Here is a 72,089-nt window from a genome sequence, read left to right as displayed (position 1 = left end):
ATTTAGGCCTTTGAGTTTGCAGCATGTAACTCACCTAATATCCTGGGGTACAATGCCACTATGTTATCCAGGTTACCACAGTTGTAAGAATGACATTTTAATTACGTTAGTGCGTTGAAGGGATTAGCATCTTTAGTATGATGATCCACCGTTCCCCTTATTCCTGCTGACAGGGAAAAAAAAAAATCTTTCTTATTTTCTTCTCCACTTTTGGGAAGTCATATGATAGCGAAGGAAGACATCTGGTGGTTTGGAAAGTCTCCCCTAATGTGTGTAAAATCATCTGGTGTTAGCAAGAATAATAAAAAAACTATGCATTCTATTTGGAGGGTTAAGGTTAGGTCATGCTGTGATTGGGAACTGGCCCCAATAATCTAGTGATGTCTTCTATTTATTTATTTATTTATTTATTTTATTAATTTATTTATTATCATCATCATCATCATCATCATCATCTGGACCTTCTTTCCCACCCTAGGGTAGGGTGAGGAGTTACAGTGTCCAGACAGCCCAAGTTTTCCCAGTCCATTGGGCCACATTTCCATTCACTCATTATTCAAGCCCCTGGAATCCTGGCTCTATCTGAGACACCATAAACATTCACCACATTCTCTAGCTTCACATAAACGTATCAACAAAGTCAGTCCGGACACTGTCACTTTAAAAAGGGGTGCCAAATCCTTGATCATGCACTTCATCTCACAACATTTATCCAGCCAGCTCGATCTTTTGTCAGTCCCCTAGCCTCACTGACTTCCATACCTCTCTTCCTCACATACTCATTCACCATATCCCTCTACCTTCTCCTTGGGCTACCTCGCCTCCTCCCTTCTTCAAATTCGCTCAGCTATACCTTTTTCACCACTCTGTTGTTATCCATTCTCTCCACATGATAATACCATCTCAGTACACTCTCTTCGATTCTGGTGTCCACAGACTTCCTCTCTCCACATCTTTCATGAATCACATTATTTCGTATCCTATGCACTCTGTACTTCACATACATTCCTCAACAGTCCCATCTCCACTGCTCTCACTCCTGACTTTTCATTTTCATGCCACACCATAGTCTTACATCCATATGTTAAAATTGGCACTAATACTCTTCATGTAAGCCATGTGCAGCTGTAACGCTCAAGCTCTGTTTCTTATCAAGGCCTTCATAGCACCAGCTACTTTCCTTCCTTGTGTCACTCTACTTTCCACTTCTTTTGCACATTTTCCTCTCTCTTCTATCACTTTACCCAGTCATTTGAACTCTCTCACCAATTCCGGTCTCACTCCACTCACTGTAGCATCACACTGGGAGTCACCTTCTCTCTCAGTAACCATCACTTTACTGTTTTCTAGTTACTCTCAAGGCACGATGCTCACAGACATCAGCAAAACTCTGTACAGTACTTGTCTACCAAGTTCATGTCAGGTGTTTGCAAGTAGCACTGCATCATATTCAGCATTCAACAAATTTGAGATATTCCATCCATCACCAGTCATTACCAATGCCATCCCTCTCTCCATTACTTATGTTATTACTGCTCTCATCACCCAGTCTGTTTAGAACAACCTTGGGGACATCACACAACCTTGTCGCATGCCTACACCTATTGTGAACCATTCATTTAGATGCCCATTTACCCATACACATGCTTCACTGTCACCATAAAAACTCAACATCACCGAGCAGCTTACCATCTACACCGTACATGCGCAAAACCTTCCACAATCCGTCTCTGTCTACTTTGTTGTATGTTTGTTCCATATCCATGAATTCCATAAATGCCTTATAGTTCTTCTCACAAGCCTTCTTCACCATCTGTCTTACTCCAAATATTTGATCCACACATCCTCTGTCACTCCTAAAGCCACCCTGTTCATCACTTACTAGGACTTCTGATATATCTCTCAAACTCTGTATAATAATTCTTCCATATAGCTTCCCTACCACACTCAATAAACTTATGCAACAATAATTCTTGCACTCATTTCATTCACCTTTATTTTTGTACAGGGGTACAGTTACAGCCTTTTTCCACTCTGTTGGCACAGTTTCACTCATCCATGCCATCTTACATAACTCCAACAAGTACATCATTCCGCTCTCTCCACCACACTTAATCATTTCTGCATACATCTCATCAAGCCCAGCTGCTTTCCCATTTTTCAGCCACTTCACAGCATTCTTCATCTGTGCGAGTGACATGTTTCCTGGTACTGCATTCTTTCTCTGCACACCCCCAAAGCCAAATCAATGTTTTTTACTACCAGATGATATTATATGTCATATGGGAAACTTTTCTTGGTGAAGGGTAAACAAAGGCTCTGTTTGCTCATACTACCGTAGTTTCATAATGTTTCTCCCAAAACAGTCTGATGGTAGCAAGAGGAAAATGAGAAGTACATCATTGTAGTAATTAATACAATGTGTGTGTGCCAGGTACAAAAATGGCATTGCATTTGTCAGCAGAGGGGGGAGGGTTTCTATGAGGGAACCCTCCCCCCTCTGGTAAGATAAATACATTTGGTAGATACTTTCATTGTTTCTTCCTTCCAGTGTGGAGCATGGTTCTTTTTTTGGTTTCTGTGTTGGTTTTAAGCATGAATTATGTGGTTGTTAGTTAGTAATTACTGTTTTCTAAGCAAGTAAAAGTACTTGTATTTCTTCCTGATTTTGAATTAGGGAATATTTGTTGCCAAATCAAATGATCAGTTGAGATGCCTCTAAAACAGAGTGGATTCAGGTAATAGGTAGATGTAAAACAGTTTTATCTCACTGCTTTCTCTCTTATTTACCACAGACAGTGAAAGGAACTCGGTGAGAGAGGAGAAATTTGTGGAGTTGATATCCTCCCCAAACACGAATCTCCAGGAGCTCCGTAAACTCTCTTGGTCTGGCATTCCTCCCTCTGTGCGTGCCACCACATGGAGGCTACTTAATGTGAGTTCTTTTAACTGAATGAGTATAGGAGTTTGACAGACAGTTTTATTTAAGTGAGAGTGGGTCATAGGTACTTGTTATCTAAGTTACTGTGGACTTAATAACAATACAAATAAAAAAACAAGCAAACAAACAAAAAAGGAACATATAGCAGTGAGTTGATGTAATGTATCCACCACAGGGCTACCTCCCTGCCAACTCAGAGCGTCGCGAGGAAACTCTGAAGAGGAAGCGGGAGGAATACTGGAGTTTTGTGAAGCAGTACTACCACACTCGCCTTGAGGACATCCACCAGGACACATTCAGACAGGTAGCTCACATAAACCACATGGGAATTCTATACATCAATATTATTAAGGTGGAGAGAAGTACAGTACCATAGCTAATGTGCAATAGACAGCACCTTTCTACAGTGAGATGCGGGGAAGAGTATGGAGGTTGGGTTCCTCAGTGGATGCCACATTTGTGTTTCTCCAATCACTTAACAACCATTGTAAATGGTTTCCAGGGGTACAGGAAACCATCTGGATTATCACGCAGTGCAGAGCCTCCTAAAGTGGAAAGTATAATAGTTAAAAGTGACAGGAAAGATGGGAGAAATATCAAGAGGAAGGCAGACACAGAAAAAGAATGATGAAGGAAGAAATAGGCTGCATTACATCAAGTGAGTGGATTATGGTCGCCACAGCTTATCATCAGCTCCTTTGTGTAAGTCAGGGATGCATTCCTAAATATAAGTAATCTTACAGTTAATATAATTGTTTAGTTCCCTTGGCAGAGATTTTCATTTTTTAGGCAGCATATTTCTGCAGTTTAGTTCTGGAATATGACAACAATGAAGTTCTTCATCCATTTGGTAGCACTTCTTCATGACTGCCGTCATATGCCAATACAGACATTCTCCGACTTATTACCGGGTTATGTTTCGAGAAACTGGTCATAAGTGGAATTTTTCGTAAGTCAAAAATGCTTTTAATACACCTACCCAACTAAACATCATGGCCTAGCCAAGCCCACCTCCATGCTGGGCTATTTATAGCACCGTTGTTCTCTCACTACGCGAATTTTTCTGATAGTAGTCTGTTTTCAAACCATAATACCTTGGAAACTATAGCAGTTAGGGAACCAAATTAAACACTGTATTACTCACCAACTCTTCTTCTTGCAAGTGAAAGTATCCCCAGGTCTGTAGGTCGGCGCATCAGTGAGTAATGATGTGATGAGGGGAAGTAATTTTTGGTGCAAGAGGTTGGCTGTATTTGTGCTTTAGCCCATGGCCTTGATTTTGGCTTTGCTCTCAAATGGTAACTTCTCCATTACTTGATAAACTAGACACAGCGGTGTCCAAGGCACGCCCAATTTCACTATCAGTGAGTCCTTTCCAAGTATCCGTGGAAAGAGGCTTGGCAGTGATGGATGAGTTAAAAGGCCACATAAGGCAGGAACAGAATCGGATGAGAAGAGTTAAGAAAACATCATCTTACACCTGGCAAAGTCACAGAGAGGACTGAGGTATGGTTGGCTCAGCTGACGAGATTCCCTCCCTAGCTTTTGGTGATGAGATAAAGTGCCGGCCACGTCAAACTGCTGGGAAAACAGGTATGGTTCCTACTGACGTCCAGCGGCCTCGCCCATCTTTTTTGTGTTGGTCCATACCGACACCTGGCGGTTAGGGGTTAAATGTGCTTAGAACACTTACATTAGCCTACAGTTGGGCAAAACCATTAACACAAAGCCCATCTATCTATCTATTGCCAGACGCCTTAATCCTGTAAGGTGTGGCTACAAACAAATTGCCGCCATGTCGCCCTGTCCCCTACCATTTCATTGCCCTGCTCCCAGTTCACACCTCCCTCTCTCATATACTTCTCCACTACATCCCTCCATCTCATCCTTGGCCTCCCCCTCCACCTCACTCACATAAACACTCCTCGTCAGTCTCTCACTCTTCATCCTCTCCACATGTCCAAACCACCTCATTGTGTTTCTCCTAATGCTTCCTATCACATCCACACCACAGTGCCCCTTCACTTCCTTCACAAAGCCTGTTTATATTAAAATGTTGAAAATCTCATGTTATTCATTGAATACTGCACTGAGATCATTGATTGCGAAAGTCCAAGTTCACATGAGATGGCCATTACTGACTGGTTCCTGGACAATTCCCCATCATGTCAGTTTGCTGTCACAACAAAAACAGGACAAGTCACTGTGTAGACAGTTTGCTATCAGACAGGTCCCTGTCAGAAAATGGACAATTCCCCGTCAGTAGGCTGAGAATCTGACTTACATATTTATATACTGAACTTGTAACATAGTAGTGAAAATTTTGTTCGATGGGAAAATGGTTGCATTTATATCGACATATGCTCCACAGGCAGGCTTGGATAAGGTAGAGAAGGATAGATTTTGGAATGACTTAATGTGTAGTAAGTGGTATAGGAGATGATGAGATTTTAGTTGTGGGAGGGGACTTAAATGGTCATGTAGGTGAAGCAGCTCAAGGATATGAAGGAATACATGGGGGATGTGCAAATGGTACAAGAAATAAGGAAGGAGAAAGGATACTCAAGCTTTGGGAGGCAATGAATGTGATTGTGTGCAACACACATTGTAGGAAGAGAGAGAGTAGGGTGATTACATACAAGTCTGGAGGGAATAGCAGCCAGATGGATTATTTCCTGGTCAGGAGGGCTGATAGGAGGTTATTGAGGGATGTTAAAGTTATAGGGAGCAAGGAGTGTGCGCAGCGACACAAGGTATTGATATGTGACATGGTGCTCCAGGAGCGGGTGAAGAAAAAGAGGACATTTGCACGTAGGAGGAAAATATGGAAGCTGAAAAACCAAGCAGTAAGGGATGCCTTGTATAGGGAGATGAGGAAAGTGGTGGCTGAACAGGGAGGCATTGACAGAAGTGTTAATGAACAGTACAGAGCCCTTAAGAGCAACTGCATGAGAGTTAGTGATTCAGTATGTGGATGGACAAGAGGCCCGCCAAGACATAAAGTAACCTGGTGGTGGGATGAGGGTGTAGCAGCTGCAGGTAAGGAGAAAAGAAAGCTTTTCTGGGAATGGAAGGAGAGTGAGAACAGAGAGGAATACTTGGCTGCTAAGCGTACGGCTAGAAAAGTCACAGAGACTTTTACTTGATAACCTAAATAGTGCAGAAAGGAAGAATATGATATTTAAGGTGGCAGATCAGATGAAGAGGAAGAATAGGAATATCATAGGTGAGCAGTGTGTGTGAAGAATGATGAAGGAAGGGTAGTGGTGAACAATGGAGATAATGAAGATGCATGGAGAGAGCATTACAGTAGGTTGTTGAGTGAGGAGTTTGACTGGGACAGGGAAGGTTTGGAGCCTGCAGATCCAGTGTTTGGCCCTTGGCCTTTGATTGACACGCTACTGTGAGCGGGGCAATAGGCAGGATGCAGGTGGGGAAGGCAGCAGGTGTGTCTGGGTTGACTGCCGAAAAGTTGAAAACCTCAGGAGATATAGGAGTGAGGTTAGTCACTGACCTGATAAATACGATTATATATGAGTGTTGTCCCAGATGATTGGCTATAAAGTTTCATTGTAAATGTGTACGAGGGGAAGGGTGATGCCCCAGAAAGAAGAAATTATAGAGGCATAAAGCTTTGAGACCATATAATGAAGGTAATGGATAGTTCTAGAAGGTATGGTTAGTTTAGAGAAAGTGAATATTGATGAGATGCAGTTTGGGTTTATGCCAGGCAAAGGGATCACTGATGCCATATCCATTGTTTGACAGCTTAAGGAAAAATATATAGGAAAGAAAGGGGAACTGTACTTTGTTTTTGTTGATTTGAGGAAGGCCTTTGACAGAATCCCTAGAGAACTGGTGAAGTGGGCAATGAGAAAGTTTGGGATCGACAAGTGGGCGGTAAGGGTGATTATTTCCATGTATGTGGGCGCTCGCACCCAGGTAAGGGTGAATGGAGATTTGAGTGATGAGTTTTCCATGATTGTTGGTGTGCACCAGGGGTCAATTTTGAGCCCCGTGTTGTTCATCATGGTACTTGAGGCCCTCTCATGTGACTACAAAAATGGACTCCCATAGGAGATGTTGTATGCTGATGATTGGGGGTTGCTTGCAGAGAATGAAAGGGAGGCAGAGAAAAGATTTAGGAAGTGGAGCGATGGTATGGGCCACAAGGGCTTAAGAGTAACTGCAGATGAAACAAAAGTGATTTTATCTAGGGCTGGTGGTGGTACTGTCAAAGAAGAGAGAGAGTGGCCATGTGTGATTTGCTACAAGGGTGTTGGAAGTAATTCCATCTTGAGCAGTGTCTGTGATAAATGGGTACATAAGATATGTAGTGGTATTAGAGGTAAACTGTGAGATAATGCTGATTTCATGTATGCGGTGTGTTGAGGAGAGCAGGCGATGTGAAAGGATTGAGCTTGCTGGTGAGTCACTTGAGTGTGTGGAAGAGTTTTGTTATTTGGGAGACATGTTATGTGCTGGAGATGGGGCTGGTGCTAGCTCTGTGGCTAGAGTGTGGAGTGGGTGGAAGAAGTTCAGGGAGCTGTTGCCTCTTCTGACGAGAGGGCTCTCCTTCCGTGCTAAGGGATCTTTATATGCGGCATGTGTTAGGAGTGTAATACTGTATGGTAGTGAGACTTGGGCAGTAAAGGAAGAGGATATTTGCAGGCACAAACGTACAGAAATGACAGTGATTAGGTGGATGTGCAGTGCGTCCCTGAGTGTGAGGCCTGGGGGGCTAGGTTTATGATGGAAGAGTTGAGGGGTAGGATGGGACTGGAGTGTATTGGTGTTGTGATGAGGAAAGGTAGATTGGGATGGTTTGGGCATGTGGAGAGGATGGGGGATGATAATTGGGTGCAGAGAGTGAGAAGTGTTAATGTTAGGGGTAGGGTTGCGAGAGGTAGACCGAAAAAAACCTGGGATGAGATAATTGAGTGTGACCTCATAGAAAATAGAGAAGCTGCCTGAGATCGATTAGCATGGAGAGTCACCATTAGGTGACCAAGGCCGACGAATGCAAGCATCTTGGAGGCTTCAAAAACGAAGGAATGAACATGTGTAGGTTATTCATATAATTTTAATGTATATATCGATCATTCACTTAAAGTTATTAGACAACGAAATAAATGCTAATGTCTGTTATGTAGCCTAATGGTAAAAGATAAAGTGAAAGTTGCCCTACAATACATCACCTGATTTGTGCTTCAGTATTATATTTTTCCATTGATACCAACCATTTTATGTCACATTTTACATTTATCATAAATACAATAAACCATCATCACTTTTATAACTCATATAACTCAAAAACTAGTATGCCTGCAAAGTAAATTGATATGTAAATACTGTACTGTAAATGATGGGGAATCTTCCTGATGAGGAATTGTCCTGGAACATAATGACTAGCCACCTTCATGCCGGGCAGTTTAGTTTCTTCCAAGAGTAATTGCCTTCCTCTGCTTCTTACCAGTAGCAGGAAGACAGATGGGCATTTCGTTGATATGATGGATGCACAAAACACAACATAGATGCAGGCATTCCCTGCTATACGATCCATTGCTCTATGATACCCCGCCTTAACAATGTGAAAAAATTAACATCCTTCCCCACCTGTTGATGGCCAGTCCCTGGTTATTTGATAGTTTTTGTTTCTTTTAACTGATTTTGATATTTTTGTCTTAAATTTTGGGTTTAGGTTGATTTATAAAATGTTGCTAGAGATTAATGTGTTTTAGTCATAGATGGGGCAAACATTGCCATTTTGGGGTCCAGTTTACAAAGTTTGATTTTTCCCAGACTTATTTTTGATGATTTTCAGATTTTATTTTTGGGTTTAGATGAGTTATAAACTACTTTTAGGGTTAGTTTAGCTTGATTTCAAGCTGTTTTGGGGTTTAGGTGAACTAGAAACTTGTTTTTGGACTTGGTTTTGTACTTGGTTGCATGGGGTGCTCCCAAGGCTCACAAACGCATCCCTCTACAGTAATCCCTCAATTATCCGGATGCTCCATATCCGGTCATGCTGCGTATACGGATGTTAGGCCTTGGCTTTATTATGTCCGTATCCAGATTTATTTGTCCGTAACTGGACATAAAAGTTCCGGTTTCAGCAGCTGGCCAGCCTCAAAAAAAAAAAAAAAAAAAAAAAAAAAAAAAGTCCATTGGGTGGCTCACTGGCCTCTCTGTCCACTCGTGGGTTATATACCGTAACCTACAAGCAGAGCAAACAAAGCATTCAGGTTCAACATATATTCCTCAGCAGTCCCATCTCCATTGCTCTCACTCTTTTCATTTTTGTGCCATACCATAGTCTCACATCTATATGTTAAAGTTGGCACTAACGCTCCTTCATGTAAGCCTCATTCAGCTGCAACACCCAAGGCTCCATTTCTTATCAGGGCCTTCATAGCACCAGCTACTTTCCTTCCTTGTGTCACTCTTACTTTTCCACTTATTTTGTATATTTTCCTCTCATTTCCATCACTGTCCCCTGGTATTTGAACTCTCTCACCTATTCCAGTCTCTCTCCATTCACTGTAACATTACACTGGGAGTCACCTTCTCTCTCAATAACCATCACTTTACTCTTTTCTATATTTACTTTCAAGGCACGATGCTCACAGACATCAGCAAAACTCTGCACTAGTCTGCCAAGTTCTTGTCTGATATTTGCAAGTAACATTGCATCATCTGTATACAACAAATTTGAGATATTCCATCCATCACCATTCATTACCAATGCTGTCCCTCTCTCAATTAATTGTGTTTTTACTTCTCTCATCATCTCATTCCTATATATATTAACCTGTGGATTGCGAGCCACAGCTCAGGCTGGGTAGCGTTGCATTGCGAGCCACTGCTCAGACTATGCTGGCCGTGCATCACCGTAACTACTCCATTCCTGTGCAAGCTTACGCATGGCACTATACAAAGACGGAGTGAGGGAGATTGTTTTCTTTTCACCAGGTGATGCCCTGGATGTTCATTTTCAAGTTTTTAATAAACAGTTTTTTTTTTTCGTTTTTTCACTACTCCCCTGTGTAAACTTACGCATGGCCCTACGCAAAGACGGAGAAATAGATTTTTTTTTTTTTTTTTTTTTTTTTTTTTTGCCAGATGATGCTCTGGATGTTTATCTTCAAGTTTATAATAAACAAAAACTGAAAAAAAAAATCATTTTTTACGCACCATTGGATGGGATAAAAATAGGCAATTGCGCAATCCATGGGTTATATAACCATGGGGACATCACACAACCTTGTTGCATACCCACATTGATCGTGAACCATTCACTCAGATGCCCATTTACCCTTACACATGCTTCACTACCCTCATAAAAACCCTTGACGGCACCTAGCAGCTTACCATCAACAACATACGTGTGTAAGTCAGTCAATCCATCCATCATCCAATCCTACGTTGCCTCATGAGGAGCATAGAAACCCGTTGCTAGGCAATTTGGTCCTGACATTTAAGATGAGAGTGACCAGCCTCACTCATCCCTGAATGGCATTACGTGAGCAATAACCCCAACCATCCCTTGGATATAAACCTTCACTGGCTCAATCCGACTGGAGCGCAATAATTACTCGCTAAACCACCAGGCGCCATAATTTGGTTATATGGTTGCCACCCAGTGTACTAAATGGTTTCCTGGTGTACAGAAAACCATTAGGCTTGTCACTCAGTGTAGAGTCACCCACAGACAGAAGGAAGAGGGAAGAATGAAGGAAAGAAAGACAAAAGAGGGAGTGTAAAGTCACCCGTAGGCAGAAGGACAAGGAAAGAATGAAGTGAAGAAAGGCAGAAGAGGAAGGAAGGAATGGAGGGAGGAGAGGACAGGGCAGACACCCAAGTGCAGCACTACATCGAGTGAGTGGATGGTGAGCGCCCCTACGTACATTTGTAATTCAACCGTTCACAAAATGGGGACCACCTGTATTCCTAAGCTGAGAGATTCTTTCTTTCCTTAGATGATTCTCTTTATGTATCGGGTAGGAAGGTGATGGACATGCCCATAGTGTGAAGAAGTGTCAGTAGAGCTTAGGCAGGCTTTGACTCTGACCGTACCTGCATTGTTTTCCTGATACAATTGTATTTCTCATGTCCCACTCCAGATACACATAGACATCCCGAGAATGTCACCACTGGTGCCACTCTTCCAGCAAACCATTGTGCAGGAGATGTTTGAGCGAATTCTGTACATCTGGGCCATCCGCCACCCGGCTTCAGGATATGTTCAGGGCATCAATGACCTTGTCACACCCTTCTTTGTCGTCTTCCTGCACGAGGCCATCCCCAAGGGTAAGTTGTTTGTGCTGTCATTCTATGAAATGTTGAGCCCAGATTCTTGTTGACTAAAGAGGCTCCAAGCACCTCTTCCTTACCATTGTATTTCAATGTATGGCACATTCATATTCTGTTGCATAATGCTTATGCATTCTTTGTCAGTGTTATCAAGATTTGGATGCTGCAATGGATAAGAGTAAGGTATAGTATTCAAAATAGATTGCCAAAGAGAAGTACCAGAAAGCATCCAAAACCCACCAGACCACAACCATGAGTGTTATTTACATTCCGTGTGTTATGGTAAACAATAGCCAATTCCCTATTACCCTTTTCAGAGCATAGGATCCCTGTGACTTTACTACCTTAGTCCTGTACATTTAAGTTGTAGGAGGCTGACCTGTGCCCGTTTTATTTATCTGAAAAATTCCTAGTCATCTCATTGATCCAAAGTGTTGCAAATAAGGCACTGTAATGTTCAGTGGAGTTCTCTACCACTAAACCTCCAGACATCTCCATTGTCTTAAGAAGGATAGCTAATCAGTCCTTGTGGAAGTAGCGTGCATTCATTTTGTGCCTCATGTGAAAATGTAGCACATAAGGCACTGTAGTCTTCTGTGGAGTTCCCTGCCAGAAAACCTCCAGACATCTCTGTTGTCTTAAGAGGGATTGCTAATCAGTCTTCATGGAGGTAGCTTGCTTCCACTTTGTGCCTCATGTGATTAGTGTCATTCTGCTTAATTTTGTGGTCTCTTTTGAGAGGTATTGTTGTGTGTATTTTTTGTGAGAATAACATGATAGTTTTTTTAAGGGCTTATGATCAGGTTATGCGTATTCTTCTTGTCTTTATTTGTCCTGCACAGAGAGGGAATGTGGTACCTTAGAATGTAATAATGACCTGAGCAAAGAAGGCAAGGAGAATGTTGAAGAATGGAAAGGCAACAGGTATTGGTGCAGACCATGCAAATTTGTCTCTTACAAAGATAGTTAATTCTGACATACTAAACATTTGCCTTTAAAAGACTGGAGGTGATAGCCAGGAGGTAAAAAGTTAAAGAATGTCTGTCTGAGTCAAGTACCGAAATGGAAGATTTAGGTGGAGCTTAATGATGTGGACTATAATAGCCAAGCATTGAGCCATCCTATGCTCTGGACCCTCGTGGACCACCAAATGGGTATTAATTATGATGTGTTTGGGAATGGGGAGGTTGTGTTGAATTGCTATAATGAACGTAAGGACTGTGTGAATAGGAATAAGTCAATGAAAATATATATTTTTTATGGTGTAGAGGTAGGGTTTTGGAATGTTTAAAGTCAAGATGTTTTGACTAATCTTGATAATGGATACGGTAAACTTTCATTTATCCGTTGTCGCAATATTTGGTGCTGCTGGCTCAGCCCTGTTGAAGCAATATCCGGCTTAATTATGCAATATCTGGCACCGGAATGGGACATAGCTGACAGTTCTATGCAGTATCCAGCATCGCGGTGCATCAACTGGCCCGAAACCGGTAGCAACTATCTCTGTATTACCGTATTACTCAGTTGTATTATTACTTACTGTTATGATTATTGGGCCAATGCCATTTCCTTGAGCACTGAAATTTAATATGAAATTGAAACTTGATCAAAGGTTAACCTAGATTAGTCAGTGTTGCTCCCAAGGTATTTTGACTGATAGTGACTTCTCCATTATGTAAACACACCAGCTTGTTGGCTGGTGTGTTTACACCAGCCAACAAATATATATATATATATATATATATATATATATATATATATATATAGCTTCCTGTGGTGAAATAAAAAGTTCATTGAGCATTAGCTTAATGGAAATGGTAAGAGTTAACATGGCATGGTATGATAAAGTGAAACATGACCACACAATCAACTGATTTCCTGCTTTGATGACCCACTTCATATTCAGTATTGTCAGAATTCGACAAAATTTATATTGACTTATACAATAACTGTCGCCAAAACCCACCTGAGTTATCATCTACTAGTGGAGTGCTGTTTATCTTTAGCAGACCCTTATTTTTACAAATGCCCACACCTAATTGTCTCCCAATAGACATAAGCAGTGGTAGGAATGTGTTATGAAAAGGGAATGGTTTAGTCAGTGTGTGTAGGTACTAAACTAATATCTACACTCTGTCTTCCCACACAGATGAAAATCTGGACACATATGAAGTAAATCAGGTGCCGCAGACAGAGAGGGATATTGTGGAGGCGGACAGTTACTGGTGCATGTCAAAGTTGTTAGATGGAATACAGAATAACTACACCTTTGCTCAGCCCGGCATCCAGAACAGAGTGTTGCAGCTGGGGGAACTTATGGCGCGCATTGATGGTGAGTGGTGCATCTGTTATGGTTTGGCCACCTTAACTTGGCAGAGTTTTTCTTCCTTTTGCAACTTATTTCTTGAAACCCATTGACAGGACAAAACAATACTCTGGTTGTGCATCCATTCCATAGCATTTCTTTGTGACTAGTATCATATATTGTTGTTTTCTGGTTAAGCTCAGCATTCAAGATGGGGATGGCAATTTTAGTTTAAGTTGAGATGGAAAGAGAATACCCAGTACATTGGTAGTCTTTGATCATGGACAGTTAGAGTTTTTTTTTTTTACTCTTAGATCTGGTGACTTTTTGCTATCTCTAGACAGGTTTATTCATTTCTTTTATTCAGCTATAGTATGGAAGGTATTGCTGAAGACTATATGCAACTCTTCCAGTTCTGAAAGTCTCTCCCGACCATAAGAAAGTCTTCTGGAAATAGCAAGTACAAACTTTAAAATGTTATTAAGCTGAAGGGTTTCAGAGGTGTCTTGTTCTCTCAGTCAGTAGTACACTGTTCATTGAAGGGTTAATCCCTCCAGTACAAGAGGTATGTCTTGTCTGGCAATAGCCATTGGAAAAAAAAAAGGGGGGGAGGGGCATACTGAAAAGGTTAACTCTCTCCGTGTCTTCATATGCACATAGCCATATGAAGAAATGTAGCACTTCGGGGACATCATACACGTAGTATATGCATATAAACTTTTTTCACATAAAAATACTTTTTGGTAAGTTTATACTGTATAGGTTGCATGGTATATGCATTGTGAGTAACTTATATGTCTGGCAGCATCTGAGAACCAGCAGTGCACCCTCTTTTGCCCCCCCCCCTCCTTTTTTTTTTTTAATGGAAATCTTTTAGAAAATGGTGTAAATTTTATCAGACAGGATTTTTATGAAATTGCTTAAATTTATAGTTCTGTATTTAGTTTTTACTGATGTGTACAACACCTAGGCATGTAGTGCTGCTCGGTACTCTCAGTATTCATAGTTGGCAACTGTGTCAGACAGATAACACAACTTCAGGACGTGAATAGGTACTGAAATACTTGTTTTTCCAAAACTGTTCTTCTGTAGCTATTTACTCCCACACACCAGTGTTACAGTGGAACTGTCCTAAGTTTGTGTTTGTAGAGAAACAGCAACATTGTGTCCATTATAAAAGTTTTTGTTTGATGTTAAGAAAATTTTTTTTTGCCTTCCACTAATAGTTTAGTTAAATATGTTTCAATTAGCTGTTTTTTGACAGTTTAATTACAAATCGAGTGGTACCAACCCCATCTTTTTACCCTAAGCATAATACATGATACCATAAATAATACTATCTTGTGCCTGCAAATTGTTGCTGAGCACTGGGACGGGAGGCTGGACCCTAAGCAGTTGGCGAGCATGCAGAACCCCAGACCTAAGAGTGCTTAATAGTGCTGTACTGCTAAGTTTGGTGGATTACTGTATACAGTATAAGGAACTATATGTTTGTGGATATTCTCCCATGTTGCCAAAACTATTCTGTATAATTGGTAAAGGTTAGTGCCCCTCCCCGGAAAATAACTAACTAAAAAAACAAACAAGAAGCCTCGGACAAGGACTGACCAAACGATGACGACCCAGGACCGGACAAAGGACTTGGTAATGGCTACGTGGAATGTAAGAGGAGCGAATGATGAGGTGAAAGAGAGAGAGATTGTCCAGGTGCTTGAGGGTGCAAAAGTGGATGTATGTGGAATGACTGAAACAAAATGGAGAGGAGAAAGTGTGAGAGAATGGGAGTATGGATGGGGTATATGTGCAGGAGTAGGTGAGAATGAGAGGGCAAAGGAAGGAGTATGTATAGTTGTGAGTAAAAGATGGAAGAAGAGCATAAGACAGTATGGATCAGTTGGGTCAAGGATTGTGTGGGTAAAGTTGAAAGTTGGAATACAAATGTGGGCGATTGTGTGTGTGTATGCGCCAACGCAAGATCATGCAAGCAGAGTGAGAGAAGAGTTCTGGACAAATGTAGAAGTGTGCATGGAAAAGTTTGGAAGGATTGAGAGAGTGTTTTTGATCGGTGATATGAATGGTAAAGTAGGGAATGTGAAGGTGGATGGAATAGTTGGTGAGTGGGGTGTGCCTGCTGCGATAGATGAGAATGGGAGTGCGTTAGTGGACATTTGTGCTGGGAGGGGGTTGATGATAGCCAATACCCTCTTCAGGCATAAAATGATCCACAGGTATACATGGCGAGTGATGAGAAGGGTGGGTGGTGAACTGAATGAAAGGAAGGCAATGATTGATTATGTGTGTGAGGATGAAAGGATGTGAAGATGTGTAATGGATGCAAGAGCTTATAGAGGTTGGGGGAGTGGACTTTCTGACCACTACTTGGTGGTGGCCAGAATTAGGATACAAGTAAGATGGAGGAACAGAAGAAGGGAAAGACGAGAGGAAGGAGTAGTTGCAAGGAGAGGGGAAAGGTTACAAGAGGATGAGAAAAAGGCAGAGTATAAGAGAGAAGTGGAGGAACGATTGGGCAAATATGAATTGGAGCAGATGGGGGACGTGGAAGGTGTGTGCAGGATATTTACAGAAGAAAAATGTGCAGCATGTGATGTGGTGTGTGGGAGGAAGAGAAGACGGAGGGGGATGCAAGGAACAGCGTGGTGGACTGAAGAAGTGAGACAGGCTGTAGCACAAAAGAAGAAAGCATACAATGAATGGATGAGAAATAGGGTCATGGAAGAAGTTGAGAGGTGCAAGAGAGAGTTATATGTAGAAAGAAAGAGAGAGTTGAAAAGATTAGTAAGAGAGAGTAAGAAGAGAGTGGATGAGGAATATGAGTGTAAAGTGGAGGGACTGTAAGAAAATGTTCTGGGAAGAGGTGAAGAGAGCAAGACAGGGTGGAAGTGAGGTTAGCAGGGAAGTGAAAGATAAAAATGGTAGATTACTAGTGGAGAAGGGAGAAAAAGTGAGCAGATGGAGAGAACACTTTAAGGAATTGTTGAACATACAGGATGGAAGTAATGCGAGTATAAGTGGCTGGGGAATGGCTGGGAGAAGGAGGGAGGTGAGAAGACAGGAAGAAATCAGTAGGATAGAAGTTGTGGAAGCAATGAAGAAAGTTAAATTGGGGAAAGCCCCAGGAATTGATGGAGTGTGTGGTGAAATGCTGAAGCATGGGGGAGAGATAGTAGTAGAATGGGTGTGGAAGATGTGCAGATTGGCCTGGGAGGAAGGTAGAGTCCCAGAGGATTGGAAGTCAGGTATAATTATTCCCTTGTACAAAGGAAAAGGGGAAAAAGATGTATGTGGTAATCATAGGGGCATTTGTCTTCTTAGTATAATAGGAAAAGTTTATGGTTGGATACTTATTGACAGAGTTAGAGAAAGAACAGAGGAATTAGTTGGAGAAGCACAGGGAGGCTTTAGGAAGGGAAGAGGTTGTGTAGAGCAAATATTCATTCTTAGATCTTTAGTGGAAAAGTTTCTAGAGAAGGGAAGGAAGTTGTATGCGGCTTTCATGGATTTGGAGAAAGCATATGACAGGGTGGATAGATAAGGATTGTGGAAAGTATTAAGAATATATGGAGTAGATGGAAAGTTGTTGAATACTGTGAAGAGTATTTATGATGGTGCTAAGGCTGCAGTGCGTGTGGATGGCGAACTAAGTGAATTTTTCTCTTTTGAGGTTGGGTTGAAACAGGGATGTGTCATGTCTCCATGGTTGTTCAATCTGTATATGGATGGGGTAATAAAAGAGGTACGAGGTAGGGTAGTGGATGTTGGAGTGGCCCTGGTGAGAGAGGATAGTGTTTGGAAACTCCCTGTACTGTTGTTTGCAGATGATACTGTGTTGTTGAGTGAAGACGAAGGGGAGCTGCAAGGCTTGGTGGACGAGTTTGGGAGAGTGTTTAAGAAACGGAATCTGAAGGTGAATGTAGGGAAAAGTAAAGTGATGGTCTTTGAGAGAGGTGAAGTCAGTGAATGTACAGCGAGGTTGGATGGTGAGGAATTGGAAAATGTGAGTACGTTTAAGTACTTGGGTAGTGTGATGAGTAAGAATGGAGTTTTGGAGGGTGAAGTGCTTGAAAGGGTACAGCATGGAAGAAAGGTTGCTGGTTCTTTGAGAGCAGTGATAAGAAACAGGGAAGTGAGCATGGAAGTGAAAAAGTTACTACATGACAGTATTGTGATACCAACTCTAACGTACGGAAGTGAAGCTTGGACGTTGTTGGAAGGACACAAGTCAAGAGTGAGAGCAGTGGAAATTAGTTATTTAAGAGGAACCTGTGGAGTCACATGGAGAGACAGGCTGACGAATGAGGATATAAAGGAGCGTTGTGGTGTGGATGTGGATGTGATAGGAAGCGTTATGAAGAACACACTGAGGTAGTTTGGCCATGTGGAGAGGATGGAGGGTGAGAGACTGACGAAGAGAGTGTATGTGAGTGAGGTGGAGGGGGGAAGAGGGAGGGGGAGGCCAAGGATGAGATGGAGGGATGGGGTGGAGAGGTATATGAGAGAGGGGGGTGTGAGCTGGGAGCAGGGCAGTGAAATGGCGGGGGACAGGACGACGTGTAGGCGATTTGTTTGTGGCCACCCCAAACGGGATTGAGGCGTCTGGCAATAGATAGATAGGTAGAGTGTCAGAATTACAAACCCACACAAAAAAGTGGCTTAAAAAAAAGACATATTTTGAAAGGAATCCTCGTCCCACCCCCCAATACCTGCCTGTAAGAAATATGATGCACTAGTTTGAGTAGTCATCCTTTGTTAGGGGTCTCATGGATAGTTGTATACTTGAAGAATACTGGAATGTCCTGAAGGCAGTAGGTGCTTTGAAACTGTCATTTAACTCCACATAACAGTCTGAAGTGCCACCTGAGAAGATAGTAATAACAGCAGTCAATATCTGACCATGTGTTGCTTAATGCCCAGTCCCCGAGTTCATCCAAGGTGGCTCAGACAAAGAAGCCTCCAGGTCTCTGCTGCTGTTTAAAACTACCTGTACTGTACTATTCGTCTGTCACTCTGAAGGCCTTCAGACTTATTTTTGTTTTCCCCTTTAGCCAGATGATCATATCCAGCATAGGGGAAATCTTTGAATTGGAGATGTTAGATAGTAACCATCAGGAATCTTTTCACTGATAGAGGTGCCTCCTACTAAAAATTTTTTTAACGGTAGCATCATTAAGATTTGAAAAAAAATTACATCATAGGGTTGAAGGGGTCAAGCCTCTTTCTCTCATTATTCCATTCTTCCAGTGCTGTCTTGGACTCCATCTCATCATTGTCACTTTAGGCTTGTTTTTACGGTACTCTTATTCTATTGAGGCATGAATTTTATCTGTGCACCATTTAGTTAGTTTTTGTCTTACACATATTCAAAAATAGGTATCTTACTCATTGAAAGCAGTTTGACAGGAAAAGCAGTTTCATTGTTAAGCTGTAGTTGAGATAGCTTCCTGAAATGTACTGCTACATCACTGGAAAAGTTGTCTTCGGACAAGATATTAGTCCGTTTATTCTTGTAATTGTAGACCAATTCAGCCAAAAGCAAACATGTCACATTGTTTCATTTTTTCACTGAAGTATCATTATACTGTACAATACACAGCCAAGGCATTGAGTAGCTTATGCAGATATCTCAGATATTCTGTCTCACATCACACAGTAGTAGTTATATCAGTAACCTGCCCCAGTTTCTACACAGTACAAATTATCTAAAATATCATTACTGTCCTCAGCCAGTCTACACCAACACTTAGTGTCGAATGAGATAGACTACCTGCAGTTCTCGTTTCGATGGTTCAACAACTTGCTGATGCGAGAAATGCCTCTGGGCTGCACAGTGCGGCTCTGGGACACACTACATGCTGAGCCAGACGGGTTCTCTCATTTTGTACTGTATGTCTGCGCTGCCTTCCTCAAATATTTCTCACACTCTCTCTTAGAGCAGAGAGATTTTCAGGTATGGTGTGTGAATGGTTATGTTACTACTAGTTTATGATATTGTATGGGTGAATGGCTTTTGTTTCTGGTGTGGATCTGAGAAATATTAAAGGCTTGAGTGATAAAATGAATAAACAAAACAATGGCCCATTTCAGTAAGCATGCTGTTAATGTCTTCAGAATGGTGACATACTGTATATATTTTAATGTATGCTTGTTACCACCAAACAGGTATATTGAGCTTTGAAAGGACCACTCCTAGTGAAAGTGTTGATGAAGATTGTATCTAACCCTTCCAGTTTGAAAAGTCTTTCCTAAGCTGAATAGAAATGTTTGGAGGTAGCAGGAATAAAATGAAGAATATGTCATCAGATTGAAGAGGGTAATAGTCCTCAGAATAAGAAGCACAGTAAGAATAAAAGAAGCATTGCCAACACTCCAGGACCTGCAATGTAATGAGAGAGTCCTAACAGTAATACCTACTTACTTTACCAATGGTATTGTTACCCAGACAGTCTGAAGCTATTCAGTGTGATGACAAAGGACTTTTAATTTTACACTTGCTGCAGTTGGATAGCTGTATTGAATTTAGGAAAAATATCTTACAGTAAAGAGGTTAAAGAAAACTTTTTTTTTTTTTTTTTTTTTTTTTGCCAAGGGGAGTAAAATTGTTGAAATAGCAAGAATAAAATATTTGTTAGGGGGGGAGTAAAATTCTTGAAAAAGGAGGGATGAAATATGATAAGAATGAGATATGAAATAGAAGGAGGGAAGGACAGGAGAAAGTAGTCCATTCAAGAATGGTAGAAGGGTTGCAAGAGAATAAAAAAAAAAGGCAGAATATAAGAGAGAAGTGAAGGAGCAATTGGGTAAATATGATTTTGAGCAGATGGGGGAGGTGGAAGGTGTGTGCAATATATTCACAGAAATAATCTGTGCAGCATGTGAGGTGGTGTGTGGGGTAAAGAGAAGATGTAATGGGGTGCAAGGAACAGCATGGTGGAATGAAGAGGTGAGACAAGCTGTGGTGCAAAAGAAGAAAGCGTATAGTGAGTGGATGGGAAGCAGAGGCATGGAGGAAGTTGAGAGATGGAAGAGAGAGTTATATGTAGAAAGGGAGAGAGAGGTGAAAAGATTAGTAAGAGAGAGTAAGAAGAGAGTGGATGAGGAATTTGGAAGGAATTTGAGTGTAAAGTGGAGGGAATGTAAGAAAATGTTCTAGAAGGAGGTAAAGAGAGTTAGACGTGATAAAGAAGTTAGTAGGGGATTGCTCCTACACTCCTCATGGGGCATTGTAGGATTGGGTGATGGATGGATGCTTGAAAGATGAAAAAGAAGTTATTAGGGGAGTGAAAGATAAAAATGGTAGATTGATAGTGGAGAAGGGAGAAAAAGTGAGCGGGTGGAGCGAACACTTTAAGGAACTGTTAAATACAGAGAATGAATGTAATGTGAGTGTAAGTGAATGGGGAATGGTTGGGAGAAGGAGGGAGGTGGGAAGGGTGGAAGAGATCAGTAGGATGGAGGTAGTGGAAGCAAAGAAGAAAGTCAAAATGGGGAAAGCCCCAGGAATTGATGGAGTGTGTGGTGAAATGATGAAGCCTGGGGGAGAGATAGTAGTAGAATGGATATGGAAGATGTGCAGATTGACTTGGGAGGAAGATAAAGTCCCGGAGGATTGGAAGTCAGGTGTAATTATTCCCCTTAACAAAGGAAAAGGGGAAAAAAAAGTGTGTGGTAATCATAGGGGCATTTGTCTTCTTAGTTTAATAGGAAAAGTATATGGTAGGATACTTATTGACAGAGTCAGTGAAATAACAGAGGAATTAGTTGGAGAAGAACAGGGAGGTTTTAGGAAGGTAAGAGGTTGTGTAGTTCAGAAATTCATCCTTAGGTCTTTTGTGGAAAAGTTTGTAGAGAAGGGAAAGAAGTTATATGTGGCCATCATGAATTTGGAGAAAGCATATGCCAGAGTGGATAGACAGGGAATGTGAAAAATATTAAGAATATATGGAGGAAATGGGAAGTTGCTGAATGCCATGAAGAGTATGTACGAGGGTGCTAAGGCTGCAGTGCATGTGGATAGTGAACTGAGTGAATTTTTCTATTTGAATTTTGGATTGAAACAGGGATGTATCATGCCTCAATGGTTGTTTAGTCAGTATATGGGTGGGGTTATAAAAGAGGTACAAGGTAAAGCAGTGGATGTTGGAGTGGTCCTAATGAGAGAGGGCAGTGTTTGGAAGCTTTGTGTACTTGTGTTTGCTGATGATACGGTAGTGTTAAGTAAAGATGAAGGGGAACTGTAAGGATTAGTGAATGAGTTTAGGAGTGTTTGTAAGAAACAGAATGTAAAGGTGATTTTAGGGAAGAGTAAAGTTATGGTCTTCAAGAGGAATGAAGTCATTGAATGTACAGTGAGGCTGGACGATGAGGAAATGAGAAATGTGAATCCATTTAAGTACAGGTGGTCCCCTACGTATGGTTGGGTTAAGTTCCGAGAAATTGATCTTAAGTGGAATTTGTTGAAAGTCAAAAATGTATTTAATACACCTAACCAGCTGAACATCATAGCCTAGCCAAGCCTACCTTATATGTGCTTAAAACACTTACATTAGCCCACAGTTGGGGAAATTCATTAACACAAAGCCTATTTTATAATAAAGTATTATCTTAGGTATTTTATTGAGTACTGTACTGAGATTGTCGATTGCAAAAGTCCAAGTTCATGTGTGATGGCCATTATGGGATCGGTTCTGGTCATTTCAGCCGCAATGCCCAAGTAGGTTAGGTTAGGTTATGTTATGTTATGTTATGTAATGTTATGTTATGTTATTTAGGCTGTTAGGCTATCCGAGTGTTTGCTAGTTTGGACGTTACTACCTAAATGACCTAGGGCCAAAACGATCAGAACCCTACGTGCTTACCACCTTCATGTTGGGCAATTATCTTGAGTTTCATCGCAAGAGCAGTTGCCTTCTTCTTCTTCTCTCCTGTAGAAGGAGAGACAACTGGGCAGTTCATAGACATGATGGATGCACAAAACACAATGCGGATACAGGGGGGTATCCAAAAAAAAACACAGGCAACACAGAACACTGTAGAGCATCGGGGCATTGATTGTTTACACAAGCGACTGCCCAAGCAGACTGGAACGTGGTTTGCTGCCATTGCCCAGTATCACAAGAGAGTATCGTACCACATGTTGCTAACCCGGGAGATGATCAAAATTCAAATTTCGAAGTACAATTTCTACCATCTTAAAGTTGAAAAATCTTAAGTTGACCATTCGTAAAACGGGGTCCGCCTGTACTTGGGTAGCATGATGAATAAGGATGGAAGTTTGGAGGATGAAGTGCTTGAAAGGTTGCTGGTTCTTTGAAAGCAGTGATAAGAAATAGGTAAGTTTACATGGAAGTAAAAAAGTCACTGCATGATAGAGTTGTGATACCAGCTCTAACGTATGGAAGTGAAGCACGGACCTTGTTGGAAGGACACAAGTCAAGAGTTAGAGGAGTGGAAATGAGTTATTTGAGAGGAGCATGTGGTGTTACATGGAGAAATGAACTTACAGTTGAGGAAGTGAATGAGTGTTGTGGTGTGGATGTGGATGTGATAGAAAACACTGGGGGATATACACTGAGGTGGTTTAGCCATGTGGAGAGGATGGAGAGTGAGAGACTTATGAGGAGAGCATTTATTAGTGGGTTGAAGGGGGATGAGAGGGATGGGGAGGCCAAAGATGAGATGAAGGGATGGAGTGGAGAGGTGTATGAGAGAGGGGTGTGTGAGCTTGAGGTAGGGCAGTGAAATGGCGGGGGACAGGGTGACATGGATTCGATTTGTTTGTAGCCACCCCTTACAGAATTGAGGCATCTAGCAATAGATAGGTAGATAGATAGAATATGGTAAATCATCCTAAGTTGCCTTTTCTGAGAGTCTTTGTTAGCTGTCAGTTCCTCAGTAATTTAAATAAAAATTGCCTGTTGAAGTTCCATTGCTAACTACTTATGAAGCTGATACCTGTATAACAATTTCTTCAGTTTACAGCACAGCTTGTTGCACTGACAAGGAGCCAAACATGTGGTAACACTGTGCATCCTAAGTGGAGCAGCTATGGTGTCCACCTGGGAGCCGAGCCTCATATTTCCCTGCATCTCTCTGTGGGAAGGACCCTGATGAGGCACAGTCTATCACAGCGAGGTGCCTGATCCCTGCTGGTGTATATATTGTACAGTTCATGTAGAACAGGCCCTCAGAATCAAGTTTGTTCAGCCAGCCAGACAAGGCTTAAGCAACATCAGCAGCAGTATGAGGTGTATGGAAAATATTGTTGTTGATCAACCCCATTCTATTTGGTCAAGCAGATCCATCACAGACAAGCAACCACCCCTGCAGGTCTGTCCCATGCTGTGAACTAATGTTCCCTTGTGGTCATTGGCACCATGCAACAGCAAGGTGTGGGGGGAAAATGGGGAAGTTTGGTTCTTGGATGGATGCCACATATGCATCTCGACCCATTTAACACGGGCACCATAGTAGGCTCCATTTTACCCTATTTTGGGGGTATATAGTTACCACCCAGCATTGAAAATGGTTTTCTGAGTTACAGGAAACCATTTTGGCTTGTCATTCAGTGTAGGGCCACCTGAAGTGGAAAGAAAAGAAGAGTAATAAAAAGTGACAGAAAGGAAAGGGAGAAGTATGAAAGAGAGGAGCAGACAGAAATTCATGTGGAATGATAAAGATAAAGGAAGAAGTATGCAACACTATATCAAGTGTGTGTGGATGACAGTCATCACCACCTACCACCTGGAGAATATTGCGATATTATGGAAGACATCCCTGACTTAACAAGGACTGGTGCTGGAGAGGGACACACTCTTGTAGTGGCAGTGATATAACTGAGTTGCTTCACTGCCTGGTTATAAAAACATCCCACCACTCCCAGTTCCCCCCAAAGGAGGAGGATGGACTTAAGGAGAAGGGTAACTTCAGCATGTATCCACCAAGTTTCTGTTGATATGAGCCTGGGCCCACAGCAGCAACAACAGTAACGTAACAAGACCTTGTACAAGTGCTGTCCTGGGACTGCATAAGTTAAATACTACCCTTTGTTCCAGGGCCTGATGCTACTACTGCAAAACCTTCCAACATCCGATTGGTCCAATCAGGAAATCAGTCTCTTGGTTGCTGAAGCTTTCCGCCTAAAATACACCTTTGCTGACGCACCCAACCACCTCCAGCCCACCGCCAAGTGAGTCAAGTTGGCCAGTGATGGGTAATCCGCCAGGCTGCGTATGGTCTACATTTTGTTTACCCTTTCAGTACGGTAACAACTCTACTGATTTAATTTTGCTATGTCCTGACAATTTAATTCAGCTTAGAAGAACTCTCATTAGTGAAGAGGTTAGTGAAGGCTGTATTGTATCCCTCCAGTTCAAAAATCCTTTCATAAAGCAAATAAAATTGTCTGGAGATAGCAAGAGATGTAATGTATTACATCATCAGGCTGAAGGGGTTAAGATTTGAATGTTTAGAGTGAATGAGCACATTCAGCAAGGTGCTGAGTGGGGGGGAGGGATGCTAAGTGGAAAGTGCGTATCCATAATTGCATTTAAGGCTTTCTGGTTTAATCAAGAATCCATCCTACCGAAGGTAATATTTGAACTGGGCAAGAAAATGTGATGAGTCTTGTCAGGGGGCCAGAAAGTAAGCAGTAATATTCCTGACACTGATGGGGTTAATGCCAAGTACTTTAAATATAGTAAGGATGGAGTTTTATGAACTTTACTCATCATTGTTTTCAAGGGAGTTTTCCTATCAGCAGAGCACAGTGGAACAAAGAAGTTCATAGCAATAGGATCTGATGGCTGGATTCTTTAACCCCATTAGTCTGGTTATGCCTTTATTGGTTTGTTCTTGCTACTACCAGATAATTTTATTCAGCTTTGGAGGGACTTTTCAAACTGGAGAGGTTAGATATAGGTCTTATTTGCAATTCACTTCAAGAGGTCTTTTCTGAACAGAATGAAACTAACTTGGAGGTAGCAAGAATAAATCACTGAAACCTGCAACCTAATTGAGAGGGATTAAAACTTGAACTGAGTAGAGTAAGGCAAGCCAACATTATCTAATGGTCAGTTGTGGGATGCCTGCAAGTGTTAGGTGTGATTAGTCTGCATCTCATGGTATGTGCTGTAGTCCCATACAATACAGAAGTAATCAGTCATGTTCTGTCATTGCCTGGTGCTTCAGAAATTGTATTAAAAAAAAAAAAAAATTATGGTGTGCCAACCACTGCATCATACAGGTTTTAAGAATATGGCTGTAAATGTTTGAAAATACAGCCAGATTTCTTGTAAATGAATGTTGTTGGAAATGCTGGATGATGAATTGGTGTTGTAGAGCATGGTAGGGCATTTTGGAGAGGATCACATATAGGGATGCTGGTGTGTTTTTATGACCTGTGCACTAAGCTTATCATTGTGTTCCTCAACCATCTCTTTAACTGCCAAAATCCAGCAACAGACTTTTTATTTTATTCTTCCTACTACTCGGCAAGTTTATTTAGCTTAGGGAGTCCATCTACCCGTTAAGAAGTCAGTGAAAGCTACAGCCAACCCCCTCCAGCTCAGAAAGGCACTCTTGAGCAAAATAAAATCGTCCTGAAGTAGGAGCAGTATTTTTGACACCACTATGTGATTTAATTCAGTTTATGGAGACCATCTAATTGTGAAAAGGTTAATGAAAGCTGCATATAATCCTTCCATTTTGAAAAGGCTCTGGTAAGCTATATAAGATAGGCTAGAAGTAGTAACAGTATAATGGAAAATACATCACCAGAGTGAAGGGGGTTAATGAACACTACAACCATATGAGGTAATAGGTTTGGGCCATATCTTGTAAGATCAAAAGAATTCTAATGATAAGGAGTTTGGGCTGAAGGGTTTTCTGTATTGTGCCTGTAAAATAAGTTGTGCTGTGAGGGTTTAGCAGACTGTTAATAATTGTTCATTTAATATGTCCAGTCTGGTGAAGTATTTTGTATTTCATTCTTGGATGATTTTACTCAGTTTAGGGAAGACTTTTTATACTAGTAGAGTTAGATAAAGCTTTCACTGATCCATTCACTATGAAAGGTCACTTCTAAGATTGGTAAAATTGTCTGGAAGTAACAAGAAAAAAACAACAGTACAGGTACTTCACCTAATTGAAGGGTTTAATCTGTGTACATTTTGCTACGTACCCATCTCCTGCTTTGTTTGGGCAGTGTTCACTTCTTGTTATTGAGCACAGTTGTTTATGGACCACCCATATCCCAAGAGCCAGAGACCTTGTAGTAGGGTGCGTTGGTCATTTCTGCCATCATGAGGCAGCCACTTTACTTTATATGGAAAATGATTGATTGTGTGTCACATTATGTTGGCCTAAATTTACATTACTGTACTATATGTTCTGTCTGTTTATATATATTCTGTCGACCTCTTGCTGGATACCTCATCCTAAAGAGGTTAGCTTATCAGAAGGACCTTGTGGCATGTCTCTTATTGAATAATCACCTCTCCTTCAAGTATTTGTCACTTACCTTTAACTTTCCAAATTTTCCTTATTCCTTTTCTCTGTCCAGTATCATTTCATTTATATTCATCATCCATCTACCAATCTGTTACTTCCCCATTAGGAGTGTAGGGGAGTCTCTTTTTACGTCCCCCAAACATTCTCCTCCACTTTGTCCCTTCATCATGGTCTTGGTCTGCCACTTCTTCCATTGGTCTTTCTCTCACACACCTTACTGTACAGTATTATTATCCATTTCTTCCAAACACCTGTCTGTCACACACTTTTCTGTACTGTATTATCTCTTATTACCCTTTTAGGATACATGCAGACCTCAGCACTGATTCAACTGGTGGGAATGTTCAGACTCTTAATACAGATATTTTAATTAACAGTATTGACAGTTTAGATCAAGCAGTAGACTTGTTCCAGATATTGATAGGTCACTTGTTATCACTACAAATATAATTTTCTGTTCAGATATCAGAATGAGAGAGATTTTAAGGAGAGGGAAGCAAGTTTCATTCAGCCACAAGGTTCTGACACCAGGAATCATTAAGTTGTACAGTATTTAGGTGCTGTTCATGTACAGAGACATTATTTACTATACAGTATAGTAATTGACCATTTATGCACATACGTTTACACACACAGGTAGAATTTTAAAATAAGATATTGTGTTCTGAAGGTGATAATGAACTTAACTTTTATTTCAGTTCATTGGATAGCTTACAGATGGTTATGTGGGTGTTTGAGGGTAAGCATCCTCAGATTTTTATTACATGTTTTTATTCTTTGCCAAGCAAAGGCATCAGGCATACTGTACTGTACTATATCCATATTAATGTTCGTGATAAAAAGGGAGTGAAAAATGGAATATGAATGTTGGCATATGACTATCTGTTAGACATTTACTGATTGTTAGCATTTTGTTGGGTGTTTTGTTGCTGTTCAGTTTCCTATTTGGATCTGTCCACTGTTTTACAACCTTTGCTGTGCATTTTTGTGGGCCACTTCTTTGATACTGCTGGTCTCTTGAGAGTTTCAGTTTTCTCTACCATGCAAGCAGTTTATGAAAAATTCCACAAGCATAGTTTAAGTCTTCAGTTTGAGGATGGATAGTTTTTGTTCTGTCAGTTGCAGGGTTCTAGATTCAGTAGATTTTAGGCAGAGTTATGTGCTACATCTATGGTTTTGTTATTATTGTATATTATTCGGAAAGGATTTTTTTTTTTCTTTTAAGCTTTAGTTTTTATTATTGTTACTAGTATTATTTTTATTATTATTATTATCATTATTTTTTATGAACTTTAGGGATTTAGCAACTGATGATAGATGTGCACTTGACCCTTCGATTTGCAAGGGTACCATGAGCAGCAGTTAAAACTGGTTCTGAATTTGTGGGTAAGGGAGTTAGTAACATTGGGTGGCATGAACAGTCTGTAAGATCCTCCTTTGAGCCATTGCACCCGTCTGATATCAGTTTTAAGCACCTTACATACATTGTATGATAAAGAAAAGCTACATATAATGGTAAAGATCAGTAAAAAAATGCACCAAGATGGTTTAGGAACAGAATTGTGAGTGCTAGATGGAGAATTTGGGGGATAACCATTTTGGAGGCTGCTTTGGTTGTCCCATGCTTTTGCAAGATGAAAATAGCGAAGGAACCAGAGTGATTGTTTGTGCATGCAGTAATGTATGTCATCTTAGGAAGTGGGTGGCTGATTTGAATCACAGGATTTTTGGTCAGGTTCTTGGAATACGGGAGCAGTTAAAAAAAGTGGCGAGTAAATCTCATGAGCCTTGGATCCACATGTACATAGGGTCATGTGTACAGACAAATAGAAAAAAAGTGAATATAAGATAATTAGGTTTGAGTAGAGCAGACAAAGAGAATCGTATAGAGCTGATTCTCTAATTGAGATGATTGAGAGTATCACTCTGCCTGCTATATTAGCAGGCTAGCAGCCGCATAGAACAAGAAATTGTTGGTAACTTAGACATTTACACTGCTTCCTGCCATGGTTTGGAAGTCCAGTCGGAGCTCATAACCTAACCATATCCTCAGCATTAAGGTTAGTCAAGTTGCATGGAGCAGTTTTGGTAATGGATGCTGGGTATTCTTTGGACTGTATTTTCATGGGGGTAGGAGGCATAGCACCTCTTCCTTAGTGATTAATTCGCATATTACGCCGTGTTATGCCTTTGCATGGTATTAAAGTCTTTTCATTACCAACATTGGATATTTAATGCTGAAGACAATATTCATGGGCTGTGTGAAGAAATAAACTGGTAAGGAAGAAGTGCTAGTGAGCCTTCTTAACTGATGAGAGTATGACCTTTTTTTGTACCGTACTTACCCCTATCATTGGTCCCCAAAACAAGGTATCTGACTATGGCCATTCATATGTGAGCCAAGCTTGAAGTACACGGGGACTTGGATACCGCAATGGTGTTTACAGTAATACGCCTTTATATCATCACTGATTGAGCTGATCGACTGTTGGAATGATGGAATAACCGGATTATCTAAACAATTTTGTAATATAGCTGGCTGTGATTAGTCAGTGGTATTTTTTTTTTTTTTTTATTATTATTATTTTTTGGTAAGAGTAATTTGAGATAATACTTTGTTTTATGGTAATATAGACAAGTCTTAATTGCAAAAATTGTATACAAATGACACCCAAATTATTAGTTACGATTTGAGAAGAGCCATGGATGAGATAATGAAGTGCTGGTTATTAGATGGGAATAAAGGGGTATTACTGTATTTATGGTGAAAACTTAAACAAGACAATATCCTAGGAGCCATTTGAACATTTATATTCCTCCATGTGCACATCTGTGAAATGTACAACACTGTGGTAATGGTTCTCTTGTTAGCATTGTGTACAGATGGTTGGGTTGTACACCAGTATGTTCCTGGAGGCCTTCCCATAGACACTCTGTAGTAAAAGAAGTAGGGCAGTTCTGCCATTTTGAGCCATATGTTTGAATATCCCTTCCATTGATTAAGCATCAGAAAAATCATCCATCAGTTGTGTAAGCTGTAGTAGACCCAAGAAAAATACATCCATAGTTGGTAGGTGAGTGATGGTTACCATTGTCTGTGAGAGTTACTGCTATGGGAGGGGTGTGAGGTCAGAGGCACAGTAGCTGACCTTGCATAACACTCCCAGGTTAAGGATTCAATCATATTAGCACAGGCAGTGTCAGGGATAAGATTACTGCTTATACATATCTCTTCTACATAGCTACAATCTGTTCCCTAGGATAGGCTGGACCCATTAGCCTTGGATGGCAGTTTGCCAAGGAGAAGGAAAACTCCAAATTCAAATGTCCCTTATGTAGGGCTGGTGACAGTAAGGGTAAGCCCCAGGTTACTTGTTGGTGACATCTTGTGGTACTGGAGCTGCATGGCTCCCAATGTCACTGTTAATTGCCATCAGCAGGTGGAGAAAGGCATATACATGCATGCATGGCCAGTGCATTAAAAAACATAACATATTTTAATTTTCATAAACTAGATTATGCCTTGGAAAAGTACATCATAGAAAAAATACATCAATAATATGAACTTTTGTTAGCTAATTCCCTGGGAAAAATAATCATAATTTAAAAAATGAATGAGCTGAATAGAATTTCAGAGAGGGATACAATTGGTATACAGTACCCAAACGAAGAAATGGAAAATGGTCTGAGAATTGTGAAAAAGCTTGGCACAATGCATGGTCATTTGGTGGACATAATGCACACTGGCAGAGTTGTCATGCTTTTCATACTACTAGGTATCTATCTTCCCAAAGTTATGTGTGTCCTATGACACAGATAAATCCCTGGTACTTTACTATGGTGCTTTAGCTGGCCACGGTGGAAAAACAGGTGTCCAAACGAATCATCTTCCTAAACTACAATAAATGATCAGGTGTATCTGACCATAATCATTCGATCATATTTTTATCATAGTACCAGAAGCATAAGTTGGTTATCTTTCTGTTAAACTTTCAAAAGTTATCAGACTTTAAGATTACCAGGTGTTATTGTGACAGTTTCTGAAGTCAAGTTATCAGACATTCAGATTATCATTGTGTTTTCTAAAATCGGAACTCATCTTTTCATTTTTGTATTTGAACTCAGTGTTTTGGACCTTCATGTTTTACCAGGGTCTTAAAAATGCTTTGTTTGTCATCTTTTCATCAGTGTAAATCCCTTCACTCTGATAATATCTTTTGTGTCCTATTCTCTCACCACCAAACAAATTTCATTAAACTTATGAAAGGTTTTGAAGTGGAGGAGTGAGATATAGCTTTCATTTACTCATCATGAGAAATCTTTCCTAAGTTAATTAATATTATTATGAGGTATCAAGGAAAAAAAAACTAATGAAATGTCATCAGAGTGAAGGAGTTACATCAGACCCAGGGCCTGCAAATGTAGGGAACAAATTGTGATAGTTGCCGGTGGGGTATCATGCCCATCAAGGTAGCCAATCAGAGTGATTGAACGAGACATACAGCTGTGTTCTGAGACTGTGGCACATGAGATATAAGCCACAAAACAGTGCTTAGTGTGGTATTCATTGTATTCATTTTGTTGTATTAAGCATCATGTGATTCATAAATAATTGTACTGTAGCTCTTTTCAGACTGACTAAATTACAGGTTACACAGTATTCAAAAGTTCACCTAATATGTTAAATGGATTGCCTGATTTGCCTTAAATGCAGTGGAGAGGTACTGTACTTCAAACCAACCTTGGTCTCTTCTGTGTTTATCATTACCATATTAACAATATGTTCATTTTTTATTTATTTATTTATTTATTTATTTTTTGTATTTTTTACATTTTTGATGCAGTTGATGGAAGACGATTCTTTTACCACACAAACAAGCGTGTAGGTACAGTGTGTAAAAGTAAACCCCTAAAGGACAGATGGGGCACTTCATGGTTTTGTTATGGCTTCTGCCAGGTACATTTAATTAGCTGAGGGATCAACCTTGTCCTCAGAGGGTAATGAGAGAGGGAGGGTGAAAGATTTTGGATGATGAATATTGAATCAGGTATTGTTTTTCATTAGTACAGGACAAATAAGCACTTATCAAAGGATCGATCAAAGTACTTTATTAGTCACTTGTCGCGATTTTACCAAATCTGGCATGTGTTTGAATTTTGTGGCTTACAGCTGGAATGCATCGGTCTCAGAATGTGGGTGAAATTAAACAAGGTTGATGCCACACTGTGTTCTGCATCTCAGTGATGGCTTCCTTTGGTCTCCCTTGTCTGTCTGTCTGTCGGTGATCTGTAGTCCTCCCATTTCATGTGTATTCCTACATAAATGAATTTTATATGAAGTCTGTGTTTTATTCATGGAATTAAATTCCCATTAGAAAATACTGTCAGCTTCAAAATCATTTCAACACCAAAACCATTTCAGCATCAAAATCATTTCAGCACTAAAACCATTTCAATGCTAAAACCAATTTCAAAACCATTTCACCATCAAAATCCACCATCTTTTCCCTTTCTGCCAGTCCCTTTTTCTATCTTAGTGCCAAAAGGCCTTTGTCCTGTGTCAACTCCTCCCTTCTCTCCTGCCTCCTCTTCCCCTCGTCTCCCCACCATTGTGTAAAAATATGACTGCCATCTCTCCACGAACCGCCCATAACTTGAGGAGCTACTGACATGGGGTCTTTGAGTGACTGTTTCTTAACATCTCATAGTCAGTGATTTATTCTTGCACATTACACGGTAGTATTTCATTGTATGGTATTGATAGACTATGTTGAGTCAAGACGATACAAACAGCATAAGAAAGAATGTTAGGTTATAGTGTACAAAATAAATCAGTTAGGAGATGTTACGAAGTCTCCAATGTTACTTTGCAAAAGGAAACTAGGAGCCAGTATTCTCATTGGTTAACGTTCCTTAGCATCTCTTCCATAGCAATTAATATTTGGATCGTTCTGGTTTTTATCCTCTTGTACATTATTTTATGCAGAGTATGGTGGTATTGTGATACTGGAAATATTTACACAACCAGGAAAAGGGTAAAGAAGTGTAAGTGTAAAAGTAAAATTAATAGGTTAGGATGAGGTGTAAAGGAACCCCCTTATATTCGAAGAATATACGGGCCTAGGTCAGTGTCATATTAGTGTGGGAGATTTTGTAGTGCCACTTGCATTGTGATTTTTATTTTCATGGTTTGGGTGCATCAGTAACATATAAGAGGATAATGAGCCATGATGTGCTGAATAAATCGTTCAGGAAGTTACGAAACCTGCAAAAGGTACTTGTAATATGACCCAAGTAATTTACGTTTTGGATACAGAGGACTGCAGATTTGGCTGTGTTGCAGGAAATTAAAAAAAAGACAGTTCGGACTGCTATTTATTAAATATTTCCACTCAACACTTTAAAACGAAAAGAGCTTATCTAAAATGACCCCTTTTTGAGGAGTAGGAACCCAAGACTGGGCTGAATTGAACTGAAATATTGTAAAAGGTAAAGTAAAGAATGGTAATACAACAAAAGAAAGTGGTGGGGCGTGCCACACGTCTTCAGCCATTGTCCCCATTCCTGCAACTTTCAGAGGCTTTTATCTTTGGCTGAGGTGACACTCAGGTGGAGTTTGATGTAGTTTTCATTAATCCCTTCAGTACGACACCATGAAATCGTCTGAGAGATACCTGATTCAAGGAATTACCTTTTTTTTTTTTTTAACCATCAAACTAAAATATCTTAATGAGGTTTAATGATACTGCATTATTTATTTCTTCATTTAAAAATGTTATAGCAACGTATTATATGAGAACTGTATCATTTCCCGCCACCTCATCTGTGATGTCATACATACCGTGGCGTCACCATTTGTTTACAAGACACGGTAGGAGAATATCATGCCGTCCTTTTCGCAGAAGTAATTTTTCGTCACCTTTTGCGTAACCTGTGCATGAAGAAAGAAGTTACCATACTTTTAAAAGTGCACACAGAAGTTTGAAAAAATCATTTTTGCCTATCGTCTGAAATGTTGCAGATTGAGAATATTATGGGAGAGCGGTGATGTTTCGGACAGTGCATTTACTGAGAATGGTGTGGGACCTAGGGCCACAGGGCGGCGAGGTCTCGAGCGGAATAGGTGTAAGAGTTTGTTTGCTGGAACCTCCAAGCTACAGATGCCACACTCTTCGATGCAGGTAATATTTTATGTTTTTTTGCGCCTTCTATTTTATAATTTGAGTGTGTATCGTAAGCTCTACCTCCATGAACGTGTAAAGCAGAGAATTATGCATTATTTTGGTGAATCTGTTAAAATGCGCGCTCCCACCGCCGGACCTCCCAGGCCCCACCCCTCTACGGAGCCGCAGCCCCACCCCCAATCCAGGAGGACAACACAGTGGCCCAGGTAAACGAGACGCTGGCCCAGAGCGAGACGGGCTTAGGTGCGCCCCAAGATTGTGTCCCTCTTCCTCTCAACTGGACCAACCACGATGTCGCAGGAATGCGAGACTACTCGGCCGGACCAGCCCTCGTCAGGATCGAGGTAGGACTGCTCAAGATACAGTCCCAGGCAGCACCGCGGTAACGGCCACTGTACGTACCGGGGAAGGGATGGCTACTGGACGCCCTTCTGCTGTTTCCCCCTGCAGACCCGCAGCAACGGCCACTGTACGTACTGGGGAAGGGACGGTCACTGTACGCCCTTCTGCTGCAGCCACATATGGAGCCCGCCTCGGCGTGATGGCCACTGTACGCACACTGACATGCAAAAGGAGGAGTGGAACCGCGACGACGGCCACTGTATGCGTCGGGGAGGGAAACAAACAAGACGGCTCCGCAAAAGCAACAGACTCCCCCGCCACAACCCACTACGGAGCCGTCACCTGCCATACCCAGGGCACACCCTCCAAAGAGACCCCCAATCCCAGAGAAAACTCCAACTTGATATCTATAAACCCGTGGGAATTTACCGCCTGCAGTCACACTGCCTATTGCATGATATACGCAAGCACCTGAAAGCCGCATGACACAGGGTAGCCCCACAGGGGCACCGGGAGGTGTCATCCTTGGATGACGACGCACCGGAAGACGATGCTCCACCTCTCTCTTATACAGACCTCGGGGAAGTGCAGGCTGACGAGGAAGGCACAGTACAGCAGATGGATTTTTAGGGCCAACCCCGCACCTCCCCACGGTGGTGGGGGCCACTTCACATACATACAGACCCCCAGTCTGCGACAAAATGAGGCTGAATGGCATCAAGGCAAGACCATTGGTTGACACGGGAGCAGACTGATCCTGCCTCTACTCACATTTTTACTCCCGCCACAGCTCCGCCTTCAGCCCCCTTCTCCCCATCTCAGCCAACTTCGTAGACGCGGGGGACGGCCTCCTGCCTATGCATGGGGAAGCCTGGGGCCTGCAGACTGAAACCCACCAACAATTAAGTAGCTGCAAAACACCCCTTCATCGTCTTCGATTCTATATGTCGTGCATACGACGGCTACCTGGGGCTGGATCTCCTACAGAAACTCCATGCCAACATCGACTGTCCCAAGCGCCGCCTCCAGTTTCATCCAGCCCCCCTCTGACCACCCATGCAGCTTGTGCACACCTCCACCCCACACCCCCCCCTTCCTCCCCACCCTCAACCACTCTGCATGTGCACCTCCCCTCCACCCTCACGCCTCACGTCACCCACCACTACTCGTTCCCACCTCCATTCTTCTTCTTCCTCTCCTACCTTCCCTCCCCCTCCAACTTTTCCTGCCACCATTGCTTCCGCCGTTACCATTCTCCCCTACCACGAGGCTTGGTTAAAGTTAAACAGGCCCAGCAGTACCTCCGTACTATTTCCACCCACCTTACCATCCGGGGCCCTTTCATCGTGTTTAATATCTCCCACATTCCTCCCCCCCCCCACGTCCGAGCAGTATGAATCGTCAATCTCGCCACCACACCACTCACTCTCCCTCGAGGGTTAGTAGTATGGGATATGGAGGAAGCTAAGCCTTGTAAAACACCCTCCCCCTCTCCCACCACGCTACCTACTCTACCTGACCACCTTTCCACCCACCAAGCAAACAGCCTCTGGCAACTCCTCCTGGACTTCCAAGACCTTTTCTCTTCTGGCCCAGCAGACATCGGGCACACCATCTACCTGAGCCACGAAATTCACACCACGGGACCACCCATCTGCCAACCCTCACGACGAAGCAATGGGCAGAGGAAGACTGGCAGGTCCTGGACATGCTAGATGCTGGTGTCATTTCCCCCTCCACCAGCCCCTGGTCCTCCCCCGTCGTACTCGTTAGAAAAAAGGATGGGACCATGCAGTTCTTTGTTGACTACCGTAAACTCAATGATGTCACCACCAAGGACGCCACTCCCCTACCTAGAATAGACGATTCCCTCGATCCACTGCACGGCCCTTCACGGTTTTCCACCCTTGACCTACAGTCAGGGTACTGGCAAGTTCCCGTCCACCCAGAGAACAAACAGAAAACAGCCTTCTCCACCAGCAACGGCAAACATTATGAATTCAACATCCTTTCGGACTTTGCAATGCCCCAGCCACGTTCTCCCGTCTTTGTACTTTGTCTAATGCAGTCCTTAACGGCCTGACGTGGGAGATCTGCCTGGCGTATCTGGACGATGTCATGTGTTAAGCCGAACATGGGCCAACCACCTCCACCGCCTCAAACAGGTGTTTACGCGAATACGCCAGGCCGGACTTAAACTAAAACCTTCAAAGTGTGTCCTAGCCAAAAGATTCGTCTCCTTCCTAGGACACGTGATGGGAGCCAAGGGCATCTCCCCTGATCCCGACAAATTGCGCGCCGTCGCTGACCTCCATGTCCCTAAGGACGTCCACGAAATGCACCCTTTCCTCGGACAGACCTCTTACTATCGGCGTTTTGTCAAAGGTTTCGCCGACATTGCCAAACCCTAGCACGATCTCACAAGTAAAGACGAGCCTTTCGTTTGGACCGATACCTGAGTTGCAGCCTTTAACACCCTAAAAAACAAACTTATCTCAGCCCCGATTGTCGCTTTCCCCAACTACAACCTACCTTTCCGTCAATACACTGACGTTTCCCTGGTTGCCATCGGTGCTGTACTCGCCCAGGTGCAGGACGGGCAGGAACACATCATCGCCTGCGCCAGTCGCACCCTCAACCAGGCTGAGAGAAATTACACTGCCACTAAACGTGAGTGCCTAGGCATCATTTGGCCTTTAGACTATTTCCAGTCATATATTTCAGGCACCCATGTAGTCATCATCACTGACCATCAATCTCTCCAGTGGCTGCGACAATCCAACACCAACAGCGCACAATTAATTCAATGGAGAGAAGCGCTTGAGGAGTTTGATTTTGAAATATCATACCGACCCGGGAAACTGCACACAAACACCGACGCTCTCTCCTGTCTACCCATCAACTCCGTCCGCACCAACACAGACCTCATCCAAATGTGGCAGGCCAAGCAACGCCCCCCCTAGATACCGCCGCACACCATTACTTAGATACGGGATGATTCGGACAGTTGAGGAATGGTTCGTCAGTAACCATCCCTGGCTACAATATGCGTTAAAAAGTATTAAGTCAGTCGGTCAGTCAGAAATTGGGAAATAGATAAAACGAGAGATTATGTTTCTTTTGCAATCTGAAATAGAGGCCTGGAAAGTGAGAAGTGAAGACAATATTCCAGAGAGAGAGAGAGATGAGGCCATTTTACACAGAGTACAGTAGTCAAAGAGGTTAAGTCAGTTACCCATAATTTTGATTTTGAACAAAATGTTTTCGAACAATTATGAAGAGATTATTTTGGATGGAGTCAAATTTGAGAGAGAGAGAGAGAGAAAGAGAGAGATGGGGCTAATTATGCATTAATTTAAAGCAGAAAGAGGCTAATTTAATAATCCATATTTCTGGTGAACCTTATTTCAGTTTTAAAATATTTTTTAAATATGAAGTTCATTTGGATTCTTTAGGAAAATGTCTATATATATATATATATATATATATATATATATATATATATATATATATATATATATATATATATATATATATATATATATATATACCTAGGCTGCTTCCCCCAAGGAAAGGGAGGTAGCTGAGACAGGACGACACACTCCCCATTTACTCATCCATTCAAACACATTCATTCGGATCTTAGCCCCAAAGGGGAGAACGGACAGATCCTCACCGCACCACACCGCACAAGGGTCAACTGCGCAATGCAATCAGTGACATCCGCAGCAGGGCCCGACAGCAGAGCTGGTTTACCCCTCCCGCATCATAACAGATTCATCCCCTTACCCGCACCTGACCTGACTAGCTGATCAGACCAAATGCGGGAGAATATTCCCTCAGGGCTGCGTCATCACTTATTCATTCACAATTTCTCTCCATTTATTTCTGTCACGCACAGCCACTCTTCCTTGCTCAACAGACATCCCTCTCGCATCCAGCGCTCTCTTCACACTGTCCATCCATCCTATTCGTGGTCTTCCTGTCAGCCTTACACCTCTCACATCAGATCTAGTTATATTTTTCACCAATCGCTCATTATCCATTCTCTCCATATGCCCAAACCATCGCAACACCCTCTGCTCAACTCTACGAGCCATCTCCCGAACAACTCCGGTTCTTCTTCGCACTTCATCATTTCGCACTCGATCCATACGCGTCACTCCACACATACTCCTCAGACACCTCATCTCCATTACATTCAAACTTTTCCTCTCTGTTACAGCCATATTCCATGTTTCAGCCCCATATAATGCAGTCGGTACCACAACACCCTCATACCGCCTTCTCTTTACATCCATTCTAGGCGAACGACATCTAAACACTTTTTTCATTCCTCCCAGCACGTTTCCTACTTCATTTATTCTAAACTTCACTTCTGCATCTATTCTTCCATCCACAGCAACATGTGACCGTAGATATTTAAAACACTCTACCTTCTCAAGCAACTCGCCATTCAAAACTATATTCATCCCCCTACCATCTACCAACCTCGTACACTTCATAATTTTACTCTTATTCTCATTTACCTGTGTATATATATATATATATATATATATATATATATATATATATATATATATATATATATATATTACACTTCATCATTTTACTCTTATTCTCATTTACCTGTATATATATATATATATATATATATATATATATATATATATATATATATATATATATATATATACAGCTTAAAACTGAAAAAAAAAAAAAACTAAGGGCTTGATATTATCAGGCTGAAGACCCAAATGATGAGGCAACATTTTACAATAAACACGATGACACTACTGCTTAAACCTGAATTTTTGGAAATTTAAAAAAAATGGCGAACCATCACCGCTCTCCCCTATGTTTTTCTTTCCTTGCTTCCTTCTCTTCCTCCCTTTACCTCCCTGTCAACTGCAGCCTGCCATACTGTCCTTCTCTGCTTGTCTGCATCAGTTTCTCTGTTTACTCTTCTCCATTCTTAGCTGCCTCCCATTCTCCCTCCTTTCCTGTGTTCTGGATTACTGCTTACCTAGCTCTCTGTGTCTACCAGCTTACCTTCCTACATATCTCCCTCCCTGCTTCCCTCCTTGGTGTTTTCTCATTGGCTCCATATCTATGCCCCTGTCTACCTCTCTCTCACTCTCATACTTTCCTCCTTACACATCCCCCCTCCTCCTTCCCCGCCTTCCTCTGTTTTCTTACCTATCTCTGATCACCTCCCTGCCCACCTCCTTCTTTACCCTTACGCATCGTCCCTACACGCAACTCACTCTTTGCCAAACGCCTCTCTTCTCCAGCAGGGTGAGGTAGGGTTCAAATCGGTCCTTGTATTCAGCCACTGTGTGTAGATATTCGCGTCGCATTACAATCACCACCACACCACCTGAGGAAATACAAGCGTAATGCAAAATATGTCTTCATCACCATTATCATCATTGTCGTCACCGTCATCTGAAGTGCTACCCTAAATAGGTACCGTAACAGAAGCTTAGATTATATGGCTGCTCCATAATTATCGACATTATTACAATTATTTTCATGCTTGCTGCAATTCATTTTTTCATTGTAATCCTTAATCGTTGTTACCCTCCCCCAACCCAGTGAGGTTTCCACCATCCAGTCACTCGATATACCAGTGGTGTTACTAGTGGTGTTACCATATAATCAATAAATGGATGCCTGGTGGTCAACTGAGTTAAGTGGCAGCAAATGCACTTCAATTTACATAGTACCACACAGGAGCAGGTAACTTTCATCCTTAATTTAAGTGAGCTGACAAATCAGTTTATCCCTGGGCTCGTACGCTCCTAAATACACGAGATTTTGCTATTTGGGTAAAAGCATGTGATCTAGCATGCTGATTCTGAATGGTCAGAAATTTCCTAGCACGTCAGGATTTTACGTTATGCATATGATCAACTTTCATAAAAATTCTAAGTGCCAAGCCGGTGTAACTGGATTATTATACTGATACCAAAGACTTTAAATACTATATATGTATCGTTTAAGATTCCTTATGAAATGGATTAATGACTCGGATCATGACTAGATCATATGTTGTTATCTAAAAATTAAACTCGGGTCGTAGGATTAAGGATGAGGAATACAAAATGTGAGCTTCAGTGGCCTGTAGGAGCACCGAGATGACAGCAATCGTTATGCTGCAATAGCCTATAAATCACTGGCAGACCTTCAAAAAGCTTACCTTCCACCGCTTCACATGAAAACTCGGCACTATGAAAATTTTTGAGTTTAATCATGATGGTTATGGCTTCCTATACCTCGGAAGTTAGTAAAAACAAACTGATTCTAATCTCAGAGTAGACATTCTCACTGGGCTCCAGATTATTATTATTATTTATACTGCGAGTATAAATAATAATAATAATAATAATAATAATAATAATAATAATAATCTCTCTATATAGCCACACACCATAATCCCGTCAGGGGTGGCTGTTTGTCTCTGGGTTATTTTTTTATTTTTTTATTTTTTTATTTTTTGTCTCTGGGTTAGTGGTTTTAAGGGGAGGGGCACTAACCCTCCGCCAACCAACTTGCTGACACATTGGGAACAAGTGTGGGATGGTTATATGGTTACCACCCAGCGCTGTAAATGGATTCTTGGCTTGCAGAAAACCATTAGGCCTGTCACTTAATATAAAGCCACCTGAAAAGGAAAGAAGAGTACTGTAATAAAAGGTGTTATAAAGCCACCTGAAAAGGAAAGAAGAGTACGCGCAAAATTTTCTTAGGAACCACGGAACAGAACAGTAGCCTCTGCTGCGTAAGTGAACAACACACTGTAGGCTTACAAGCGATTGGGAAGTAGGGTGTCTCTAAAATGCACTTCTTACATTCCCATTTCTTTTCACCTAACCTCGGTAAGTTAAACGATAAACACGGCGAAAGGTTTCCCCAAGATATTTCGGTCACAGACTTAGGTTCAAGACCGGTTTAACACAGACAAAACAGGTAATTACTGCTGGCTTGTAAAACCGGAAACCAAGACCAGTTCATGACAGGTAATTGCTGTTGACTTTTACAACGAGAGATCAGTTCCACACAGGCGCACGAGCGTCTCAAACACTTGTGAACACTTTGAACCGTGTCTGCGCTATATTACATTTTCTGTATCTGTAACAGAGTTACGTTCCTTTTTTTATCCTACACATTATACATTTCGGGATAAATAATTGGTTGTTTAAATATATCTGAGCTATATTAACAAGCACTGTTGTTGTAAGTAAAACGTGGCAATACAGCCGGAAACTCTCTAAAAACAATATCCACATGTGTTCGTGGGCCCTTCGGCCTCCTTGCACTTGCTCCTGCGGAGGGCTCTCGCGTTTATGTGCTGTTCTAGTGTAACATTGTCACTTGGATTTTTTGCAGCTAACCAATTGATCGTGTTATTTGCAGCTTCGGGAATGGAACCCAAGTTGTCCGAACGCAAGTCCGAAATACTTTACTGTAGTTCTACCTGTGGGCGAAAATTTCTACGGAGATCCTATGCCGGGCGCCAGGAACGGCGTTTTTTTTTTTTTTTTTTTTTTTTTTTTTTTTTTCAAAATGTGATCGCTCATTAAATACAGTAAAAGTTTTTCAATCATGATGGGACCAAGTTTTTTCACATCAGCGAATTTTTTTTGCGATTTCTGTGCCAATTTTGGTGCGATTTGGATGTGTAGTTTCGGCTGCCCAAACTACACACACAGCACGCACAGACACACGGTTACTGCTATAGTATATTAGTGTACGGTACATATCTTGAAAATCCGACGTGGTAGCAGAGTTACAAAAAGTTTTTTCGTGTTCAGTGTTATAAGGGCAGTACTGGGTTGGATGAGGCATGGGCGAATAGATGAGTGAATCCTTATCAACGTGACTTACTGACCTGCCTAACTTAAGGAGTTGCTACTGACCTTTCTTGGTGATCCTGATCATGTCTTCCACGCTGGAGACTGGCATGTGGCCCTCACCCATACCACCCACGCTCGCCACAATGTCATAAGTGCCTGGCAAGGTGGGTAGGGTAGGGTAGGGTAGGATGGGGTGGGGTGGGGCAGGGTAGGGCAGGGTAGGGTAGGGCATGGCAGGGCAGGGTTGGGTAGGACATGATAGGGTAAAAATTAAATAAGGTTGAATTAGGATCACAAACTTAAGACACTTAGACTAATCTGACTTTGATCTAGTTTACATCAGCCTAGTAATTCTAAGCTCACTTCTACTGATGGTGAGGGCGAGCTGGATTTGACTGTAAGGTGAAGGTTTGCTGTGATGTCAAGCAGATTCAGATATAACAGGATTAAAACTGCATCAGGTTCATAAGATTAGGGTGAGTATGTTAGATAATAGGTGTGTTAGGAATTAGGTATGTTAAATATAGGTGTTAGGAATTAGGTATGTTAGATATAGGTGTGGTAGGAGTCAGGTAAGTTAGATATAGGTGTGTTTGGAGTGAGATATGTTAGATATAGATGAGTTAGGAGTCAGGTATGTTAGATATAGGTGTTAGGAGTCAGGTATGTTAGATATAGGTGTGTTAAGAGTCAGGTGTGTTAGATATAGGTGTGTTAGGAGTCAGGGGTGTTAGATATAGGTGTCAGGAGTCAGGTATGTTAGATATACTGTAGGTGTGTTAAGAGTCAGGTGTGTTAGATATAGGTGTGTTAGGAGTCAGGGGTGTTAGATATAGGTGTGTTAGGAGTCAGGTATGTTAGATATAGGTGTGTTAGGAGTCAGGTATGTTAGATATAGGTGTGTTAGGAGTCAGGTATGTTAGATATAGGTGTGTTAGGAGTCAGGTATGTTAGATATAGGTGTGTTAGGAGTCAGGTATGTTAGATATAGGTGTGTTAGGAGTCAGGTATGTTAGATATAGGTGTGTTAGGAGTCAGGTATGTTAGATATAGGTGTGTTAGGAGTCAGGTATGTTAGATATAGGTGTGTTAGGAGTCAGGTATGTTAGATTAGGTTTAGTAAAGAGTCGGGTGTTATATACTGTATATATTTTGGGGGGTTAATATTTTTGTACCAGGTTTGGTCCTTGATTTGAAAAACTTTTCATTAATAGGTTGATTAAAGTTGGTCTGTGCTTTATTATTTATTGATTTATTTATTGATATTATTATTATTATTATTATTATTATTATTACTATCATTAGTATTATTATTATTAGTAGTAGTAGTAGTTGTAGTATCATCTGTTTTGTAATCTGTGTGTGTGTGTGTGTGTGTGTGTGTGTGTGTGTGTGTGTGTGTGTGTGTGTGTGTGTGTGTGTGTGTGTGTTTCCCGCCTACCATCTGGAATAGTAGACTTTCCATGTCCCAAGAACTCCTGATATGCGGTGGAGTATACGCCCGTGTCCCTCAACACAGTCAGCATACCCTCAGCAGGCTCCAAGGCGTCTACTTTACTGCCGGAGGAGAAGAGCTGTCAGGGAAGGTTTCGTAACGCCTTTCGCTTGGCGACTTATTATGCGTGTGACACCATATTTTCTCTCATGTTATCTATCCATTTTCTTGCACCGACCTGGTTTCCTTCGGTAACGTACAAGGGGATATAGATATGTCTATCTATCTATCTATTGCCATACGCCATAATCCCGTACGAGGTGGCCATTTTACTCTGAGTTATTTGTTTTACAGGGAGGGGCACTAACCCTCCACCAACCCACTTGACACGTAGGAAGCACGTATGGTTTGGTTATATGGTTACCACCCAGCGTTGTAAATGGTTTCTTGGCTTACAGGAAACCATTTGGCTTGTCACTCAATGTAAAGCCACCTGTAACGGAAAGAAAAGCAATAAGTTGTGACAGAAATGGTGGGAGAAATAGGAAGAGAGGAGGGCAAGCACAGAAAAAGAATGATAAAGGCTAAGGAAGAAGTAGGCAGCACTACATCAAGTGAGTGGATGATGGTCGCCACCACCTACCACTAAAATAGATATGTAAACGGCATAAATCGCTCACAAAAGGCGCTAAGAAATCTAAGAAATTAGATTTACTCGTACAGCGGTAAAGTTTGTATTTTGGTGGGTTATACAGCATGGTTTGCAGTATATTCTGAATGCAACACTTTCTACGCACCTTGCATCATGGAGTCTGAATCATGGTATAGTCGGCTTGTTTTCACTTGATAGGCGTCCGTTGCCCCTTTTTCAACCTAGTAGGTGGTCAGGTGTAGCCAGACTGGAGGATAAGTTAGACTAGTAACCATGGAGAGTCGTTCCCACCTCAAGAGAATCATCGGATTTTATAAAATTCAAAACTGTGACAGTGGCTCAGTTCTGTGGTAGGTGACGACCATCGTTCACTCAGTTATGTAGTGCTGCTACTTCTCCTAGGGTACCTCTACACTGAGTGACAAGCCTTATTGTTTCCTGAAATCCACGAAACCACTTACAACACTGGGTGGAAATTACTGAATCAAATAAAGGGCTGACGTGGAGCCTGCGATGGTGTTCCTTTTAACTAGATGGAGACGCAAATGCGGCGTCCATCTGGGGACCTAACTTCCACTCTCTTCCGCTCCTTGCTGTGGCGAGGCGCTGTCCACCGCAAGGGAACGCTGGTTCGCCGCACGGGATAGCACTGCAGGGGCGATTGTTTGCCTGTAGTCGATGGGTCTGCTCAGCCAGACAGACCGGGATTACTCTACTACTACTATTACTACTGAGTTGTCAGATGAAAACAAACCAGCCGTAGTTCAGAAACAGACTGCATAAATGACATGTACAGAATACCAACGAATCATTTATAGAAATAAATTGCTAAGGACGAGGTGCTAGGAAGCATTCTTAACCCCTTCAATCTGATGACTTTATTTTACTCTCGATACCAGCTGACGATTGTATTCAGCTTAAAACAGGCCTCTGGCACTGAAAGGGTTAATGAAGGCTTTATCTATCCCCTCCAGATCGAAAACTGTAAGGAATAAAAGCGTCAGGAGAAAATGAGAACATAATAAAATACGTAATCGGGTTGAAGGGATTAACCGAGGAACAAACATCCCAGAAGGCTATTATTTGTCACTTCCTCCCGATGACGTGGAGTTCATTTAATTTTTGCCACCTCGAGACCAGTCAGCTCAGGGAGAGAAATCAGACATAGGACGAGCTGCCAAAAAGTAAATAAATAAAATCTTATTCGCGGGACTGATAAATATAACCAAAATACGTGGGTCCTGATAATAATTAAATGTTAAATAAAGACCTATAATTCTTTTTTTCAACCAAGACTCACGTGAACCCCATGCTGTGTAGATGCATTCCCAGTAAGCCCGTCCCTGCAGCCACATCCAGGACACGAACCCGGGACCTGCTTTCCGGAGACACCAACCCACCAACTTCCTCGGAGGCTTGTAGAGGCCCGTTGTACGTTCCTGGGGCCATCAACTGCAGGGGAGGAGGATGGTGTGTGTGTGTGTGTGTGTGTGTGTGTGTGTGTGTGTGTGTGTGTGTGTGTGTAATTCACCGGGTAGGTCAGGATCATGTGATGGTTGTGACCATCAGCTTTTTTCCCTCCCGGAAGAGACCTGGGAGCTCATATAGTCCGATCTAAGGGCAAAGCCTTGACCTTCACACAAGAACACACCCATCCCCTTGCTCTAGGGGGATATTAACCACCCGCTTCGTCAGTGAAACTTTTTGCATCCCAAGGAAGGCGCGAACCTTCGTCTCAGCAGATGCCACGCTAGAGCGTTACCACAGAGTCGGCGAGTGGTGTGTGTGTGTGTGTGTGTGTGTGTGTGTGTGTGTGTGTGTGTGTGTGTGTGTGTGTGTGTGTGTGTGAGAGAGAGAGAGTGGATGTAAAATAATTTTATAAATGCGTTCTCTCTCTCTCTCTCTCTCTCTCTCTCTCTCTCTCTCTCTCTCTCTCTCTCTCGTACTGTATCCGTGTATTTCGTGTACATTAACAGACACTGTTCCCACCACAGTAAATACAGTATAGGAAGATAGTTGCAAACACACACACACACACACACACACACACACACACACACACACACACACACACACACACACACACACACACACACACACACACACACGCACACACACACACACACACACACACACACACACACACACACACACACACACACACACACATATATATATATATATATATATATATATATATATATATATATATTATATATATATATAAATGCCTTTATACACTGTGTGGAGTATTAGTTATACCAGTATCATGGCGCTTTTCAGTTTTAGAACACTAATGATTAATGATTTCCGCCATAATGACATTTACTGGGAAAAAATGTGGGGAGGGTTACATGTTACGTACTTACTGTATAGTGCATCAACATACTTCTTATGGTTTTGTGCGCCGTGCCATCCTTATATCATTATTTTTATAAAATTTAGGCTGATTACATACGAGTCTGGAGGAAATAGTAGCCAGACTGACTATTTCCTGGTCAGGAGGGCTGATATAGGAGGTTGGTGAGGGATGTTAAAGTTACAGGGAGCGAAGAGTGTGTGCAGCAACACAGATTATTGATATGTGACACGGTGCGTAAGGAGTGGGTGATGAAGAAGAGGACCTATGCACGCATGATGAGAATATAGAAGTTGAAAAAACAACCAGTAAGGGATGCTTTCCACTGCGAGATGAATCGTGTGGTGGCTGAACAGGAAGCAGTTGACAAAAGTGTAAATGAACAGTACACAGCTCTCAGGAACGATTTCCTGAAAGTTACTGATTCGGCGTATGGATAGACAAGGATCCCTCCGAGACATAAGGTAACAGGGTTGTGGGATGAGGGTGTAGAAGCCGCAGTTAAGGAGAAAAGAAGGCTTCTTCTGGAATGGAATAGGGATGGTTAGCAGCCTACTTGGCTGCCAAGCGTAGGACTAGAAAGGAGGTATACCGAGGCAAAATCTGAGTCTCAGGGACTTTTACTGGATAACCTAAATAGCGTTGGAAGGAATAATATGGGATTATTTTATGGTGGCAAGTCAGATGAGGAGGGAAAACACGGATATCCTATAGGTGAGCAGTGTGTGTAGAATGATGTGCGAAAGGTATTGGTGGACAGTGAGGATATTAAAGACGCCGGGGTGAGCAATATAACCAGTTGCTGAATGAGGAGTTTGACAAAGAAGGTCAGTTAGAGGAGGATCCAGTGTTTGGCCCTTGGCCTTTGATTGATGCTACTACTGTGAGCAGGACAATAGACAGGACGCTGTAGAAGAAGGCGGCAGATGTGTCTGGGCTGACTGCTGAAATGCTGAAGGCCTCACGGGATATAGTAGTGGGTTAGTTGCTGGTTTGATAAATACGATTATATATGAGCCTGCGGTCCCAGGTGACTGGCTGAAGAGTGTGACTGTGCATGTGTACAGGGGGAAGGGTGGTGGCCTGGAAAGAGGAAATTGTTGCGGCATAAAACGTTTGGGCCAGATAATGAATGTAATGGAAAGAGTCCTAGAAGGTGTGATTAGGGAAAGAGTGAATACTGATGAGATGCAGTTTAGGTTTATGATGGGCAAAGGGACCACTGATCCTCCAGCTTCGGAAAAAATGTATAGGAAAGAAACGGGATTTTTGTTTTTGTTGATTTGGAGAAGGCCCTTGACAGAGTCCCTAGGGAGTTCGAGATGTGAGCAGTGATAAAGCATGGAATCGAGGAGTGGCAGGTTAGAGTGGTTATGGTTATGTATGTGGGTACTCGCTCCCCGGTAAGAGTGAATGGAGATTTGAGTGATACGTTTTCCTTCAAAGCTGGTGTGCATCAAAGGTCGTGTTGAGCCCCTTATGGTTTGTTAAAGTGCTTGAAGCTCTCTCACGTGACTTCAGAAATGGATTCCCATGGGAATGTGCAGAGAATGAAAGGGGGGTGGAAGAAAGATTTGGGAAGTGGAGAGGCGGATTGAGACACAAAAGTTTGAGTGACTGCGGATAAAACAAAAATGATGATATCAAGGGTTTGTGGTGGTAATGTCAAAACAGACGGAGAGTGGCCATGTACGGTTTCCCACAAGGGTGCGGAAAGTAACTCCATCTTGTGTAGCACTTGTGATAAGTGGGGTGCATATGCAATGTAGTGGTATGAGAGGTAGACTGCGATATAATGCTGATTTCGTGCGGTCAGTGTGTCGGAGATAGCATGTTGATTGTCTGGCATGAAAGGACTGATCATGCTAGTGAGTCTGTTGAATGTGTGGATTTTTTATTTATTTATTTATTTTTTTTTTTATTTGGCGGCCATGTTATGTGCTGGAGGTGGGGCTGGAGCTAGTCCTGTGGCTAGGGTAAAGAGTGGCTGGAGGAAGTTCTGGGAGCTGTTGCCTCCTGATAGTGAGAGGACTCTCCCTCCGCGCTAAGGGATCTTTGTATATGGCATGTGTTGGGAGTGTAATGCTATGGTAATGAGACCTGGGCATTAAACGAAGAGGATATTCGAAGGCTGAAACGTACAGAAATGACAATGGTTAGATGGATGTGTCGTGCGTCCTTGAAAGCAAGGCCTGGGGGGGGGGGAACCCAAGGACGGGACTGGATTGTATTGGTGCCGTGCTGAAGTGTGAACGTCTGTGGTAGGGTTGCAAGAGGCAGACCGAAAAAGACCCGGGACAAGGTCATAGAGTCTGACCTCAGAGATAAGGGACTGAATAGGGAGGCTGCCAGAGATTGGGCAGCGTGGAGAGTCACCATTAGGTGACCATGGCCAACGCATGAATGCATGTTGGAGCCTTTATAAAGGGTACGAACGATACGATGTATTGTTATAGGTTATTTATTGTATTACTTTTTAAATTCCTCTCTCTCTCTCTCTCTCTCTCTCTCTCTCTCTCTCTCTCTCTGATACCTGGTTGTAGTTCTTGGACCATTTGGAATACAACTGCGTGACTTGGTTGGGGTTGAGTCCAGGCTCAAAGCACTTCTGGTTTGTAGAATAAGTCAGCACGTACTCTCTCTTCACCTCCGCCATTTCCGGTGGAGTTTTGACAGATTTGGTAATGGTGGTTGGGGCTGTGGTATCTGTGGTAGTCAGTCGCCCAATCAATCAATCCCCTATTTCGTAGTAAAAAAATGAAAAATTATACATAATTTATTCATTTCAATATGTCTTCAGAAAATTTGTATATATATGCATCAATATATTTTTTATGCAAGAAAGAAGAAACATAAGGCCAGAAACCCGAAAGATTGTTCCCTCCACGAAAAAACAAAAACAAAATAACAGAGAGCCAAATTCAAGATCCGTTCATTTCGAGATGCCTGAACACATTGCATTTTAGGAACTGGACGTCATAGGCAGTAGGAAATGGAGAGGATGGCAATTCCAGGGCTGACCTGTAGCACACGTGAAGGACTGGGAGTAACGGTTAACTCTTGCATTACAAAGATGAACAGAAAAGAGATGAGAGTTTGCTGCTAGACGGGTGCTACACGCCTGCCGTAGTGGTGAAGGCATGGGTGAAGGGATGCAAGCGAGCGGTTCAGAGGAGCAGTAACTAAAAAAATCTGAAGTAGCGGCAGAAAAGGAGATAAGGATGCATGATGCTACGGTGCGGCTAAGAGACAGGGGTTGAAGACAACCAGTAAGAGGAGAGTTAATGAGACGAGAAGCCTCTGACACCACATTACTGAGAAGAGCTGTGTGTGGGGAGCCCTCCCACACACAAGAGTTGTACTCTACACAGGAACAAATATAACTTCTGTATGAAGGCAAGAACAGGAGTAAAGAAGGCACGGTGTCAGCTTAGCACCCCTAATCTCTTGGAAGCAGACTTTACAAGCGAGGTCATATGATCTTTCCAACATAAATCCCGAGAGAACGAAACCCCAAGTATGCAAATGCACACTAATTTCTATAAAAAAAACATCATCGTGATCATCATCATCATCGTCATATCCAGATCTACTTTCATGTAGGATATGCACACACACACACACACACACACACACACACACACACACACACACACACACACACACACACACACACACACACACACACACACACACACACACACACACACATGCATAAATTAGTGACGGAAAACTCATATCCTCTATGTACTCGTGCAGTGCCTATGTGGTAAAGTTTACGTTTTGGGGAGGGGGGTTGTGGTGGTTGAGTAATGCTGGTTGTGGTAGTTGATGTGGTGGTGACTGTGGTAGAAGTAGTTGATGTGATGGCGGTTGTGGTAGTGGTAATTGATGTGGTGGTGGTTGTGGTACTGGTAGTTGATGTGTTGGTGGTTGTGGTAATGGTAGCTGATGTGGGGGTGGTTGTGGTAGTGGTAGCTGATGTGATGGTGGTTGTGGTAGTGGTAGTTGATGTGGTGGTGGTGGTGGTGGTAGTAGTAGTTGATGTGGTGGTGGTGGTTGTAGTGGTAGTTGCTGTGATGGTAGTGGTGGTAGTGGTAGTTAATATGATGGTAGTTGTGGTGGTGGCAGTTGATGCGGTGCGCGGTTGTGTTAGTGGTAGCTGATGTGGTTGTGGTTGTGGTAGTGGTAGCTGATTTGGTGATGGTTGTGGTAGAGTAGTTGATGTAGTGGTGGTTGCTGATGTGGTGATAGTTGTGGTAGTGGTAGTTACTATGATGGTAGTTGTGGTGGTGGTAGTTGATGTGGTGGGGGTTGTGTTAGTGGTAGTTGATGTCGTGGTGGTTGTGGTAGCGGTAGTTAATATGATGGTGGTTGTGGTAATGGCAGAGAATGTGATCGATGTGTATTGTACAGATGCATCAAGTCTGCCTGTCCTGTAATCTTCTTGTACATATCCTGTATCAAGTCAGGCACCAGTGAACCATTGCTTTCTGTTACAAGGCAAATATTCAAAAGTTAAACACAGGAAAGAATGCTCCTGTTGATAATAACAATAAATGTGATTATGTTCAACGTTGACATATGAGCTCAACTCTGAGTCTCTACACTGTCAGCAGCGTGAGTAACCTCAATAAGTCAAGTGCTCCAATTAGGCGCGTCCACACGTGTGCTCAGACAAGTGTTGGCAACATGTAAGCAACACAGTAACGAACACACTGCAAACATGTAGGGAAGAGCAGTGTCCAGATCACGTTGGCAACATCATGATGAAGTCTCAGCTGCCTGGTATGGATGCACTTATCCCATCACCTCTGCTGCCAGTGTTCGAAACTGCACTGAAATATGTTCGCATACATCTGTCCAAATACTGCTGCATACATGTTCCCGAACATGTTCCCAGCCGTATTGCCAACATATGTTTGAGCACACTTGTGGACGCGCACTTAGGAAAGCCTCTAATGCATCAGGTCTTTTCTAGTTGTATAGCTTCTCTAGGGTAATAAGTGTGATACCAAAATATGGTTTCCCGTAACACTGGCAAAGGTTTAGTACAAGAAAATTTCTTCATTAGAGTGAAAAAAAAATCGATTTAAATAATAAAAATCCGATTTAAATTTTACAGAACCTTTTTTTTTTTTTTTTAATCATCGATTATTTTCCAACCTTGATATTTGTGGTAGTGGTACATGATAGTGGCAGTGGTGGGTGTGGTAGTGGTTATATATATATATATATATATATATATATATATATATATATATATATATATATATATATATATATATATATATATATATATATATTTCTTTATATTTTACGTGTCCGACTTCGGGGCCTACTCTGGGCAAAGGCTTCTGGGCCTATTTCTTGGGGGCAGTGACCTATCCCAAGGCCCAGTAGTCCTCCTATACCTCCATATGTCACCACTTCGGCACTAACACCCACCATCCATATTGAATACATGCTAGGGCTGTTTCATACAGGACTGGTGTATTGGTATTAGCGGGGGTATTTTTATGACATGTCGGCAGGTCATCTGGTAGATCAAGAAAGTCTGCTTTTTATGACATTCAAATCCTTAAACTGTTCCCTCCCCCAGTCGGGATTCGATCCTGGTAGTGGTGGTTGTGATGGATGATATTAGCGGTAGTGGTGGTTGTGGTGTTGGTTATGGTATTATTGGTAGTGATGGTTGTGGTGTTGGATACGGTATTCGTCGTAGTGGTTATGATATTGGTGGTAGTGGTGGTTGTAATGGTGGTTATGGTATCGATAGTGGTTGTTGTGATGCTGGTCATGGATTTGGTGTTACTTATGACTGCTTATAGCTGTGGTGGTTGTGGTGTTGGTTGTGATGGCTGTGGTGTTGGTTGTGATGGCTGTGGTGTTGGTTGTGGAGGCTTTGATGTTAGTTGTGGTGGTTGTAGTGTTGGTTGTGGTGGCTGTGGTGTTGGTTGTGATGGTTGTGGCATTGGTTGTGGTGGCTGTGGTGTTGGTCATGGTTGCTGTGATAGTGGTTGTGGTGTTGGTTGTGATGGTTGTGGTGTTGGTTGTGATAGTTGTGGTAGCTGTGGTGTTGGTTATGGTTGCTGTGATAGTGGTTGTGGTGCTGGATATGGTTTTGGTGGTAGCAGTGGCTGTCAGTGATTCTGGTTGCCTACTGGTGGTGGTGACAGTGGTGGTATTTGTAGCGCTGAAGGTAATTCGGATGATAGGCTACCGGGTGACTGAAGACAGTGGGGATTTACCTTTTTAGGATCACGCCCCCAATACCAACTGATGAACGTTTATACCGACGTGTGTGTGTGTGTATATATATATATATATATATATAAGTGGAAAATAAAATATGTAGCTTATATATATATATATATATATATATATATATATATATATATATATATATATATACGTGAAATATAAAATATGTAGCTTACCCTTCTTGCCTTACACATTCTTCGATAATGAATATAAAACTTTAATGAAATTGTCATAAACATTGCCATACCATAACTGGTCGTCAACACAACTTGGAACTACCATGTACTTATTTTATAATCGTCAAACTTAAATCCATACTTTGTTGCTCGTGATTTTTTTTTTTTTTTTTTTTTTGCCTATCGACCATTGGGGCCAGAGCCCCTGGTCATTAAGGCAAAATATATATATGTATATACATTGATACATATATACATATATATACGAACATATATATATATACATACATACATACATACACATCCATGTATATGAACATACACACTTTCATGCACACGTACATATATATATATGATAATTTTAATTTTATTATTTTTTGTACAGTAGTTTTATTTTTATTATGATTTTTTATTTTTTTTTATATTTTATTTTAACCTTATATTACTTATAAACTAAAATGACTAGTCTAAAGACCCTAAAACTATTCACCTAACAGACAAATCGCTAACCTGTCCTAAATCCTAAGCGACAAATAACTAGACCTACACTAATGGTAAAAAAGCCTCGACCAAGAGAACACCATCGACTGCAGACATGAAATGCTTTTCTACATTACATACCTGCACTCATCACCTGGTGACTGTCAGTCGAGGCACAACCTAATATAGGGGACATCAATATATGAAAGGGAACCAGACGAGTCAGGAACATTTCCATATACGTCAGCTGTCGGCCCTTATTAGAATAACTTAAGCAAGATGGTATAATGTATTTACATAATTTGTACAAAAAGTGAAGAACCTCTCCCAGCAGACCACCATCGACTGCAAGTGCTCAATACCTTTCTATATTGCACACTTGCACTCATCAGCTGGTGATTGTTAGTCGAGGAACGGGGTTTAATGCAGGGGACATCAATATTAGAAATAGATCAGTGGGTGGAGGAACAATTTCAAATACGTCAACTGTCAACCCTAATTAACAGTACAATATATACATATTTACAGTTGATAAAAACCATAACCATATAGTAAAAAAGTCACATAACTCTGATCAGTCCGGTCTCTCTCAGGAAAGCCATCAATTTATGTCATAACAATGTCCCCATCACCCAGGATGGTGGAAAGGGTGAAGGGGACGTCTACTGCGCCGCAGTAATTTATGAGTGAAGCACGTTCACGAATAAATCGCCGACAGCGCAGGATGATATGATTGATAGATAACACCGCATCACAGATGTCACAGTGCGGTGGGAAGCGTCTTTCCATATATGGTTTCATGTGAGTTAAAATGGTGGAATTGAGCCGTAGTCGTGCCAATACTTTTTCTTCAAGGCGACTGGGACGGTTGGCAGTGTCCCAGTCGCCCAGGTGCAGCTTACAAGTTGGAATATTAAGTCTGGTCCACTGACCTTGCCACGGAAGATTTATTGATTTCTTTCCGAGAGAGAGACTCGACCGTAGATCCCGAGGAACGTCCCAAGTCTCCTCGAGCTCTACAACCGACTTTGCAAGTAAGTCAGCCTGCTCATTGCCGTAGATACGACAATGACCAGGCACCGAGATCAGCGTGAATGACTTGTTGCATGAATGCAACTTATTAACGATGCGGCCCTGGATCTCGTGAAAGTCCATAATACAAGATGCAATTGCCTGAAGGGCTGATTTTGAATCTGAAAATATGACAAATGAGTCATGCCTAGAATTGAGAGCATAGTCTATGGCTTTGTCAATAGCAAAAAGTTCGGAGGTAAACACAGATGTATGAGTCGGCAACCGATACCTAAGTGCACATTCAGTCGACCACACACTTGCACCCACACATTCACTCGACTTGGAGCCGTCGGTGTACAATTGATGGGACCCCAAGTGACGAACGATGATGTTACGAAACAAGTGGTGGACCTCCGCCTCCGGCGCCTTGGCCTTTGGTGCTGGGAGCCATGATACATCCACTGTAAAGCCGGGTGGCTCCCAAGGCGCTATATTTTTAAACACCAACTTGTCACAGTCACTGGGGTCCACACCAAGCTCCTGAGTCAGTAAGTGGAGGCGAACGGCAAGTGGCCGACGCACCCCCCGCAGAAGGTGGTGGTATTGACGCAGGGGGGTACAGGCCACATTGCCGATATTACTTTTCCTTAATGTTCGTAACCCGTACGATAATGCCAGGTGGTCACGGCGAATACGGAGGGGAGGCACATTCGCCTCCACTTCCATACGAGCTACACGGGTACACCGGACAGATCCAAGACACAGTCGCAAGCATTTATTCTGCAACACATCCAATCCTTTCAGCGTGGCATCAGATGCCGAGCCATACACCTGTACGCCATAGTCTAGCTTCGATCGAATAAGGGACTTATACACCATTAATAAAGATTTTCTGTCGGCGTGATATTGTATATGACGGAAATGCTTAGCTGAACGAGACTGCACGCATATCATTGACTCGTGTACGAGTGAGTGCCCATGCCCTCGCACTTGGGGAAGGGCGATGGAATAGAAGAGGCATGGGTCGTCTGCCTATGGAGGATGGATTATGTCCTTATTGTGAAATCCAGTCTGAGATACGTTATTGAGGAATGCCCCAAAACATTACATACTCGCCAACAAAATCAAACATCTTTCATAGAAAATCTGTTGCTTGAAAGAAGTGATTATCTTGTTCTCTGTAGTATTATTAATCAGATACTAAATGAATGTGCTTGGAATTCAGGAAAATGGAGGAAGATAAAATATCGACTTATTTGTCATACTCGACCACAGATATGGTTCTCTTACATGTATTAGAACACTTCGTTTAATATTTTCCTGTATGTATTCGGGCTGCTGGGTGTAACATTACATGAATCATTGATGTTTCAATAGACTTGTTTTTACCTTGCCATATGCAGTTTTTTTTTTTTTTTATTAAACACTGTACATATATAGCTTTTAATGTTCTGCGTCAGAATTTGGACCAAATTTTGTGCACATTTTTAAGTTATGTATCTTAGAACTTGTGGTCAATAAAATACTGTATCTAACTACAGACCTACCTGTCTATGGGATTGTAGACTCACAGTTCTTTAGCACCAGGTCACGGATAATTCATTATCTTTTTTGTAAGGATCAGTATTGCTATATTTTGTAAGCATCTGTGTAAGTATCTTTGTAGTACACAGTGATGTCGTTCGATAGTGACTCATTATCTTTTTTTTTTTTTCCAGCTTATACTAAGAGACAGAGTTTTCAGTGAACTGTCAGCGCTTGTGTTACAGTAGTGAGCTGAGCCAACTTGAAGTGCTGTTCTTACAAACGAAACGAATCATACCTAGCTTAGATTCCTTGGAGCATTCATCCATATCATCCACACATCGCGTCTCTGAACTTTCTGTATACATCCAAGACAAAGTAACACTATGTTGCACAAACCACGACGTCAATGAACAGAATACGATTATTTTCACCTCATTCTGCTGTGAACCTGAGCCTATATTTCATGCAGCAAGTATGAAGTGTGTCGAGGTTAGCAACGTCACGCACACCTGCCAAAAAGTCATTAATATATCTGTATATACTGTATATGCATATCTGTATACCTGAGGAGACACTTCTTCCAGGGCTTAAACTTCCACATGAGCCATGAAAGTTTGAGCATACCAGGCCCCCACCGGGGGGACTTACCCATTTCCAATGGATTTATATTCAATTATAAAGGGGCCTCTTCTGTAGCCTTCGTCGCCCTGTTTCCCCATACGAGGGGAACTAACCTTTTCCCCCTGGATCTACTCTCCCTTATGTGACAGAGCTCTGTTTCCTCCTGAACCTATTTAGCTGCTATGAAGGGGGAAAGACGCACTAGTACGTATTCCCCCATCACCTATAGATATCCCTCATGAGGAACACACCTACAGTATTCGCCAAGAGACGTACTACCACTTCAAGGGCCCTTGCTTATTCTTTATGGAGCTATGTTCCCCCTACGGTTGGATTTAAATGTTGCCATGGTGGACATACCTCCTCTCCAAGAGATGGCCTATTCCCACCAGGGACTGATTAACCATTGAACCTGTTATCCCTGTACTCAACCAGTCATTACCAAGCCACACAGCCATTGCTATATGTCCCACCAGCAGCAGCACCAGGCATAACCAGCGCGCGCGCACACACACACACACACACACACACACACACACACACACACACACACACACACACACACACACACACACACACACAGAAATACGGGACAAATTTGTGAGTGACATGGAAGAGACAGACAGTCATGAATCAGCAGTGTCGGAAGCATTCTAACTTTGGGGGGCAAAAGTACAGCCAGCGTGGGTTTACACACACACACACACACACACACACACACACACACACACACACACACACACACACACAAATATATATATATATATATATATATATATATATATATATATGTCACCCTGCCCTAGGGTGGGAAAGGAGGTCTGGATGATGATGAGTATATATATTATTGCCAGACGCCATAAACCAGTAAGGGGTGGCCATTTGACTTTGAATTAGTTTTACGGGGAGGGGCACTAACCCTCCACCAACCCATTTGTTGACACGTAGGGAGCACGTATGGTTTGGTTATATGGTTACCACCCAGCGTTGTAAATGGTTTCTTGGCTTACAGGAAACCATTTGGCTTGTCACTCAATGTAAAGCCACCTGTAAAGGAAAGAAAAGCAATAAGATGTGACAGGAAAGATAGGAGAAATAGGAAAAGAGGAGGGCAGGCACAGAAAAAGAATGATAAAGGCTAAGGAAGAAGTAGGCAGCTGAGTGGATGATTGTCGCCTCCACTTACCACCAATATATATATATATATATATATATATATGAAAATAACAGGAATACAAATTTGATCACAGTTTACTTACCTTCAGTAACCTACCCCTAAATTTCATTTACAATATAAATGAGTGATTTTCGAATATAGAATCATATGAAAGTCTGATATACCCCTATTTACACTCTGGACCACCTCGGTCTCATTACCCCTCATTGAGTCTAATTGCCCCAGGTGTGTCGAATACTCCATCTTACGGTATATATATATATATATATATATATATATATATATATAGTGTTTCAAAACTACCAACAAACACTGACCATAGAAGGGGGATGGTAAGGTAACAGGATATTTGTAACAATGTGTCAGTAAATGCATAATAAATGTGATACACATTATCATCACTTTAGCATTTGCGGTACTTTAATTTCAGCTATGTTTTACACACACACACACACACACACACACACACACACACACACACACACACACACACACACACACACACACACACCTATTGACTTATCAGCCTGTCGGACACTTTTCATTTTACTGAGCTTTATATATCATGCAAGCACTTTCGAATCCACAAAGGAGTTAGTGGTGATACATTTCGTGAGTCATAAAGCAATATTGTGTGAAGTTCTGTTGGCATGTCTGACACTTGTACTGTTTGTTAGTCTGAGGGGCCTGACCGCTGAGCTTGTTGTGTCCCTAATTTAAATTGGAGGTAGATAGCATTTACTAGGAAATGTCATTGGCTGGTTAAGAGAAGTTTTTATGATCTGGTACCTTCTTGATTAATGACCTGAGGGTTAATCTCCTGTCCATACTGTAGATGTAACTACAGTAGCTGAAAGAGAGAGGCGCGCACACGTTACTCAACAATAACACAAGCTGATGAGAGAGAGAGAGAGAGAGAGAGAGAGAGAGAGAGAGAGAGAGAGAGAGAGAATTTTATAATTCGAGGTGAAAATAACAGCGAGTGAAGAAGTGTTTCCTCTTGTTGTTTTCCTGTGTTTTTTTAAGTGAAAGATGTCAAGTAAACGGCCGAATTCTTTGTCTCCCTTTCAAAGTTTGTAGTTCATTATGTAAATTACCGTGGGTTTGTACCTTTTTCAGATCTTTAGTCAGTTACAGTACCTAAGTTTACCGTATTCCGTTCCTTTGTTTAGTGGGTAATTAAGGCGCTCCAATCGGATTGAGCCTGTGCAAGTTACATCCAAAGGGTGGTTGGGGTTTATTGCTCACGTAATGCCACCCAGGGATGAGTGAGGCGAGTCACTCTCATCTTTAGTGCCAGGACCAACTTGCCCAGCCCGGGGCTCCTACGCTCCTCATGGGGCAACACAGGATTATATGAGGTCTGAATAAATGAATGAAATAAAGTGAATGAACTATGTTATGAAAACATAGTTTTTTTTTTTTTTCAACCCTCCCTATTTCAAAAATACCGTGCACGGCCTTGGTACTAGTAGTAGTAGTAGTAGTTGTAGTAGTAGTCGTAGTAGTAGCAGTATTAGTAGCAGTAGTCATAGTAGTAATAGTGGTAGTAATAGCAGTAGTAATAGTAGTAGTAGTAGTAGCAGTAGTCGTAGTAGTAGTACTAGTAGTAGTATCAGAGCAGCACAGCAGTTGTTGTTGCAGTAATAACAATAATAATAATAATAGCATCTGTAGCAGTAGTAGTAGTAGTAATAGCGGTGGTAGAAGTAATAGAAGCAATATTAATAATATTGATAATAATAATAATGTAATGATAATAATAGCAGTAGTCGTGGTGGTGTAGCAGTAGTACCGGTAGTAGTAGTAGTAGTAGTAGTAGTAGTAGTAGCAGTAATAATGATAATAATAATAATAATTATAATAATAATAATAATAATAATAATAATAATAAACTGATAATGATTACTACAGGGAATTGATTTTAAGTTTGTGACTCTCTTAGCCCAGCACAAAAATCATATTGTGACCTTTGGAACGCCTTCATAGTTATGTGCCATCTTGTAATTAGTCCAAAATTGGCAGAGCAACTGCAGTCAAATTGCAGGTTTGGGAAAGTAATGCAAGAACGGATATTGCATTGGCTGGAAAATAAAGCAAGGTGAAAAGATTAGTAAGAGAGAGTAAGAAGAGAGTGGATAAGAAATTTGGAAGGAATTTGAGTGTAAAGTGGAGGGAATGTAAGAAAATGTTCTGGAAAGAGGTAAAGAGAGCTAAACAGGGTGCCAAAGAAGTTAGCTGGGGATTGAAAGATAAAAATGGTAGATAACAAGTGGAGAAGGGAGAAAAAGTGAGTAGGTGGAGAGAGCACTTTAAGGAATTGTTGAACATAAAGAATGAAAGTAATGCGAGAATAAGTGGCTGAGGAATGGCTGGAAGACAGAGGGATGTGAGAAGAGAGGAAGAAATCACTAGGATGGAAGTTGTGGAAGCAATGAAGAAACTTAAAATGGGGAAAGCCCCAGACATTGATGGAGTGTGTGGTGAAATGCTGAAGCATGGAGGAAAGATAGTAGTAGAATGGACGTGGAAGATGTGCAGACTGGCCTGGGAGGAAGGTTGAGTCCGGGAGGATTGGAAGTCATGTATAATTAATCCCCTGTACAGTACAGAGTGTTAATTAAGAGAGTTAGGGAAGGTACAGAGGGAGTGATTGGTGATGAGCAGTGCGGCTTTAGGAGAGGGATGGGATGCGTGGATCAGGTGTTTGCTGTGAGACAAGTGTGTGAAAAGTATTTAGCGAAAGGCAAGGATGTGTTTTGAGCATTCATGGATTTAGAGAAAGCGTACGATAGAATTGACAGGGAGGCTTTGTGGACTGTTTTAAGATTGTATGGACTTGATGGTAGGTTACTAAAAGTGGTGAAAAGTTTTTATGTAAATAGTAGAGCGTGTGTAAGAGTGGGAAAAACTGTGAGTGATAGATAAGTAGACTTACATACATTGCATTGCGTTATATGGTACGGTAGTGTTTTTTCTTTCTTTTTTGTGGATATTTCGTAATGCCTTTTTCTCAGTGATTTATTTTGCAAGAACGGATATTGCACTGGGCTCTATAGTCCTGCTTTTCCTTTCTTTTTTAGTTCATGGCAATTTCATAACGCAATTTCTCAGCGATCAACTTTGCAAGAATGGACAGTGCATTGAGTTATACGCTAGTCTCTCTCTCTCTCTCTCTGTTTCGGAGCTTCGTAACTCCTTTTTCTCAGTGACATATTTTTCTTACTACACCTTTTTAACCTCTCACATTTCACTAAGGCAACCTGTATCAGTACTAGAAATAAAGAAGTAAAATAAAAAGAACATGGTAATCGAGAAGATATACTACACTAAGAGAGAGAGAGAGAGAGAGAGAGAGAGAGTGTGCCTGTGTGTGTATGGACGTGTGTGTGTGTGTGTGTGTGTGTGTGTGTGTGTGTGTGTGTGTGTGTGTGTGTGTGTGTGTGTCCCCATTGTATCTCATGAACTGCTTGAGCTATCAACATGAAAGCTTCAGGGGATCAAGATATGGCCAAAATCTTAGCCGAGTTCGAAAATGGGCACTCGGGGTCAGGATCAAGGTCACTAAAATGGTTGCCAAAGGTCAACTAGGTCAGGATCAAGGTCACCAAAATGGTTGCCAAAGGTCAACTAGTTTTTATCGCCCGCCTTTAGCACCATAGTATCTCATGAACGGCTTGAGCTATCAACATGAAACCATCAGGGTATAAAGATGTTGCCAAAATCTTGGACTTGGTGAGCACCATATTTAGGCAGGCAATTAGCATTCTGCTCCCGAATGCTTTTCTTTCATTATTTTGCAGTTGTAGTAGTAGTAGTAGTATATATAGTAACAATAAGGCCCGATTCACACGACCCGTTTTGGTTCCGACAGGCAGTCCAGTGGCTAGACGCCGACGAGATTTCTTACATGCATTCTAATGTAACTGTTCACATGACCCGTTAAGCTGATGGCGGCAGCCGCCTGTCAGCCGACCAAGGCCCGATTCACATGACCCGTTTTGGTTCCGACAGACAGTGTAGCTAGACGCCGTCGAGATTTCTTACAAGCATTTTAATATAACTGTTCACATGACCTGTCAAGCTGACGGCGACAGCCGTCCGTCAGCCGACCGACTCGTCAAGGATATCTTCTTGAGAAATCCTGGCCGGCTAGCTGGCGACTCGACGCCGGCCTGATGGGTTGGTGATGGCTCATGTGAACGAGGACACGTAGCATACCCGTCCATTCCACGACTCGCAATTACTGCCTTGTCCATGTAGCTAACACATACAGTTCATTGTCTGGCATCATGGACGAAAGGCTGATTGAACTTGTGCATTCTTATGAAGAGTTATTTCATATGACTAACAAGAAGTACAGTGATAATCTGCATAAAGATAAAATATGGAAAGTGACTGACGAGTAAGTAAACAGAGTGTGTCATTAGATTATACATGAAATTACACCTCATATTCTTTGTGGGTAAAATTCAGTTTTTTCTGGCCTTAATACAGGATATGCTATATCACTCAGCCTTAATACAGGACATGCTATATCACTCCCAAGGCAGTGCTCCAACAGGACTACTAAAAATTTTTACCTCATCATCTGCCAGTTCTTTATACAGGGTCCAGAATCCTCCCTCGAACTTTCTCTTTTTCATTGGTTAACCCATAACCTTTTCCTCTTTCCACGAACTTTTTCGTCCTCCTCCTCTTCTAACAGTAGAGCAATTGCCGCCAAATTCCTTAGAGACCGACCGGTCATGATCCTCACGCAACAATGAGCACTCACTGAATGGTGATGCTGGATGGACCGGGAACGCGTCATGTGAATACTCAGTGTTCTGACGGCATCAAGCCGGCGGCCTGTCTGTCGGAACCAAATCGGGTTGTGTGAATCGGGCCCAACACGTCATGGATATCTTCTCGAGAAATCCTGGCCGGCTAGCTGGCGACTTGACGCCGGCCTGACGGGTTGGTGATGGCTCATTTGAACGAGGACACATAGCGTACTTTTCCGTTCCACTACTCGCTGTTACCGCCTTGTCCATGTAGATAACACATACTGTGCAGTCCATTGTTTGGCATCATGGACGATAGGCTGACCGAACTTATGCGTTCATATGAAGTTATTTTATATGACTAACAAGAAGTACAGTGATAATCTGCATAAAGGTAAGATATGGAATGTAACTGGTGAGGAAGTAAACAAAGCAGATGAGTGTGTCATTAATTCATTATACTTGAAATTATAACTCATAATCTTTGCCGGTAAAATTCAGTTTTTTCTAGTCTTAATACAGGATATGCTGTATCACTCAGGTTTAATATAGGACATGCTATATCACTTCCAAGGTAGTGCTTCAGCAGGACTATTGAAGAATTTTACCTCAACATCTGCCAGTTCTTTATACAGGGTACAGAATTCTCCGTCAAACCTTCTCTTTTTAGTGACTGGTGTACCCATAACCTTTTCCTCCTTCCACAAACTTTTTCTTCCTCTTTTTCTAATAGTAGAGCAGTTGCCGCCAAATCCCTTAGAGACCGACCGATCAGGATCCTCACACAACAATGAGCACACACTGAATGGCGATGTTGTATGGACCGGGAACGCGTCATGTGAATACACAACATTCTGACGGCGTCAAGCTGGCGGCCTGCCTGTCGGACCCAAAACGGGTCGTGTGAATCGGGCCTAATTAGGGGGGATAAATGTGTAGTGTTACCATAGATATTAAGATTCGCAGGGTTGGATTCCAAGCGGGGGGGGGGAAACACACTTTCACACTCCAGTGACTCACCCTCAACTGGATCCAAAAATCTGGAGTCAGCTGCAAAGGAACAGGGAAGAGGTCGCTAAATGAGAGGGTTAAACGCAACTGACGTGAGAGATGTGCAGCGGAGTTAAATATTCTCCCCCATCGCCCAGTTAAATACTCTCCCCCATCCCCCACCCCTCTCTTTCTCCCTCACACTTCTCTCGACCCACGCAGTTACTCACGCCCCCCATCCCTCTCCCACTCTGCCCACCGTCTGCTACCTCTCCTCTCCTTCACAAATGATAGTTTTATCTCTTCCCATGACTGATAGCTTGCTCTCTCTCTCTCTCTCTCTCTCTCTCTCTCTCTGTATGTAATTCACCGAGTCGGTCAGGATCACTTGATGGTCGTGATCGTCAGCTTTTACCCTCCCGGAAGGGAGCTGAGAGCTCATATAGCCCGATCTAAGGGCAAGGCTGTGACCTTCACACACGCACACACCCGTCCCCTTGCTCAAGCGGGACAGTAACCACCCACTTCGTCAGTGAAACTTTTCGCAACCTGAGAGAGGCGCGAACTCCCGTCCACCAGTTGGCAAGTGAGAACGTTACCACTGCACCAGCGAGCGGTGTATGTGTATGTGTGTGTGTGTGTGTGTGTGTGTGTGTGTTCAGTTGTAACAATGGATAACCTCTTGAATATGATGCTAGTCACAAAGCTGTACTATGGAAAGGACATAAGGCTGTAGTATTGTATTATTCCGCTGTCAAACCATGGGAAATGCGCTGAAAAAGGACGAAAATCTGGGTCACGCCTAAGTAAAAGGACTATAGTAGTAGTATTTGCATCCCCAGGCTCATCTAAACGTGGACCCTTTGGACTGCAGGCCGAAATTACCCTTCTTCAGCAGTACACCATCCTTGTACATCTAAGGGGATAGGGAAGAGATGAAGGGATGTTTGTATTACTAATCATCTCCACCGCCTGAATGATACCAAGGTTAAAACTGATGGATGCAAAGGGTACAACAGGAGGATGCTAAAGTTAGGACAGAAAGATGGCAGAGTAAGGGCCTGAAGAACATTTTGATTGAGATCAGATAGTGTTGCTTTCACGATTAGGTCTGATCCCGTTTACACTCGTTTTCGCTTCTTCAGCAGTCCACCATCCTTGTACCGTACATCTAAGGGGATAGGGAAGGGACGAAGGGATGTTTGTATAACTGAGCATATCCACCGCCCGGTCACATCGATACCACAACGTGAAGGCGCTTTTCATGGATTTATGATTAACCCCTTTAAGTGCAATGACGGGTGCTGGAGAGGAACACCTTTACGTGGTGGTATCGATGTGACCGTGCGATGGAGATGATCAGTAATACAAACATCCCTTCGTCCCTTCCCTATCCCCTTAGATGTACAAGGATGGTAGACTCCTGAAGAAGGGTAATTTCGGCCTGCAGTCCACAGGGTTCACGTTTATATGAGCCTAGAGTTGCAAATACTACTACTATAGTCCTTTTACTTAAGCTTGAACCAGATTTTCGTCCTTTTGCAGCTAATTTCACATGGTTTGGTAGTAGAATGATACAATACTACAGCTTGGTATCCTTCTGCCCTAACCGTGGTATCTTTTGGTCCTAACCTTGGCATCCTTTGCTCTTAACCTCGGCATCCTTTAGTACTAACTTTGGCATCCTTTAGTATTAACCTTAGCATTGTTTGATCCTAACTTTGTCATCCAGTCGTTCTAATCTTGGCATCATATCCTTCGTATCCTTTTGACCTAACCATCCAATCCTTCAGCCCCAATCTTAGCATCCTCCTGTCCTAACTCTGACATCCTGTGGTCTTAACTTTGGCAAGAAACTATACCCTTTTCACTGTAACTTGGTCCAGAATTCTTCCTTTTCCAGACAGTACTATTCCTCTGCATTCATTCCAGAGCATTTCCTCGTGACTACCAAAGTAATCTGGTGTTAATCTATTGTTGCAGCTTTGCATTCAAAATGGGAGGGATAATTTTTGGTGAAGTTAGAATGAAAAGAGTAAATATGAAACCTGTACTTCAACTGCAGTGAAAAGTGCAATTCTACTAAACAATATTCACCTTACTTTGGCCTAGATTTGTACTCTTTTGCAGTTTATTTCACATATTTGAATGGCAGGAAAAGATATGTCCTCATAGCTCCACATCCTTTCTATTGCATTTCTTCAAGACCAAAATCATATTATAGTTTGAGTCGCTTGTTAGGCTAAATTCGGCATTCAAGCCGGAGAGACGTCACTTTTGGGCTATGTTAAAGTGAAGAGGGTATAACGTTGCAATGGTCAGAGGTGTTTCCTTATGATAAGAATTTCGTAAAGTACGATATAAAGAGATTATTTCCTGTCGTGTGCTTATCAGTAGGCATGTGAAATCTATGAGGAGGGACTTTCCCATACTTCTCTGGAGTGTTATTCTCTCTCTCTCTCTCTCTCTCTCTCTCTCTCTCTGTTCAATGTTCAGTTGTAACAATGGATAACCTCTTGATTATGATGCTAGTCACAAAGTCACAGCCTTCCCGGGTCATATGGGTAGGACGGAGAGGAGGTGAGGGAAGGAAGGGGATTGGGGGGTACGGTTCATATGTACGAAGATTTAGTGGAAAAATCGAAAAGGAAAAAGAAACTATCAGCTCAGCCCCAGAGTGTCCAGGTTTCTTTGTCCATGACTGTACCCTACTCTTTTGCAGTTTATTTAACATATTTGAATGGCAGGAAAGGATATGGCCTCAGCTCCACACCCTTTCTATTGTATTTCTTCAAGACCAAAATCATATTATAGTTTGAGTCGCTTGTTAGGCTAAACCTCGGCATTCAAGCCGGAGAGACGTCACTTTTGGGTTAAAGTGAACAGGGTATATCGTTGCAATGGTCAGAGGTGTTTCCTTATGATAAGAATTTCATAAAGTACGATATAAAGAGATTATTTCCTGTCGTGTGCTTTTTTTCTTTTTTAAACAACAGAACAGAGGAAGGAAAAACAAATGAATAAAAAAATATAATCCATACACCAGATTCCTGGTGTCCTCTGTTCATAAAATATCTGTAACAGTTAGACTTGAACAGCTGCGGGTTGAAATATGGAGGGAAACAACTCTGGGGATGCGAGTTCCAGAGAGATGCAGTTCGGGGAATTAAAGAATTCTGATAGGCAGAAGTTCTGCAATATGGCTGAGTGACATTCCAGTCATGAGCGCTACCAGATGCTCGTGTAACACGAGGGAATGCATGGAGAGGTGGCACCATGGACGCAACTTCGTCTGAGCATTTGTCCCCAAAAAATATCTGTAAAATAATGCAAGGGAGGCGACATTCCTTCTTACTTGCAGGGGAGGTAGTTTATTTGTAATGGCAGGGTTGTTAATGATTCTGACAACTTTGTTCTGAATTTTGTCTAGTTTTAATGCAACCTCTCCACAACCATTCCGCAAGGGTGAGCAATATTCAAACTGAGAGCGCACATGACCTATAAATTATAGCTAACTGCTCATCAGCGAAGAAGTTACGGACTTTGTACAATAATCCAAGTTTCTTTGAGGCGGTTATAGCAAGTGATCTGACATGAGAGGTCCAGCTGAGGGCATTGTTAAGTGAGACTCCAAGACTCTCAATATTTTTGGATATGGGAATATTAGTAGCACTGAAGGTAATGTACGAATCTGGCAAATATCTGTCTATTAGTAAACTGTATATATTTAGTTTTACTAGCATTAAAAGAGACAAGGTTGTTTTGTCCCCATTCACTGATCGTAGATAGATCTTGATTTATGGAGATGGCTATACTGAGCTGAGAGGTAGAGATATTCGACTTTGTGAATGGGTGTCTGAGTGTGAATGAACTATGTAGTGTTGAGTCATCTGCTTCTCAGTATGCATGTGAAATCTATGAGGAGGGACTTTCCCATACTTCTGTGGAGTGTTATTCTCTCTCTCTCTCTCTCTCTCTCTCTCTCTCTCTCTCTCTCTCTCTCTCTCTCTCTCTCTCTCTCTCTCTCTCTCCGCAAAAGCTTTACTGCTGGGCTGGGCCGGGTCGGGCAGCTCATATGTGGGAAAATGCCATACTTGACAAGAAACTCGCGAGGGTTTTGCCCTGACTCGTAACCACTGAATGTATCAAAGCGTATTTGCTGAAGGAGGTGTGTGGGAAGATCCACCACCTTCTTTTGCTGTATAATTACTCTGTACCCCTTGAAAACAATAAACATCAAATCTCTCCCTCTCTCTCTCTCTCTCTCTCTCTCTCTCTCTCTCTCTCTCTCTCTCTCTCTCTCTCATACTCGTTTCACCTCACCTTGGCTCAAATTTTCGTCCTTGTGCAGCTTATTTCACAAAGCTGAAGGACGGAGACACAGTACACTGGCTCTGCATCTTTCCACAGCACTTCCGCATGACACGCACCATAGTCAAGCGATAATGTATCGAAACAACTCGACGATGTAGAAGGAGATATGGTGATAAATTTAAGGTCCAGTAAAAGTAAAAAGGGCATTGAAATGCGTGACATACAACGTAGTGCGGCCGAGAAGAAAGCAAATGAGGAATATAATAGTGCCCCCGAAAACGAGACGAGTAATGTACAGCCCAGTGCCCCCTGGAACTCACCGACACCCCCACCCGGACCCCATGGAGTAGCCGCAACCAGACGACTGGATACAGCGCAACAACGGCATATGTCAGCCCGGGCCGTGCGCCCCTATGACACTAAGCCGCTGCACCATCACCATAGCAGGAGGACACTACCTTCGGGGAGTGGAATTGCCGGATCAGCTAGGGGTGGAACTGCTCTCATAGCTCCAGACAGCGCCCCTCAGGAGACGGCCTATTGCCGCTCCCGCCCTCGCCAGACAGCCTATTGCCGCTCCGAAGGTGCCCCTACAGAGACAGCTTATTGCCACTCCCGCCCTCGTCAGACGGCCTATTGCCGCTCCGAAGGTGCCCCTCTAGAGACGGCCTATTGCCGCCCCTCCCTCCTGCAGAAGGAGATGGTCTATTGCCGCTTCCGCCTTTGCCAGACAGCCTATTGCTGCTCCTCCCTCCGGCAGAAGGAGACGGCCTATTGCCGCTCCCGCCTTCGTCAGATGGCCAATTGCCACTCCGAAGACGTTGCCTCTGAGACGGCCTATTGCCACTCCTCCCTCTGGCAGAAGGAGACGGCCTATTGTCACTCCCGCCTTCGTCAGATGGCCAATTGCCACTCCAAAGACGTTGCCTCTGAGACAGCCTATTGCCGCTCCTCCCTCCAGCAGAAGGAGACAGCCTATTGCCACTCCCGCCTTCGTCAGACGGCCAATTGCCACTCCAAAGATGTTGCCCCAGAGACAGCCTATTGCCGCTCCTCCCTCCTGCAGAAGGAGACGGCCGATTGCCGCTCCCTCCTTCATCAGACAACCAATTGCCGCTCCGAAGGCGAACAGAGGTGCGCTGACTCCCCCACTTAGGCCACGGCCAATTACCGGGCCTTGGAGCTTGATAGCTGCGCCCCTGGGCAGCCACGGCCAATTGCCGGGCCCCATGGCCAAAGGGAGGTGTTGAGTGAGTCATTGCCCCAGCAGGAGGCAAGAGTCCAGACCTCCCGTTCCAGAGCGCCCCAGCCAGGCCCTACAGCCTCTCCTGGCCTCCGCTCCCTATGCATGGCCCTGGAGGAGACTCACATGACGGACCCTGGTTCAGGTCAGTGCCGCAGTTCCTCCCTGTTGGCGCCCCTCAACTCTGGGGATCGAAGTCCTCAGTCCCTCCAGACCCTTCCCAGGACGCCCGGGCGTGACCTCCCCACTCCCACGGGGCGGCGTAAGACCCACCTCCGGCCGAGACCTGAGCCAGAGATTTCTGGATCTGTTCAGCCCCAGTCCTGTGGGCCACACCCCTCAGCCTAGCCCAGAGACTGCGGGCCCCTTCACCACCTGCAGCCCTGGACTTGAGAGGATGTTCCTGCGAGTTGTCCCGTGCCCTCTCGGCACACCCCCACTTGCTGGTGCCCCTATCCCGGCCGAGTTGTCTCCGGCGTGTCTCCCCGCTGCCTCCACGATGAGTGACTCATGATAAGTGTGGTGTTGCTCCAGCAATAGTGAACTCTTTTAGGTTAAGTGTGATGTTGCTTAAACTAGTGTAACAACGGGACAGTGACTTAATACTTGTGGAATATCGGGGCTAGTGAAATCACGGTGGATGAGTAAAGGACGAGTGCATAAATTTAGTTCTAGTAAATCAGACTCACAAGTGACAGAAAATCAGTAAGACTATTCCCCCCCGAGAAATCCTCTGTAGTAAGTGAAATGCGTGGCTTGCAAGACAGTGCCCCCGAAAACGAGGTGAGGGAAGAACAGCGTAGTGCCCCCAGAAACACGGTGAGAGAAGAACAGTGTAGTGCCCCCAGAATCGCAGTGAGAGAACAGCGTAGTGCCCCAAGAAACACACTGACACCCCTACCCGGACCCCACGGAGTAGCCACACCCACACTAGGGGATCCAATGCGACAACGGCATAAGGCAGCCCGGGCCATGCGCCCTTATAACACCCAACCGTCACACCGCCACCCTAGCAGGAGGAGGACACTACCTTCGGGGAGTGGGATTGCCAGATCAGACCGGGGTGGAGATGATATCTCAGTTCCTGACAGCGCCCCTCTGGAGATGGCCAATTGCCGATCCCGCCTTCATCAGTCGGCCAAGCGTCGCACTGAAGGTGTTTCCTCCGAGACAGCCTATTGCCGCTCATCTCTTCTGGCCAAGAAGACGGCCTATTGCCGCTCCTCCCTCCTGCCGAAGGAGACGGCCTATTGCCGCTCATCTCTTCTGCCCAAGGAGACGGCCTATTGCCGCTCCTCCCTCCTGCCGAAGGAGACGGCCTATTGCCGCTCTGGAGGCGCTGCCCCTGAGATGCCCTATTGCCGCTCATCCCTCCTGCCGAAGGAGATGGCCTATTGCCGCTCTGAAGGCACTTCCCCTGAGATGGCCTATTGCTGCTCATCCCTCCTGCTGAAGGAGACGGCCTATTGCCGCTCTGAAGGCGCTGCCTCTGAGATGGCCTATTGCCACTCATCCCTCCTGCTGAAGGAGATGGCCTATTGCCGCTCTGAGGGCGCCGCCCCTGAGATGGCCTATTGCCGCTCACCCCTTCTGTCGAAGGAGACGGCCTAATGCCGCTCTGAAGGTGCTGCCCCTGAGATGGCCAATTGCCGCTCTTCCCTCCTGCCGAAGGAGACGGCCTACTGCTGCTCTGGAGGTGCTGCCCCTGAGACGGCCGATTGCCGCTCCTCACTCCTGCCGAAGGAGACGGCCTACTGCCACTCTGAAGGTGCTGCCCCCGAGACGGCCGATTGCTGCTCCTCCCTCCTGCCGAAGGAGACGGCCTACTGCTGCTCTGAAGGTGCTCCCCCTGAGACGGCCGATTGCCACTCTTCCCTCCTGCTGGAGGAGACGGCCTACTGCCGCTCTGAAAGTGCTGCCCCCGAGACGGCCGATTGCCGCTCACCCCTCCTCCCAAAGGAGACGGCCTACTGCCGCTCTGAAGGTGCTGCCCCTGAGATGGCCAATTGCCGCTCTTCCCTCCTGCCGAAGGAGACGGCCTACTGCTGCTCTGGAGGTGCTGCCCCTGAGACGGCCAATTGCCGCTCCTCCCTCCTGCAGAAGAGAACGGCCTACGGTCGCTCGAGAGGTGACCAGAGGCGCGCTGACTCCCCCACACAGCCATGGCCTATTGCCGTGCCCCACGGCCAAAAGGAGGTGTTGTCATCGCCCCTGCGTGAGGCAGGCGCCCGGCTCCCCAGCATCAGAGAGACCCCGCGAGGCCTAACGGCTTCCCCTGGCCTCCCATCTCTACGCCTGGCCCTAGAGAAGACTCACCTGACGGGCCCTAGTGCAGGACGGTGCCGCAGCCCCTACCTGACGATGCCCCTTGATTCTGGGGACCGCAGCCCTGAGTGTAATGCTGTGTTTTTAAGGCGACTTCTCGTCGTAAAAACATGAGCACTGGGACGGGGTCCTTTGACTAGACCGGATGTAATGCACTAACAAAGGAACAGGTCATAAAAAGAGACAGTACACCGAATCACATCTATTGCTTAAATTCTCTCCCTTACAGTGCTACATACACAATATTTGATACACAATAACACAGAGATACAATAATA

At 42.9% G+C, this 72,089-nt stretch overlaps 2 protein-coding genes across 2 annotated transcripts in view; one reads left to right on the top strand and one right to left on the bottom strand.

Annotated features, from left to right (window-relative positions):
* Tbc1d22 (TBC1 domain family member 22) overlaps positions 1-25,017 on the top strand; it is a 47,155-nt gene extending 22,138 nt beyond the window's left edge. The window contains exons 6-11 of the mRNA XM_080280478.1: positions 2,796-2,935; positions 3,117-3,245; positions 11,065-11,251; positions 13,404-13,586; positions 19,301-19,524; positions 24,629-25,017. Coding sequence (XP_080136604.1) covers positions 2,796-2,935; positions 3,117-3,245; positions 11,065-11,251; positions 13,404-13,586; positions 19,301-19,524; positions 24,629-24,766 — 1,001 coding nt within the window. The 3' untranslated portion in view covers positions 24,767-25,017. The remainder of the gene's footprint in view (positions 1-2,795; positions 2,936-3,116; positions 3,246-11,064; positions 11,252-13,403; positions 13,587-19,300; positions 19,525-24,628) is intronic.
* Positions 25,018-33,942: 8,925 nt separating this feature from the next.
* On the bottom strand, positions 33,943-49,570 carry LOC145410406 (methyltransferase-like protein 27). The gene is made up of 6 exons (XM_080280559.1): positions 49,448-49,570; positions 45,856-46,007; positions 43,910-44,025; positions 42,532-42,624; positions 39,877-39,989; positions 33,943-34,014 (listed from the first exon to the last, which is right to left on the bottom strand). The coding sequence occupies exons 1-6, from the start codon at positions 49,568-49,570 to the stop codon at positions 33,943-33,945; spliced, it is 669 nt and encodes a 222-aa protein (XP_080136685.1).
* Between the last annotated feature and the right edge of the window lie 22,519 nt (positions 49,571-72,089).

Source organism: Coenobita brevimanus, chromosome 85 (assembly GCF_032717465.1).
Source record: "Coenobita brevimanus isolate Jiangsu-jjx chromosome 85, ASM3271746v2, whole genome shotgun sequence".
NCBI lineage: Eukaryota > Metazoa > Arthropoda > Malacostraca > Decapoda > Coenobitidae > Coenobita > Coenobita brevimanus.
This window is presented reverse-complemented; position numbering and strand designations above follow the sequence as displayed.

Coding starts and splice junctions, on each gene's coding strand:
- LOC145410406 (XM_080280559.1), bottom strand. CDS start 49,570: ATGGCGGAGGTGAAGAGAGAGTACGTGCTGACTTATTCTACAAACCAG. Junction 46,008..49,447: donor GGTCCAAGAACTACAACCAG/GTATCAGAGAGA, acceptor CCTCCCCTGCAG/TTGATGGCCCCAGGAACGTA. Junction 44,026..45,855: donor CTACACAGCATGGGGTTCAC/GTGAGTCTTGGT, acceptor CTCCTCCGGCAG/TAAAGTAGACGCCTTGGAGC.